Raw genomic sequence first — 55,000 nt, forward strand, 5'->3', positions numbered from 1 at the left:
AGGAGGTCTCGGGTTTCAACATCAGCACCCACAGAGAGTTTCACACTAATTCATTCATGTGACCTAAACATCTCTCAGGTGAACTAGGACAAGGAAGACCTATGACCTCTCAGGAGGGAGGGGGAAGGATCTGCACAGCCCACAGTAGATGCATACATATACGCGTGTATGGTATTTATATACAACATGGTCAGCATAAATGAGTACACCCCCCTGCATTAGTCAGAAAACTTTTAGTTTCCTTTCAGAATCAACATTCTCTATGACACCACACGATAAAATACTCCCAGTCATGTGGACCATTGATCACACACAAAAATAGATTTCCCATCAAATCCATTAAAGCCCATGTAGCATAAATGAGTACACCCCAATTCTAGTCTCAGGAGAAAAGCCAGACTTAAGACTACAACATCCTAGGTGGTATTTTAAATGTGTATATATATACATATATATATATATATATATATATATATATATATATATATGTATATATATATATATATGTATACATCATACATATAAGACCTTAAAGGAGACTAGAGCGTCAGGGCTTGTGTGTAGCACCTCTAGTGTGTGTTTAGTAAAACTCATCTCCTCCGTGTGAAACATCTCCCCAGCCTCATGGACGGATTCATCACTAAACCAATCAGAGGTGTTCATGATGTAAAACATGCAGCAACCTGCTGGAAGCAGACTGCAGCAGCAGGTATGTCAGCTAAACAGCTGCTGCCACTCTGAAGTTGCAAGTGTGATATTGTGGCTCCAGAGGGGGCGGGGTCTGAGTGACTTCATTAACCCTGTAAAGGCTCATTGTGAGATAATCACACAGGAACACATGTGGAGCCTGGTGAGAAGATGTTAAAGCTTTCCATCCTCTGGGATGTCCGTGTTGGTGTCCAAGTCTGGCTGCCATAACTCATGTCCTCCCCTTTCTCCTCCTCCTCGTGCTGCTCGGAGTTTACACCTGTACCTGTCTGTATGCCCCGCTCCTCCCTTCCTCCTCGTGCTGCTCGGAGTTTACACCTGTACCTGTCTGTATGCCCCGCTCCTCCCTTCCTCCTCGTGCTGCTCGGAGTTTACACCTGTACCTGTCTGTATGCCCCGCTCCTCCCTTCCTCCTCCTGCTCGCTGCAGACTAGGAGCAGAGGGCTCATCGAGAAGTTGACCAATCATGGGCAGCTTCAACATGGAGAGAGAGAGAAAGGGAGCAAGAAAAAAAACCAACAGACTGGGCTCTTGTGAGAAGGAGCCAGCCCTGATCGCTCGTTTGAAAGAGCCCTTTGGTTCACGAACGATCTCTATGTGTCTACTTGTACAGTACAGGCCACAGGTCTGGACATGCCATCTCATGGTTAGGGTTAGGGTTAGGATGTGGCTGTGGTACCAAACATGTGGACTCCTGGGTGAATAGACTTGGTACCACAACACAGTTAAGACAGCTAACACTTAGCTCCAGCAGTAATCCTTGGCTGTGAAGTGTCTGCTGAAGACATGAGTACTTCCTCTTTAAGCCCCTCCTACAGTCTTGCACTGATGGATGTTGGACACTAATGGAAATGGAGGGAGGAGTGCTTCAGAGCATGTGAAAAACAACCTTTTACGCTGCAGTAACTCTGCAATAACATTTGTTTTCCCCGCCACTGACGTACTTCCGGTTCAAAACCCAGGAAGTGTGGAAAAGGGATGATGGTAATGGCTCATCTTACAACGTCCCCTTTTCACATATAACATTATTCAGTTTGGTTGTATAGAAAAAAATAAACAGATTCAGTTCGCTGTTAACAATTTGACAATTTTTGGGAAATTCTTTATTCACAAATGCCGTTTTATGAAAGTGAAGCCAAGCCTGCCTTTTTTTTAAAATGATTTCATTCTTTTTTGCAAATCCCTTAAAAAGGTAAATAATATACAGGCTGTTGAACTTGTCAGTTTTACTGAAGATCTTTTGAACTAAAGTCCTCCGTCTGTTACTTTACTTTACCTTATACTTTACTATTTATAAATCTGGTTATTTCTGCTGCTTAGACTTTTTTTCCAATTGTATTTGATGAAAGTTGTTGGGTGCCTACTGAGTTTTATTGTTTGTTATTAAAGTGTAAGGTGACTGATGTTCAATAAAAAATAAATAAAACTCAGAGTCTGCGGTAAGTTGACTCAAGTTGAACATGCAATAGTGACAGCTCACTTCCGCCTGTGATCATGGTGACATATGCGGATGTGGCGATGCACCTGAGCCATGAATGAATGCCCCAGCATGTAGTAGCTGTGTTTGCGCAGGTGGTAAAGGAAGCTGCTGAGGAGACACATCTGAAAACAACAACGCCACAATCTACCTAGACCGCAGATCAGTGGCGAGTGTAGCTGAAGACATTCATGTGATAGAAAGTTTAGCTTCATTGTTTTGTTCCTGTCCTCTTACCCTTTTCTCGAAGGGGTTCTCCTCGTTGGGCTTTGGCGATAGAGATGACCAAAGCACAACCAGACCCAGAAACGTCCCGATGACAAGTAAACTCCGCAAAAGAAACCCCACTTTCACCCTCATCCTGGAAGCTGCTGCCAGCTAAGCTAGCTGCCACTGCTAGCGCGGGAAAGCGAGTGTCCCTCGGTCTCTTCCTTAAGTCTGTTATGAGATAAATAAAGTTGTTAGCTCAAGTGCTGCGAGTCCAGCTGAAACGTCCTGTTCCGTAGTTCATGTATTTCAGAACGTCACTTCCTGGTGTTCCTCCTGGGATCCGGTTCGGGAGTGACACCGCTCCGGGTGAACCGCTCGCCCCTCCTCTAAGGTTCCTGTCGCTACCAACGCGCTTCTGCGTTCATCCTATTTAGCAGATGAATATGGTAGAATCAAAACTAGCTGGTCCGATGGATGGAAACCCACAGCGTTTAACCGCTCCTATCCCGTCTTCCCCAGGCTCTGCAGTTGTTTACAATATGTCAAAGAGCAGGTGCAGCGTGCAGCTTTAGGGATGAGCTAGCAGCAAATGTGTGGTGGAGGCACGTCGCTCAAAGCTCTCGGTGTAAAACATAGAGCCAAAGATCCCGTTGGCCACGCAGACCCAAAAACACTATGAAACCTGAGAAAAGTGAGAGATTGATTAAACTGAAAGATAAAGTATAGAGTATGTAAATGTTTAGTGTATTTGTAAAGTAAAGGTTTTTAATTTTTATTATTAAAATGAAACAAATATTTCAAGAATATATTTTTAGATTTTGTGTATCTTTTCGTTCAGTGGGACTTAGATAAAGTTATTAAATATTACAGTTATTCTCTAATAGCCTACAAACATTTCTATGGTTTATTAAAGAGATTTCAGTCATTTTGATACTTGACTTGTGAAAGCTGACTTGAAGTTTGTTATTTTCTCTAGCATTATTTAGAAGGAAAGTTTCAAATATATTAAAATCAATATGGAACTATTTGGATTTTAGTAGCTTTCATGTTATGTGATTTAATAAAATTTTAATTTGACATTTTATGTTCTCTCTCTTTGTTGTGAAAAAGTTAGATATGTTTTAGTACTTAATGCTTTGCATCGGTCCACACGTGCAGCTGTTGGTCAGCTAATAGCCGTGTCATTTCAGGACACGTTGCTTCAACTATTAACGATCTACTTTTAAATCTTTATTCTGAATTGCTTATTCCGTTTTAGGCCACAGTCTTGTTATTGAAATGAAAACAAAAAGAAAGGATGCTTATGGAGATGTACAAAATTGGCAAGATATCATTGTTGATCAATATCCTCCAGCTCCGCTCTAAGGACAACATCCCATCTGTGTGTGTGTTGCTGTCCAACTGTCAGCAGACCAGGTCAGTCGAAATGGCAGAGAAACGAAAAACGGCAGACATCAGGTCGTTTTTTAATGCTCCAGAACGTCAAGTAAGTAGAAACTTGCATTTTGATAAAGACATCTATAAGAAAGAAATGAAATTGTTTCTAAATGGTTTCATTAGACAAAGTCCAGTCACTGGAGCACAGGCAGCCAGAGCCTGTCAGACACCGGCACAGTCTCAGGTCAGTCTCTTATAAGGACATACAGTGTTGTATGTAGAGAGCATTTTTTTCATGCCCCCCCCCCAAAAAAAAAAATTACTCTGAAGTTTTACTGTTTATTGCCCCCCCCCCCCCACACACACACACACACACACACAATTGAAATGGGATTTCCACCCTTGATTCAAAGATTTGTACTTTTGTATTTTACTGGAATTCTGTTGTTTCCTGCTTCTCAATAAAATAAACCGAATAGAGGTTTCCCTTGCGTCAGCTGAATCAGGCACCTACCATTCCACTGCATCTGCCTCATCTTTTACCCAGATAAGCAGCTTTCTTTAAAAACATTCTCCAATATTGTCAAATATTTTTATACGATGTATTTTACATGAAAAGGTCAATAAAGTGCGTTTACGGTTTATTAAACGTAGTTGCGTCCAAGCCCCACCCCGCAAGCAGTGGTAGGTTCCAAAAATGGCAACGGTTTCTTTCAGAGGGAAGTGAAACTTTCCTATTTTCGTCAGATTTTTTGGCTCATCTGCGCATTTCTAACGCGCGCGTTCACGTCTTTATTAAGGTAAAGACTGAAGAATTAGATAGAATGAGGGAAGCCGTCGCCTGAGGCCAATAACTTGATTCAGTGCTCCGTGTTTGCTCGCCAGATCGCCGGGCTTCCTTACGTTGGATGACTGTGACCACCGCTGCTGTTGACAACAGCTGCTCCGCGCGGAAGCTCCAGGTGAGGTGGGTGTAGCTAGCTAGCTTTCTGCTCGCTTCTGTCCGGCTGTGACCCCAGCCAGGGCAGGGCACACGCCCCGGAGACTGGTCGCGTCAGCAGCGGCGTTAGCATGTTGCTATTTTCGTAGCATTTGATTTTCAACCGTCTTCTGGTTGAACTTTCATCCACTTTTCTTAGAGGCTCACAGTCACGAGCCTTCATACCGCTCTGAATGTCACTGCTCCAGCTTAGACGGGCCGGAATGAAACTGTATTTGAAAGGATTCGGTTCTATTTACTACATAAAACCTCCTTATTTTGGATGATTTGAATGACTGATTCGCTCTATGTTACACTGAGTCTTGTCCTAGTCAACACTCACATATAATCATCTACATGAGTTACGACACGGAAATGTAACACGAGGCCTTCCAAGCGTCCGCTCTCGGGTTCTACTTCTCTGCTTTAACGCTTGTTTGTCGCTGCATGACGGACAGCTATCCTGGCCAATCAGATGGAGAAGCTCCAGGACCTGAGCCAATCGGAGCTGCAGGAGCTCCTGGATGAACCTGACCGGGTGGAGTCTATGGCTCTGGAGTCTGACGAGGTAAAGCTTCACTTTTCTCTTTAAAAACGTTCTGAAACCGCGCTTAAGAACTTTGAAACGAGCACCAGGTGTAGGACAGGTGTAGTCCAACCCAGGAGCAGGAACGTTCGTGTCGTTAAACTGCAGGAATGGGTTGGATGTTCTCACAAGAGTAACGTTATTACACAACTAAAGACAGCACTTCTTCTAGGTGGGCAACTCCAGTCCTCCAGGGCCAGAATCCTCCATGTTTTTGTTATTTCCCAGTTCCAACACAGTTGATTCAGCAGCTCATCAAGCTGCAGAAGCCAGCTCATCTCCTGCAGAATGAAATCAGGTGTGTTGAAACAGGGAAAACAGTAAAACATGTGGGATTGCCTCCAACCACCACCAGCAGGCAATGTGGGTTAAGTGTCTTGCCAAAGGACACAACGACAGCGACAGACTGAACGGGGCTCGAACCTGCAACCTTGCGATTACGGGGCGAGCTCTTAACTCCTGTGCCACCGCTCTATAGCTGGTAGCATAACCCCAGTAAATGTTCCTGCTGGTGGGTTCTGACTAGCCCCATGGTTACACTCGCCACAGTCAAGAGTCTGACCAGACCTTAGTTCCATGGAATTATTATTCATTTCATTTGTTTGCTTTTATTTGGGATGGAAACTGGTGACTTGTTCACACTCTCCTTGTAAATGAAAACTCACAGTTGAAGATGTTTGGTTGTGTTAGTTTGCCTTTGTTTTTGTTTTTGTTAGCAGCTCTACGTGACCCCAAACCATACCCCAGGGCCCTCGTTTATCCAGCGTTCGTAGAAACTGTCCCGTACTCCTTCCTCCGAATGACGTTTAGAATGTTCGTACGAGCGGTCAGAGGACTGATTTAGGAAACGTGGTGGCCTCTCCTCCGCAGCCTTCTGATGATAAATCCCACCTGTGCGTGCCCAGGTACTCGTGTCCGTTCTCAGTCATTTACACCCTTAATTAACCATCTTTGGTCACGCTACGTCCTTAGCACATGAGGGGATTCCCTGTTGGTTTCCAGGGCAAAAAAACTTTGATAGTGAGATGGAAACACTGGCTGCTGAAGCATTTAAGAACCAAAGTTACAGAGGTCCGAGACGCTGTACTGTCGGGTCACTAACGTTCCCAAATCCCAGCACAGCAGAAGGACTTCCTTTAAGATCAGAGCGCTCCCGGAGAACATGTTCCCTCCAGAGAGCACGTTCTGGTAAATCCTCCACTAACACAGATCAGCCATGATATGACGTCAGATTCCCGTTGGTCACGCGTGTCTTTTATTGGTTTTTGCACCAATTATGCAAAAAAGCAGTTTTTCCACCAAAAAAATGATTTTATGGGTAGAATAATTTATAGATGTGGAACACGTGTGGATGGCAGACTTTCAGTACTGCGGTTCCCTCGTTCTACCACTAGATGCTGTTCCAACGCATGGCCAGAGCCGTTCAGATATGTAGGCACAAGTACAAGCTGGTAAATGCCACAGATCTGTTTGTAAGTACGGTGGATGAATGAGGGCCCAGGTCTTTACACGCAGTGATCTGATCATCACATTCTCATTTTCAGATTCAGAATATTCAGCTGGAGAGAGAGATGGCACTAGCATCTAATCGCAGTCTGGCAGAACAAAACCTTGACATGAAACCTCATTTGGAGTTGAAGAAGGAAGTGCTGGTGGCAAGATATTGTCATCTAGAGACAGTCGGAGAAGCTTACAGACAGCACTGCTCCCTGAGAGGTATGAGAAACGTACACACAGGAAACGACTAAAGCTAACGACATGACTGCTCGTAGTGAAGGAATAAGGATGGCGTCACGAGAGTAGTAGAGGCCAGGGTCTATAATACCAGACAGGGAAGGAGGAGCTGACCCTACGAAGATGCCCCTGAGGCAGGACGGAGCTAAGTGTGATCAGAACCTCATAACCTTCCCTCACAGAGAACTCGTCGGACTTACCGTCTGCAACACGGATCAAACTTGCTCTCTTTGCACCTTGAGCCCCTTTGACATCCTGGGTGGCTCGGTCGCCGCTGGCTGATTTTACCTGCCAATCAGAGGCTCCCTCTGTAGGTAGGTGTGAACTTCAGCCAGCCAATCAGTTCGTAGTGGGTGTGTCGGGTCGACACTGCACCACGCTGACCACCAGAGAAGTTACCCCACCAGGGCTAGACCGGGCACAAAGGGCTATCCACCCCATCCTACCTGAGCGCCCCCCACAGAGTGGCCCCTGGGACACAATCTTAAGCATTTTCCAGATCCATAAAACATTTGTGGACTTGTTGGGAAACACCATCCATAGCCTGAAGATACCCATGATGCTCCTACTCAACCCCCGGAGCTCCACCTCCACGTACATGTCTACCTATGTCAGTAGTCCCATCTCTAGGTCCTCCAGCTCTGTTTCCTCTCAGGAATACATGTTGGTGGGATTAAGGAGCTCCTCAGAGTATTTGTTCCACCTCGACTATATCCCTAGGTGAAGCCAGCAGCTCTCTATCCCCGCTAAACTCTGTGAGAGGAGCAGGGCCCATTTGGAGTTGGATTTCAATTCAATTCAGTTTATTTGGCGCCAAATCACGACAGGAGTTGTCTCAAGTCACTTCACAAGGCAAACATTCCAGTTGGATTCAGTCCCTTAAGCCAATCAGTAAAAGGTTTCCTATGTAAGGAACCCTAGCAGAATGCATGGAGTTACCAACATCCCCCGCCATCCTCGGACGTGGTGGAAACTCGGCCGAAGGTGTGAGTTGAAGGTCATTTTGACAGCTTCTTCCACCAGGCGTTCCCCAGCAGACCCTTACTATATTTTTGGGCCAGCCAGGTCTACGTGGTGTCCTGTCCAGCCATCTGATCCAACGGTGCACCGCTGCTGATACAGCGCCACTATGGTGACGCAACGCTGCAACTGCAGTTAAAGTAACATCCATATAGCTGGGGGCAGAGTGACATCAGGCTGGGGCCGCACAAAAATAGCTGGAGGCGGCCGCCACGCTAATTTGAATGCAGGAAAACCCTGCCATTGACGTGACCTAGGCTGGCCTGGTACCTGGTATAAAAGATGTTGGCTAAAGACAAACACTCGGGCAGAGTCTGGGGGTTAACATGAACTCTCTCACCCAGAGCAACTCCACCACAGCAGTGAGGTTCATGACTGGGGAGGCACTGACTGCTCTGGAGTCAGACCTACTAACATATTTTATTTTTCACCTTGAATGAAATGTTTTGTTTAGGGGATGTCCCGTTCCGATAGTGATATTGACCCAAAAACACTGTCGGATTATATCGGACTGCATCAAAAATCTCCGATATCAGCGGTACGTTCTGCTTTAAATTCCATTCCAGCAGTTCTACCCATCAGCGCCCAGATCCAGCATGCAACGTCCACGTGATCAGAACAGTGTGTGCTAGCAAAGTAGCGAGGAACAATGTCGGCCATGTGGCTGTATCCGAAAGACAGTTTAGCTCAGTGCAACACTTGTCATGCACCAGTTTCCCGTGGTGGAACAGAACCAGAAGAACACGTCCAACCTCATCGTGCATTAGAGGCACTAAACACAGCAGGAGGATTTTCTCAGTGTGTGAAAATTAAACTTTAGACACTCAACTAGTAGCAGTTGGTCAGTGAGCAATGTTGTTTTTTTCCTCTTGTCCCCAACTTAAGCTGTTCACATTCATGCAGCAAAGGTAATAAAACATTGGTCAGTTTTTTATACTTCCTATTGCTGGCTTTTGCAGACCTGCCAACCTGCACGCATTTGCGTAGCCAGTACGCAAACTGGCATCTATCTACTCTGGTCCGACTCGCCCCTCTAAACTACGCATAAAGCTACGTCTACACGAGTTGAGTCCTGTGACAAAAATGCACATGTGGGGGGATTATGACACGTCTCTAAATAAAGTAAAATTTTCCAGTGCAGAGTGGAGACAACCCATAGAAGAACTGATTTGATCTCATTTCATAGAAAAATAGAACAGGTCAGATGCACCTAATAAATAAATTACTAACAAACTCAGGAATCTGTTTCTTTGTTTCACTGTTCTGGTGCTGAGAATATCACTAATGTGGATCAAAGGAGACACACAGATGAATGCACCTCTTTATTATTTGGAGACTACATTTACTGCAGCTGGCAGAGGCAGAGGTTGTTTCTATTGATACACGGATTTACAGAATCATTTTAAATGGTAATAGGGGAAGACTGCAGGAGGGAGCGGTAAAATACAGGGGGTCCCCAGCAAAAACAAGAAACTACGAGTCTGATGAAACCCGCTGGTTTTCCATCAGGCAGTCACGGGGCAGCTCCAGCGACCCAGTGGCTGTGCTGGGTCAATGTTATCGAGCTCAGTCCGGTACCGGCTCGGCCGTGAACGAGCCGAGGCGACGTCGTGCTCTGCTTAAGAATAGGCGTTATTTTCCCGCTTCAGAAGAAGCGTCCAACGTGTTTTTACGCTTTCTCCGAGACATGTCACGTCGCTAAGTTGTTGGAAATATTCAGCGATTTTGACCATAAGTGTGATAAAACCAACCAGAAAACTAATGTATAAACCAGTCATTGCATAAACTGACTTTATAACAAATCATTGTTGGTATTTTACCCGTCACAATGATGAGAGGCGGTACCTTCTCTGACCGCACGTCACTGCACTGCAGTAAGGTTTTAGTAGGAGTGAGCCAAGTGTTTTCTATGTCTGACTCCAGATAATTTACAATAAATAAAGTACACTAGATTTTTAGACCATTTAAAACTAAGGCTGCAGGGATTAACTGGTTTTACTATTAACCCCGGTTAACCCCCGTAAAGACGTCTCCCCCACGGTCAAAGACAAAAGCGAAACTGAACGCGAGCAGAAGCAGAGACAGCAACCGACGGGACGGCTCCATTTCCACCTAGGAAGCGGTGGAAGTCTCCTGTGTGGTAATATATCAGGAACACCACACTAATACGGTGTTTGACCCCCTTTTGCCTTCAGAACTGCTTTAATTCTACGTGGCGTTGATTCAACAAGGTGCTGAAAGCATCTTTAGAAATGTCGGCCATATTGATAGGATAGCATCTTGCAGCTGATGGAGATGTGTGGGATGCACATCCAGGGCACGAAGCTCCCGTTCCACCACATCCCAAAGATGCTCTATCAGGTTGAGATCTGGTGACGGTGGGGGCCGTTGTAGTACAGTCAACTCATCGTCATGTTGAAGAAACCAGTTTGAAGTGGTTGGAGCTTTATGACATGGTGCATTATCCTGCTGGAAGTGGCCATCAGAGGATGGGTACATGGTGGTCATGAAGGGGTGGACATGGTCAGAAACAATGCTCACGTAGCCCGTGGCATTTCAACCATGCCCAACTGGCACTAAGGGGCCTAAAGTGTGCCAAGAAAACATCCCCCACACCATGACACCTCCACCACCAGCAGCCTGCACAGTGGTAACAAGGCATGATGGATCCATGTCCTCATTCTGTTTACGCCAAATTCTGACTCCACCGTCTGAATGTCTCAACAGAAATGGAGACTCATCAGACCAGGCAGCATTTTTCCAGGCTTCAACTGTCCAGTGTTGGTGAGCTGGTGCAAGCTGTAGCCTCTGTTTCCTGTTTGTAGTGGAGATGAGTGGTACCCGGTGGGGTCTTCTGCTGTTGTAGCCCATCCGCCTCAAGCTTGTACGTGTTGTGGCTTCACAGATGCTTTTCTGCATTCCTCGGTTGTAACGAGGGTTAGGGTCTTCTATCAGCTCGAATCAGTGGGCCCATTCTCCTCTGACCTCTAGCATCAACAAGGCATTTGGCCCACAGGACTGCTGCATACTGGATGTTTTTCCCTTTTCACACCATTCTTTGTAAACCCTAGAAATGGTTGTGGGTGAAAATCCCAGTAACTGAGCAGATTGTGAAATACTCAGACCGGCCCGTCTGGCACCAACAACCATGCTACGCTCAAAATAGCTTAAATCACCTTTTTCTCCCATTCTGACCTTCAGTTTGGAGGTCAGGAGATGGTCTTGACCAGGACCACACCCCTAAATGCATTGAAGCAACTGCCATGTGATTGGTTGATTAGATAATTGCATTAAGGAGAAGTTGAACAGCTGTTCCTAATAATCCTTTAGGTGAGTGTATTGCCACACAGGAGACTCAGACCGACTGCTAGGTGGAAATGGAGCCGTCCCGTCGGTTGTTGTCCTGGTTTCTGCTCATGTTCAGTTTCACTTTTCCTTGAGCATGCGGGTCGCGCTATTGTCTTTTAGTTTTTTATTGGTGGGGACGTCTTTACGGTTTAAAACATGCCATGGTGTTGATGATGTCATACATATCCTGTGACGTATTTTTCTTGTACTTGGCTGCTTTTTGAATATTTTAATCTTGCTGTCCGTTTCTCCCGTTTCCTTGATTTGGATCCATCTTGTTCTCCTCATCAGATGGGATGGTGGGTCAGATCTCTCCAGAAGCACTATTCCCAAGATTGCAAACGGAGACTGGTGAAACGGAGGCCGAATCCGAGGTCAGTACTCAACTGAACTCAAACAGTAGCTGCAGTTCCACCAGATGAGGGGGGGGGGGGGGGGGGGGGGGGTAGGTTAAAGTTTAACACGAAAATTTTTTATGCTTTAAAAAATGAGTTTCTTAAATGTTCAGTCAGCAACCTTTTTATTTGATCATAGAATGCATTTTATTCTAATGGTTATATTATTTGTGTCTAGAAACACACACACACACACACACAGCGCGAGAGAGGCAGGGCATTTAAGCCTATTCTTAAATGTAGACAAGGTGTCTGCCTCACGGACTAAAGCTGGGAGCTGGTTCCACAGGAGAGAAGCCTGATAACTAAAAGATCTGCCTCCCATCCTAATTTTAGATCTTCTGGAAACCACCGGTAGACCTGCAGTCTGAGAGCGAAGTGCTCGGTTAGGAACATACGGAACAATCAGATTACTGATGTATGATGGAGCTTGATTATTAAGAGCTTTATATGTGAGAAGAAGGATCTTAAAATCTATTCTGAATTTAACAGGTAGCCAATGTAGGGAAGCTAAGACAGGAGAGATATGATCTCTCTTTTTAATTCTCATCAGAACTCTAGCTGCAGCATTTTGGACAAGCTGAAGACTTTTAACTACATTCTGTGGACTTCCTGAGAGTAATGGATTACAGTAATCCAGTCTCGATGTAATAAATGCATGAACTAGTTTTTCAGCATCACTCCTGGAAAGGATGCTTCTAATCTTAGCAATATTCCGAAGGTGGAAAAAGGAAATCCTACAAACCTGATTAACCTGGGATTTGAATGACATGTCCTGGTCAAAGATAACACCAAGGTTCCTTACTTTGTTCTCGGAGATTAATGTAATGCCATTAAGGTCAGGTGATTGGCTAAGCAATTTCCTTTTCTGGATTTCTGGTCCAAAGATGAGAACTTCCGTCTTGTCTTGATTTAACAGCAAAAAGTTTAGAGTCATCCAATTTTTTATGTCCTCAAGACAAGCCTGTAATCTACCCAACCGATTAGGTTCATCAGGGTTAATGGATAAATATAGCTGAGTATCGTCAGCATAACAGTGGAAGTTTATCCCATGCTGTCTAATGATTTTACCAATTGGGAGCATATATATAGTAAAAAGAATTGGTCCAAGCACTGAACCCTGTGGTACTCCACAAGTAACCCTGGAGTATGAAGAAGATTTGTCATGTACATTTACAAAATGAAATCTGTCAGACAGGTAGGATTTAAACCAGCCTAATGCTGTTCCTTTGATCCCTACAACATGTTCAAGTCTTTCTACAAGAACATTGTGATCAACTGTGTCAAAGGCAGCACTGAGATCTAACAAGACTAGAACAGACACAAGATTCTTATCTGAGGCCATGAGACTATCATTTGTAACTCTCACTGATGCAGTTTCAGTGCTTTGATACTCTCTAAAACCAGACTGTACTGCTGTTCAGTCGCTGTGACTGGTACAAACTGGTAATATATTGTACTCCCATCAGGGGCTTCCCAGTTTGAGGTGAGCTGGAGTAATGTAGACGCAGAGGGGCTGGGAGGGATGCACATGTCACGTTGAACCCCACCTGTCTCTGTCCTGTCGCCAGGCTGGTCGTTTATGGCAGCTTTGCGTCTAATCCTGGGCTGTGTTCTCGTTTGTCTGCAGGCTCTGGCAGATGAGTTTCTGGATGGCTCTCTGCCGTTGGACTCCTTCCTTGAACGCTTTCTTCTCCTGCGCTCACTTGCTCACAAAAGACGTGTGCAGCTAGAGAAACTCCAAGAACTTCTGCGACAGAAGAGTGAGGGCAGCTCCATCAACATGACATCGTCTGCATGTGTCAACCAGAGCCCTGCGGTCACACAGTCACCATGGAGCCAACAGACAAGCACAGCAACAACCACAGATCAGCAGCAGCAGCAGAACTCTCAACCAGCACCCTCCTCTGCAGGGGCATCGTCTGCGCTCCCTTTCAGCCAGTACCCTGTTACCACTCCGAACCCCCCTTCCACAGGGGCAGCAGTGGGCTCTGTCCCCAACAATCCACCACAGTTCCCTCCTTACCCAAGTTCTGGATTACCTTTTACCCCAGCAGGGAGCTACTCTGGGCCCAGGCCAGCATTCATGCCAGCTGCTCCCATCAGCTGCCCTTACCCAAACCAGCCTTCCTTCCCTGCTCCGCACCCTGGCTCAGCATTTGGGCAGTACATTCCCAGCCATCCGAGCAGTGGTACCACAGCATACCCAGCCTCTTACAGTTATGGGGGCTACAGCTACCCAGCTGGGCCACCGTATTCCAATTCTCAGTCACCATCGGGGAGGCCCATCTACAGACCAGGATATGGAGTTCCTCAGCCGTTCTCCTGAGAACCCTGCAGCTTCAGAGTTCCTCAGAATTCTTCCTTTCTTTTGTCTCACATTTTAACTACCCCCGATCACCCCCCCCCCCCCATCCTATTGTCTTAAAAGCCCCCTAACATGCTCCTTCCTTAAGAACACGGCCTCCCTCTCCAGAGATCTGTTGCTTGACTTAACTTTGTTGCACTAATGATTATATCAGTTTCATCCAACTCTCCCACGCTAGTCTCAGGTTGTTGCATTGTGTTGAAATGTTAAAACACCGTGTTATCGGGTTATTCATCCATCCATTCACGTCACAGGCTCTGCTCTTCTTCCTCTGTGTTTGAGTGTTGCCATGTCCCATCACCCTTTGTGTGACTAAACATGGCAGAACTGACTTGTAACACTACAGAAAAATGTAAAGTGTCTGTGTCATCTCTACCTGCTTTACATTATTATTTATGACAGAACGTCCAGCGATGAATCGTCAAATACAATTAAATACAAGGATGATGCAACCCAAGTGAGTAATCATCAGTCTGAAACTATCCATGTTTTCATGTAATTCTGCATCATGAATGCCATTAGTTAGCATCTACCAACCTTATAATGGTTTCCCAGCCGTGGTCCTCAGGGCCCGCCGACATGCATGTTGTCCATGTCTCTGCTTCAGCACGCCTTATTTACATGGCCTCCTCAGCAGGACATCAAGTGCTGCAGATGCCTGTTAATCACTCATTCATGTAAGTCAGCTGTGTGGTAGCAGGGACATGCTGGTGTTTACAAGGGCAGCATGGTAAACATGTGGGGCAGTGTGCCCCGATTACCAGGGTTTGGAAACACCAAGAGTTTTACAGACTCAGCACAACCATTAGAAATCACTCTGAATTGTAAAGGGGCAGGTACAATAGTCCTGGTTCAGTTCTGTTTACTTAGAAAGAACCAAGTCAGGACCAGAGTCAGCTCAAGGACCTGCACACAGTAAATAACACAGGTCAGGCCATTAAGCCAATCAGTAACAAGTTTCCTATATAAGGAACCCAGCAGGTCGCATCGAGTCACTGACTAGTGTCAAGAGTCTTTACAGCAATCCTCATACTAAGCAAGCATGCAGCGACAGTGGAGAGGAAAACTCCCTTTTAACAGGAAGAAACCTCCAGAGAATCCTGGCTCAGTATAAGCAGCCATCCTCCACGACTCACTGGGGATGGAGAAGAGAGAACACACACACACACACGGGCTGAACGATTTCAGGAAAAGTTTGAATTGTGATTTCAGTTCAAGTCATGATTTTCTTCAATAAGCTACAACATTAGCCTGCCAAGCCATCCTGTATATTAGTGAATAATGATCTAGACCAGGGGTGTCAAACTCATTTTAGCTCAGGAGCCACATTGAGGGAAATCTAGTCCCAAGTGGGCCGGACCGGTAAATTAAAAAAAAACTTCAGATTGTTTTCTTTGTTTTAATACAATCAATATAAAACAAGGCTGGAGCCTGAGGACAGTGTAGTAAAAGTACAACACCTGAAGTGTACTTGAAAATTTGAAAACAAATAAAAAATACATTCCTTAGTGATTCAAAGAGCTTACAGATCACATGGCTAGATCAGTTTCATGCAGCACTTAAAATATATTTGACTCACTTTACTTTACATCTTTTAGCTTTCACCAGCACATCAACATCAGGAGTCACATCCTGAGTGGCGGCCAACTTCAGGATGTGATTCAAGTTCTTGTGTGAGCCTTGAGCGCAGCTTTGTTTTATTTATACTCGTTACAGAGGAAACTTGCTCACAAAGATACGTTTATTTTCACTCTACATTGTAAAGTATGAAAATAAAGTTTACACAACCATCTCGCGGGCCGGATTTAACCCGCTTGCGGGCCGGATCTGGCTTGCGGGCTGCATATTTGACACCCCTGATCTAGACTAATCTAGTACAACAAATCATTCACATTAATATTTACTATCCAATCATACAATAAAACAGTTAAAGCTATTCATATTTTCTACCATTTTTATATTTATTTCTTGTTTTAATGTGCGTGTTAAGAAACTTGGGGGTTTTTATCTAGAGAGGTGCTGTTGCCACCACCATAACACGGGGAAACCCTGGATGTAAAGAACAGATCCTGGATCTGTCAGAACCGCTAAAAAAACACAGCTTTGGGGTCACATGATTGTGCTGTTTGAAATCGCAATTTCAGTCCAAAGACCGTTCAACCCTACTTTACACTCCACCTCCCTCTACTCCCCCACTTGTCCAGATCTGGGCTAACATCAGGTTTTAACCATAGGCCCTATCAAATAAAAATGTTTTAAGCCTAGTCTTAAAAGTAGACAAAGTGTCTGCCTCACGGACTAAAGCTGGGAACTGGTTCCACAGGAGAGGAGCCTGATGAATAAAAGATCTGCCTCCCATCCTAATTTTAGATATTCTGGTAACCACCAGTAAACCTGCAGTCTGAGAGTGAAGTGCTCTGTTAGGAACACATGGAAGTATCAGGTCACTGATATATGATGCAGCTTGATTATTAAGAGCTTTCATTTCATTAATTTCACTTATAAAGCTCTCTACCACCACTGATCACAATGCATCAAAGTGCTGGACACAGGCAAAAAAGCAACCCAAAACATAGGTAAAAATTCTCAATAAATACAATAGATAACCTCAGACAGAACTTCCAAAACGTTCTGGGGGAGGCGGGGGTTATTGAGTCCGAATGGGCTCTGTTCTGTGCCTCCGTCGTTGTGGTGGCCAACCAAAGCTGTGGCCGCAGGGTCGTCGGTGCTTGTTGTGGTGGCAACTCCCGAACCCGCTGGTGGACACTGGCAGTTAGGGATGCTGTCAAGCTGAAGAACGAGTCCTATCAGGTCCTTTTGGCCTGTAGGACTCCAGAGGCAGCTGATGATAGTTGAGTTTATCCATTAAACCTGATGATTGCATAATCGTTTATAAAAAGGACACAATTGTGCCACATTACTGCCATGGTCTGACCACTAATGAACAAACTAAGGCTCCCAGATGCTGCCACAGCGTTGCGGCAAATTGTTGGCATTGTTTTGTAAAAACGGCTCTATGCTAAACCTGATAGCATAAACTAGCATTTCTTAAACAAGCAAAAACGCTTACATTAAAAAATAAAACCTCAACGTTACACTGACCAAAGCCACCCTCCGAAATCAATATCTTACCTCTATCCTTAGTTGTTCTCTGTTCCTCTGCTTTTTTCTTCTTCCTTGTCTCCCATCCACTCGGATAACTGCGTTTCGGGGCCATGCTACCTCAATGTCGTGTATAAACCTGGAATGAACCTAAAGCCAGACTGTAGGAGGATAGCCTGCAGGTCCACTGCATGACAGCAGACAGTGGAGAGAGCAACAGTTCTGGCCTCATGTGTCACAAAATATCTTATCTCACTGTGGCTTATTGCTATAACAGCCTTAATTATTTATTTCTAATCATTTTAAGTAATACCTAAGTTATAGCCCACTGGCCTACAGCAGCTTTGGGAACCACCTAGTGTGGGCAATATGCAACTGCATAGGTTACATAGGAAGAAACGGCCCTGATGAACCTAATCGGTTAGTTATATTACAGGTTTGTCTTGAAGACATAAAAAATTGTATGACTCAAAATGTTCTGCTTTTATTTCAAGACAACTGAAGTTCTCATCTTTGGACTTGAAATTCAGAAAAGGAAACTGCTCAGTCAGTCACCTGACCCAAACGGCATTAAATTAGTCTCTGAGAACAAAGTAAGGAACCTTGGTGTTATCTTTGACCAGGACATGTCATTCAAATCCCAGGTTAAACAGGTTTGCACTTTTAAGAATAGGCTTAAAACATTTTTATTTGATAGGGCTTATGGTTAAAATCTGATGTTAGCCTAGATCTGGACAAGTGGGGGAGTAGAGGGAGGTGGAGTGTACAGTCGGTAAAGACGGCTCTCCCTTGCCCTGCCTCCAACATGCCTCCATCTAAATAGGATAGATTATCCAGAGTTATCTCTGTAGTTATGCTGCTATAGGCTTAGACTGCTGGAGGATACACTGACCACTTTTCACACTCTACTGCTTTCTTCTACAGTCTGCTCTTTAACTGTATTATTTCCTGCTATTTCAGCTGTTAACTTTATTTTCTCTAAGTGTTTTTCTCCCCAGAAGAAGCTACAACGATGTTCTGCTGAGCTGCGGTGGCCTCTTGGAGGGGGCCATCGACTAGCACACTGCTGCTAACCACTTAAACATTCTCCCTCTCCTGATAATAACTTTTTGCTTTCCTTGATGTTGGATGTGCTACTACTAGTTTATCCTATTAATTATAGATCCACTAGGATACATACAATAAAGTTTATCTCTCACCAAATAGAATATTTACTAAGACATCACAATATAACTATAGACACATTACTTTGCCTTTGTTTGTGTGTGTGTGTGTGTGTGTGCGCGCTCTTCACAGCAGTGAGAGACAGAGAAAAACTGTTTTAGTCAGAGGCTTGTTAACTCTACAGCATCCAGAATCGCACATGCAGGAAGGCCTCACGGGCTGATTCTACCTGCCAATCGGAGGCTCCCGTTAATGGTAGTCAAAATTTTGAGCCAGCCTATCAGTCTGAAGTTTGTGGACCAGTTTGCCTCCAGGCAGACCTCCGTGGGAAGAGGGCTGAAAAGACGTCCGGTTGCACGTGGGAAAATCCATGGCTACATAAATGAGACGCTCCCAACCTGGTCCAGGCGCAGTAGACAATGTAGTGTGTAAATACCATAAGTTTCTTGGGGTCTTGTTGACGAGTGAGGGAAAAATGAAGCATGAGATCGATAGGCAGATTGGTGCTGCCTCTACAGTACTGCCATCTGTCGTTGAGAAGAGAGAGCTGAGCCGGAAGGCAAAGCTCTTTATTTACCAGTCAATCAATGTTACTACCTTCACCTGTGGTCTCTAGCTGTCGGTAGTGACCGAAAGAATGAGATTGTGGATATAAGCAGCCAGAATGAGTTTTCTTCGCAGAGTGGCTGGGCTCTCCCTCAGAAACAGGGTGAGAAGCTTGGTCATCCAGGAGGGGCTCAGAGTAGACCCGCTGAACCTCCACATCAAGAGGAGCCAGTTGAGGCGGCTCCGGCGTCTGGTCATGAAGCTTCCTGGATGCCTCCCTGGTGAGGTTTTCCAGGCACGTCCAACCGGGAGGAGACCTAAAGGAAGACCAGGACGTGCTGGAGGGAAATGTTCATTATATTCTGGTGGATATCTGGAACGTTAAATTCTGCTAGTAACAATAGAATTAGATATCTGGAATACATATCCTGTCTGCCTAATAACTGTTTAAAAGGACACTTTATCATTATTATTATTTTTATTATCGCTACTATTATTTATTATTATTATTACTGCAAATGACAATAATGACATAATGATATCCTTATTATTTACTCTATATTATTTACTATTATTTTATCTCATACACATGAAGGCATCGTATTCTAGCTACTCACACGCAGTCCACTTATAATTGGAGGCAATTTTAATTTTTGGATGAACTCTTTAACAGACAGGCTCAGTGCAGCTGGGACTCAGCGCAATTGGCAATCCACTAACATAGTTAAACAGTACATGAGTGATTATGGGCTTTGTGATGCATGGCGATCTCTTCATCCTAACCGTAGAGAGTATACTTTTTTCTCACACGTCCATCATTCTCATTCACGTCTGGATTATTTTCTAGTCATCAGCTCATTGTTGGCTGACATTTCAGACACTGAGATACACCCCATAGTTGTCAGCGACCATGCTCCGGTCTCATTGACTCTGGTAAACAAGAAGACAATCCCACCAAGCAAAAACTGGAGGTTTAATACATCACTGCTCAAAGACAAAGGTTTTACAGAATTGTTTAAAAAGGAGTGGGCTTTATATTTAGAACATAATGACCTGCCTGGAACATCAGCATCTATTCTTTGGGAGGCAGGAAAGGCAGTGATGAGAGATAAAATAATCTCTCTCTCATCACATAAGAAAAAAACAGAAAACAAATGTATTCAGGAGTTAGAAGAAATCATTAAGTCTTTAGAGGCATCCACAGAAGAAGAGTTAATGAGCAAATTACGTAAAGCTAAATTAGAACTTCATGGAATTATTGACAAAAAGACACAATTTTTAGCACAAAGACTACGAATAGAAAACTTTGAACATAGTAATAAATCAGGTAAATTTTTAGCTAACCAGGATAATCTTATCCTGTTTAAAAATCCCGTTAGTCTCATGCTTCAGCAGTTTGCTGCAGTCAGTAGCTGCGTTTACATGGACACATTTAATCGGAATAAAAGCCTGATCGGAATTAAAATGCGTCATGTAAACAAGCCATTCAGAATACTCTGACCCGATTAAACTCAATCGGATCAACTTTTCATTCCGATTGAGACAGCTGGGTTATGCCGATTGTTAATCCGATCATGGTGCATGAAAACACTCGAGTGACTACTGCGCATCACTGCGCATGTCAGTAACGTCACACGTTTACGTACGTTACGTTGTCGTTTACGGAAGTCGGAAAACATGGCGGGTGCGAAACAAAACTGGTCTGTTTCGGACACAAATGCATTGCTGGATGTACTCAAAGAACTAAAAATTGTAGAAAGACTTGATGGTAGGAAGTCTAGAAACTCTGAGTTATTCATTCAAGTACATGAGCGCTTGAAGGAAGCGGGGATCGATCGAACGGTTGAACAGATAAAAAACCGATGGAAAAGTTTGAAGACCGCGTACTACAAAGCCAAGAATCACAACAGCAGAAGCGGGTTCGACCCTTCCAGTTTTCCCTTCTACCGCGCAATAGACGAATTCATGGCGGCGAGGCCGTTGTCAAATGTGCCTTTATTTGGCGTGGACGTTGGGTTCGAGGACGAGGTGGTGGACAGATGTAACACACCCGTGAGCCAGAGCCTTGATGCTACTGAAGATAGCATTAGTGGTAAGTTTGTAAACCTCACATTTAAAAAACATACAACGTTTTTGAGAATATCAAATTTCAGACTTGGGTTTTTGTCATTCAGATGAATCCAGCAGCGAAGCAGCAGAAGCCACTGAACAGATGCCCACAAACGGAGGAGACAGTTCTCATCCATCTAGTGAATCCATTAAAAAGAGTAAGTTATCGCTCGAGAGACTAAATTAGGTCAAAGTATAATAGCTTTTTGTTGTTGGAGATGACACATGTTTAACTGCTTGAGTAAGGGACTATGGCAGGCTATAAAGCCAAATGTCCAGTCCAGATTAACACTAGTAAATTTCGTTTATTTGGTTATTTGGACTGTTATAGGAAATATGAATGGGAGTTTATTCTTCTATGTAATATTTTTACTATGTTATTCATTAATTGATAAATGTCACAGTTTATACCTAAGTATGAAAAAATGATCATTTAGCTTATTAACTAAATATTTAGTTTGGGGGTCACTAAAGCCACGTTTGATTTTCACAATAATTCTATGTTTTCTTTTTGTATAGGTGGCAGTGTATTTTTTTTCTACATTCAGTCTTCTATATCACACACTTATAATTCTTTTTAACTTTTAGGAAAAAGATCAAGCTCATCTGGATATGCCAAAGCTATGTGCACTTGGTCGACTGAACAGCAAGCATTTATGAAAAAAATGCAAGAGTCCCAAAATAGGTGGGTTGAAGAACATCAGGAAAGAAGACTGCAGAGAGAGGAGCGTCTTGTCACACGGTTCATTGAAGAGAGTTCCCGGTCAAATGAGCGACTCGTCGGCCACCTTTTGGATGGCCTAAGAACCATCATTCGTCCACCTCCTCCACCACCAGTAGCTCCATACTCCTCTCAGCAGCACCATTACCGCAACTACGTTGGGTCGGCTGAGTTTGGCCAAAATGCACAACACTACAGTAATAATTACAATTCTGACTACACCCTACAAGATTTGAGCTAAAATGATATTCACAATTTGAAATTCTGTTCTGTAGTATGTTATTTTAAACAATTCAGTTGTGACATGTTGGTTTCTGCAACTTCCCATGGTAGTTGCAGTGCATTAGCAAACTTGAGTAATATAGAGTAGATGTTCTGGAGACGTATTTTTGCACTTTATTTATGTTCACAATAGTAGCTAAGTACAAACTTTTCTTTAAAGTACTCTTCATATGTTCCAGTATTTTTGAAGTATAACTCAGGTGAAGAAGAAAAAAAACGTTTCTGAGGTCAGAACATGTTATATTTATGTTTTGTTTGATTTGGTGACCTAGATGACAAAAAAATTCCACAGAGTTCACCACATGAAAAAGCGCTGTATATGCTTTTTTTTTTTTTTTACTTTAAATGCTTTGGAAAATGTTTAATTTCGAGTCTCAGGAGTATTCACACAACACTAGCTGTCAAGTTCAAAAAGTACAGCAGAATGTTCATTTAATTGAATGGATTAATAAATAGTGCTTTAAGCACAAAGTAATGCTTCATTGTTCTTGTGCTATAATATGTACAAACCGGGGAAATAATGCCTTTCAGTACTTGGGGAAACATTTTTCTGAACTTAAAATGTGTAACTTAGAACTTTTTTTGTAAATCTGGAACCAAGAAACACTTAGTGTAGGTGTCCCGTTCGGAGTGGGAATGTTGTGGCCAAATAGGTAGTCAACACCTCTCTAGTGCTGCTTCCACAACTGCTGCACTGGAGATTAACTGGCTGGTTGGGTTGAGGAAAATTAATTGCCCGATCACAGGCCTCCTCCAACCAGCTGTTGCTGGCCTGATCTTCTTCATTCTGACAGAAGTTGTGCAGTGCACAGCATGTGGCAATCATGGTCGGTGCAAAGGTGAAGTGAAAGTCACTTCTTTTTAGCAGAACCCTCCACCTTGACTTTAACAATCCAAAAGTCATTTCCACTCCAACCCTGACTGAGCTGATGTAGGTGTTGAAGGACTCCTGCTCCGGAGTCAGCCGAGGTGAGTTTGAATATCCTTTGATCAGCCAGTCAAGAAGTGGGTAGGCAGGGTCTCCAACTATTAAAAGATTGGTGTCTTTCCCCCCAATGGTCTTGATGCCCTGTTACAGAAAAGGGAATGAAGTAATTTTTTACTAATATGTGATTTACAAGCACATATTGATGTATTTTTAACTCCAGTCAAGCAGTCATTTCAAGCGGCTCTCTCCATTCAAAAACATGTTTTCTTACTTTGGGTAGGAGATGAGCCCTTTTGAAGAGGTCTGACTGGCGTAGGGCATTTGCATCATGTGCACTGCCTGGCATTTTACAGCTGATGTTCCAAAACCTTCATGAGAGGAATAAATGAAACAAATTAAACTGCTTTATTGTGCACATGATTTGCTGTAAACGAAGGGGTAATTCTAATAATTTGGTGCAGTTTGAGGTCTCAGGTTACTGAAAAATCTACCCCCACTAATTTATTTCTGAACATGGCAGGTAATTGAGTAGTAATTTTTACCTGAATTTGTCATCTACAACAGCCTGGAGTACGTAGGATGGCCATCCTTTACGATTTACAAAATCCTTGTAGCCGTCTGAAGGAGGAAGGATGGGAATGTGTGTTCCATCGATAAGCCCCATTATTTGTGGAATGTGATGGGATGCTTCAAACCGTCTGGCTATCTCTTTTGCCTCTTCCTCAGTTGGTGCACGGATCAACTGTTTGATTGGACCCTGCACCATGCCTTTGCAGAACATGTAAACAAACTTCGTTATGCTGCTTTTACTTATTCCAAATTGGTTCGCCACGACTCTGTATTCTGCACAGCTACCCAGTTTATACAGAACTACTGCAATCCGCATGACGACAGGAACAGCAGCCCTCACAGTAACGTCCTCGGGAGCCATATAACTCTCCATTAACGAGCAAAGTTTCATGAATGACGCACGTGACATGCGGAAATTCTGCTTCCACTCTTGATCGGTGAACTCCAAAAGAACAATCCTCTCCCACCAGTCTTTACTCCTCACTTTCATCCAGTGGCTCCTTGTCTTTGCAGGAGGAGGGGGGACTAAAGTTACGGTTCTTGGTATTAAGAAATTTTCATCCTGCTGTCTCCCCCTATTTAACATCTGGAAAATTACAAAAAGTTTAGTTTGTATTTGTAAAATTGTGACGACAAAAAATAAAATTACGCTCCGAAAAACATCGTCGTGCTCCATTTTTACATACACGCAGCCATGTTTGTTTACAGCGGAAGTCTGCTACTTCTTCTTCTACGGTCTTTTTCAGCGTAATAGATCGATCTGCGCATGACAAAATGGTTTATTCCGATCAAATTTATGACGAATGTAAACACTTGACATAATCGGATTTAAATTTCCAGGGCCCATGTGCACAGTCATATTCTAATCCGAATAATGATCGGATTAAAGACATTTTGCACATGTAAACGCACTGAGTGTTATTAACTGAAAAATATTAAATAATTACATGTCTTCACAATCACATTTTCTTTATTATTGGTCTCTCCATTTGTGCTTCCGTTTCTGATGCATGTTCGTGTTGATACAGCAACCAGCAACGTATTGCACAAAAAATCCCAAATAAAACTGTAAAAAGTTTATAACCTATTTCAACCTATTTTTAAAACATAGAATCAAACAAACTGAAATAAACCCGTCTACAGCTCGTCAATCTTGTCTAAACCCTCCTGCTCACAACCAACAAGCTGCACACAACTAGCTCATTAAAGGTTAGCTAGCTAAAACTGGCAACACAAAATATCATCGTTGGCTTATTTTGGTACGAAGCGGTTAGCTAACGCTTCACAATGCAAACAAATGATGACGTTTCATCAACTTACCGGAGAAAATCCTTCCGAAACACCGAAAATGAACTGCAGTCAATGCAGCAGCGGGGCTGTTTGGAACTATTGGAAGCTACATGAACCACGTGACTTCCGCATTCCATTCTCTCCATAGAAGTCTATGGGAGTGTTGTAACTCTCTCTTTCCACAGCTCTGGCTACAAACTAGTTGAGCTAACCGAAGCTAACAGCGTTCGCCAGGTGCTTTTAGCCAGAAAACCACATCTGAGCATCGGCCTTCTAGGCTGCAACACTTTTAATGTGAGACCAAGGCTGAGGCTGGAGAAAGAAGGAAGGCTAGCTGCTAGCACTGACAGCTCATCTGACACCTGTCAATCAAAAGAAACTCCCCTAATTATTCATAACTTCAAGCTCAAATTATGTTTAAATGGGGTAGTTAATGCTGTTTCTAAACCAGAGGAACCGCTGTGTTTGCCCTCGGTTGGCAGCTGCCAATGACGCTTTTGGTGTGACTGAGCGAGACATCGGCCTTTATACAAGAACTTTGTGAGCGCTACTGCTGCTGCGCACCTGCTCTCCACCATCCGTCTGCAGAGCTGTGGGTCCCCCACTTGTGCGGTGAACTATTCTTTCTTTACTATTTGGACTCCTCGGTTGATTCTTCACGTGGATTCAGATCTCCATGCAAGCCGATAATTTTTTGAAAAGAATGAATTTTCAGCAGAACTTTCTCCAACGAGCTGAATGGAACATATTACTACTGTTAAACACGTGATGTTACATCTCTTTTTGTTTTTCTACCAATTACACAATTTGTTCTAATTGGGCTCCACCCACGTCCTTCAACTGTGAACCCGGCTACCACCAACCCCCTCCAGAAAGTTCTGCTTTGGCTCCTCAGTCCACAAAATATTCACCCAGAAGTCCTTCAGATGGTTTTGAGTACATGTGTGTGTGTTGTTGGTCAACAGAAGTTCTGCTCCAGTAACTCTCCCATGGAGGCCATTATTGGTTGTTAAATCATGACCTCTGACCTTAACCTGCACTAAGTCAGGCCTGCAGGGCGTTAGACGTTGTTCTGAAATGGCATGGTGTGTTGTTAGCTAGCTTCTGGCAGGTTCTGCTGAGATGATTTATGGATTCTGGCTGCTAAAATAATGTTGAGGTGTTACTTCTGAACACAAGGCCATCTCCCCTTAACCCTCAGGTGAGGGGCGTGTCCTGATGCCTTGAGGGTCACCAACTAAAATCATCCTTTGAAGACAAGCTTTTGTATTGACCTGATTTACTTAGCAAACATTGAACTTTGACTACAAAGTTCATCCTTGAGCAAGTACTCTAGTACATGAGAGCGGTGATGCTTGTAGACTTAAGTCTGAGCTGGAAACCGTGGACACCAGATTGTGTGGCAGACACAAGTAGGACTGGACCACGTTAGAAGAACATTTAGGGTAAAGTTGTGTGACTTTTCCCTTCACTTCCTCCTGCTTCCTCCCTGTTCATCACCGTTTCTTGCTATCTCCACCCTCTTTACCCAGTTTGCTTTGAAGGGAGGAAATCTGCACTTTTGCACAAGCTGCAAAAGCCATCTGAGAAGACAGATTTTCACTGCATGGAGAAGGTGGTGGGGGTGAGGAGTTTTTATGCCTCTGCATCATTTCCTTTCAGTTACTGATCTGAATAGTGCTGTTTCTGCACATATCCGTCCTTTTCTCTTCCACACATCATCACTGGAATGGATCTTAGTACTCTGAAGCTCATCACAGCTTTTGCTCTCATCACTGCTGGTAAGTACGTCCACGTCTGCACGAGGAGAACTGCAATAACAGCAAACCCTTGTGACAGCCAGTAGATGTGTGTTCTGTGTGACAGTACTTGTGACTTCACATTCACGCTTATTTAAAGTTTCAGTGGTTGTGAGTGACTCTAAACCTTGTGAACAACTTTCACCTGCCAGCGGGGAAGTGTGTTCTGCCTCAGATGTCTGGAAGATGCACAATTAAAACTGGTTTTAGTCCAGACTGGAACACAGCAGCTTGTGGAAGAAGCGTGTAATTAAAGCTAAATGGTTAAAATCGGCATCACCTGCGCCAGCGTGTGGACATCCGGCTAAATGCTAACTGGCTTTTGAGATGACTTGGCTTGGTTTATAAATCATTAATTAACACCGGTTAAAAGCGTTAAAGTGGACTATAATATCAGACATATGTCCATTTCTGGTTATTTTGTCATATTTGGGTTGGACAAGAATCGTAAAGGATGCCATCCCATGACCAGCGTGAGAGTGGGTGGATCACTCGTCATGGTGGACGTTAAAAGTGCTGTAAAAAGGCAGGCCGTTGATTATTTACATGTGAAGTAAAGCATCAGTTTTGCTGTTTGTCCCTGGCATGTCTTCAGCTTCTGCTGCGTTACTCATAAAATGGTGCTGGACAAATGCACGGAGCACTATTAGTGAATCGTGTGGTGGAGGTGAAAGAGTGAAAACCACCTTCTTTCAGAAAGAAGGGTCGGAAACCCTAACCCTGGAAAATATCATGAATGTAGATTCTTTAATGGTTCTGACACAACAGTGGTTTAAACTTTTTATTCTAAGAATCCACTTAACAGCATGTTTGATGATGTCACTCTGTGTTTAACTTGCCTAAACTTGACAAAAAAGTTACAAAATGTTTTATTCTCACAAATTTTTCTACAGTTTTTACTTATTTCCTGAGTCCTGCACTCATCGAGCACCAAGCATGTTCTGTCAAATCCTCCCAAAATCCAAAGTTCACACATTTTAAGTCTCACTGACTCTAATGTAAAAGCAGCATTTCCCCTCAACCATGACTCTTCTCATCCAAGGTTCTGGCATGTCTGTCCTGATGTTTCGCAGAGCAAAAGAATAAAACAGACTTTATTGATCCCACAGTGGGGAAATCCACGTGCTACAGCAGCAGAATTACAGGTAAACACGCCAAGGCAGTAAGCTAGTGTTGCCACCTTCACCCACTAAAAACAACTAATAAAATAGGAACTTGGACTCTAGAGCTATACAGCTTAAACTGAGGAGTTCTACACTCACTGCAGAGGGGATGAATGCCCTACGGTAGCGTTCTGTTTTACATCTGGGATGTCTCAGTCTGCTTCTGAAGGAGCTGTCCGTGGTCGCCACAGTGGGAAGCAGTGGGTGGGAGGGTGTTTAAGATGGAGGTCAAATTCCCCAGCATCCTCCTTTCACACGCCTCCTCAACTGAATCCAGTGGGCAGCTCAGAACTGAGCTAGCTTTGTGAACTAGCTTGTTCAGTCTCTTCCTGTCTCGGTCAGAGCTGTCTGCCCCCAACAGACCATCAGAGTGGATAACCTCACCTGGTCAGCTGTAACTGAGAGGGGGAGCGAGGCATAGTGTGGTACTGAGTAGGGATGTAACGAATGATCAGCCACCGATCAAAATCGGCCAATTTCCATGAAAAACACGGGCTCGGCCGATTCCCGATCTACTCGTTTTAGAGCCGATCACACGTCTCTGCAGCCGACAGAGAACCTGTGTGTAGCTGCAGCATCACGTCTCCCTCACCCGCCAGCAGCAAAGGTTCAGCCATCTGTGAGCGACGTAAACACGCGGGAAGCTCACGAATTTAATAGGACTATGAAATGGAGAGGGGGCGCTTGGCACTAACCTGCAGAAACAAAAGAAGACGGAGCAGTCAAGAGTCAGACGCAGCTACACTAACCAACATTCGTCTGCATGAGCGTGACCTTCAGAAACCAGACCAACTAACCTGCTGCTGGATGTCTTCTTGTGGTGGATGACACCGCGTTACACTGTTTCTGATAGCAGCTCATTGTGATGCTTCATGCTTCAGCGTGTTGGTCATCCTGGGCGTGATCATCTTCAGAGCTTTCACTGAAAACATCTGGACTTTTCTGGTTACTACCTCTCATCAGAGACCGTTTCAACAGCAGGCTTAGAAGTTGTGGTCAGAAACACACCGATTGTGCTGCAATTTAATTTTAATATGTTTTACTGGAGCATGTTTGATGTCATGGCATTGTACAGGTGTTATATACATAAAGGTGACCTTGACCTTAAGCCTGGTTTATGCTTCTCCGTCTGCGTCAGTGCGGAGACACGCAACGTCATTATCCGTCCTTGCGTAGGGCCCCGGCAGGCACGCAAGTACGTACGGAGTCGAGCCCACTTTTTTAAACATCCGTCGAACGAGACGGATTACGCAAGCTTGTGATTGGTTAGGACGCCGCTGTTGTTTACAGTGCCGCCATTGCAAAGAGAGCCGAGGATAACTACCGGCAGACACTGAGAAGCTTGAAGAATACCTCGTGAAAAAACTCTAAAATATGAACGTTTAATTCTCCTGTGACTGGAAGAGTAAAAGATGCGCAGCAAGCGTTTTATTTGTGGACGGAAATGACAGGAAACTTGGGTTTAGAGGTGGGGAGTGTATGAAGAGGTGGGAGAATGAGAGACAAATATGTCTGTGTTAAAAAGTCTCTTATATACAAAAAACACAATATAAACACACTATCTTGGACCGATACATGACAGGATACCACAGAACAGCGCTACGCCCTCTGTTGTCCTGCCGGGGAATTGCTTTGCAACACTCTCCAGGAGACGGAGAAGTATGAGAGCAAAACGCTTCCGTCAATCCGTGCGTGTCTGTCCCTCACGGAGCTGACGGAGAAGCATAAACCAGGCTTAACTCTATGCAGTTTCAGTGCTGTGATACTCTCTAAAACCAGACTGAAATTCCTCAAACAGAGCATTAATGTTTAAATGCTGACATACTTGGATGGCCACTATTTTCTCCAGGACTTTGGATAAAAATGGAAGGTTAGATATTGGTCTGTAATTCATTGGGTCTTCTGGATCCAGAGAAGGCTTCTTAAGTGAAGGTTTGATTACAGCAACCTTAAAATCTTGTGGTACATACCCATTTACTAAGGATAGATTGATTATATCTAGAATGGGGGCAGTAACCAAAGGAAATGCATCTTTAAATAATTTGGTTGGGATTGGATCCAAAATGCAAGTTGAAGGTTTAGATGAAGCTAATATTTTTGATAACTCTGAAAGCTCAACTGGATCAAAACGGTTCAAGCACAGATGAGGTTCTACAGTTACCTCTGATGCTGCCTCACTTACTGAGGAAGAAGAAATCGCATTAGGGAGGATGCCAAAGATTTTGTTTCTAATAGAATTAATTTTACTTGTAAAAAATCCCATGAAGTCATTGCTGCTGAGGGCTAAGGGTATAGATGGCTCAGAGTTATGATTCATGAAGGTACTCCTGAAATTGTTAAAATTGGTAAAGAAATATCTACGTGTCATGAGTTTAACTTAACTTTAATGTATCTCTCTAATGAACCTTGTCACACCAAACATTACTGATTACCATATATATTAACCATTCAATGTAATAATTCATTTCATTCCAGTAATTCAAGCACAGATCAATCAACCTTAATGATTCTTGATATCTTCGTGTTAGCTCTAAGTATTATGGTTCTAAATTGGTCTTAGGTGAAGGGTGAGACAAAGAACGGTTCGAAGGATCTTTCATGGCGGTTAAAACGAAGAGTCGGAGTACCCGGCCCGGAGGGTTACCGGGGTCCCACCCTGGAGCCAGGCCTGGGGTTGGGGCCCGTGTGCGAGCGCCTGGTGGCCGGGCTTTCGCCCATGGGGCCCGGCCGGGCCCAGCCCGAACCGGATACATGGGCTCGTCCAACTGTGGACCCACCACCCGCAGGAGGAACATGAAGGGTCCGGTGCAATGTGAATCGGGTGGCAGACCAAGGCGGGAGCCTTGGCGGTCCAATCCCCGGACAAGAAAACTAGTTTTTGGGACATGGAACGTCACCTCGCTGGCGGGGAAGGAGCCGGAGCTTGTGGCAGAGGTTGAGCAGTACCGGCTAGATATAGTCGGACTCACCTCGACACATTGCATTGGCTCTGGAACCCGAGACCTGGAGAGGGGTTGGACACTCTACTTTGCTGGAGTTGCTCCGGGTGAGAGGCGGAGGGCTGGGGTTGGCTTTTTGTTAGCCCCGAGACTCTCTGCCTGTGTGTTGGGGTTTACCCCGGGGGACAAGAGGGTAGCTTCCTTGCGCCTTCGGGTCGGGGAACGGGTCTTGACTGTTGTTTGTGCTTATGGGCCAAATATCAGTTCAGAGTACCCACCCTTTTTGGAGTCCCTGGGACGAGTGCTAGATAGTGCTCCATCAGGGGACTCCATTGTCCTGCTGGGGGACTTCAATGCTCACGTGGGCAATGACAGCTTGACCTGGAGGGGTGTGATTGGGAGGAACGGCCCACCTAATCTGAACTCGAGCGGTGTTTTGTTATTGGACTTCTGTGCAAGCCGCAGTTTGGCCATAACGAACACCATGTTCGAACATAAGGATGCCCACCGGTACACTTGGTACCAGGGCAGCCTAGGTCACAGGTCGATGATAGATTTTGTAGTCGTATCATCTGACCTGCGGCCGTATGTTTTGGACACCCGAGTGAAGAGAGGGGCGGAGCTGTCAACTGATCACCACCTGGTGGTGAGTTGGATCAGATGGCAAGGGAACATGCCGCGTAGACCTGGCAGACCCAAACGCATAGTGAGGGTCTGCTGGGAACGCCTGGCAGAAGAACCTGTCAAGACGGTCTTCAACTCCCACCTCCGGCAGAGCTTTGACCACGTCCCGAGAGCAGTGGGGGACATTGAGTCCGAGTGGGCCTTGTTCCACTCTGCGATTGTTGAGGCGGCTGTTGCTAGCTGTGGTCGCAAGGTGGCCGGTGCCAGTCGTGGTGGCAACCCCCGTACCCGCTGGTGGACACCAGAGGTTCGGGGAGCCGTCAAGCTGAAGAAGGAGGCCTACAGGGCGTGGCTGGTCAGTGGGTCTCCGGAGGCAGCAGACAGGTACCGGATAGCCAAGCGGGGTGCAGCAGTGGCAGTTGCCGAGGCAAAATCTCGGGCGTGGGAGGAGTTTGGTGAGGCCATGGAGAAAGACTATCGATCGGCTCCAAAGAGGTTCTGGCAAACTGTCCGGCGCCTCAGGAGAGGAAGGCAGCAACTCGCTCACACTGTTTACAGTGGGGATGGGGAGCTGCTGACGTCAAATGAGGCTATAGTCGGACGGTGGAAGGAATACTTTGAGGAGCTCCTCAATCCCACCAATGCGCATTCCGAGGAGGAACCAGAGCTGGGAGGCCTGGGGATGGACTGTCCGATCTCGGGGGCAGAAGTTGCTGAGGTAGTCAAACAACTACACAGCGGCGGAGCCCCGGGGGCGGATGAGGTTCGTCCTGAGTATCTCAAGGCTATGGATGTTGTAGGGCTGTCATGGTTGTCACGTCTCTACAACATTGCGTGGTCATCGGGGGCAGTTCCTAGGGAGTGGCAGACTGGGGTGGTGGTCCCCATCTTTAAGAAGGGTGACCTGAGGGTGTGTTCCAACTATAGGGGGATCACACTCCTCAGCCTCCCTGGAAAGGTCTACTCCAAGGTACTGGAGAGGAGGGTCCGATCGATAGTTGAATCTCAGATAGAGGAGGAGCAATGTGGTTTTCGTCCTGGCCGTGGAACTGTGGACCAGCTCTATACCCTTGCAAGGGTGATGGAGGGGGCATGGGAGTTTGCCCAACCAATCCACATGTGCTTTGTGGATTTGGAGAAGGCTTATGACCGTGTCCCCAGGGGCACCCTGTGGGGGACGCTCCAGGAGTATGGGGTGGGTGGCTTTCTGTTAAGGGCCATTCAGTCCCTTTACCAGAGGAGCGTGAGTTTGGTCCGCATAGCCGGTAGTAAGTCGGACCTGTTCCCAGTGAGGGTTGGACTCCGCCAGGGCTGCCCTTTGTCACCGGTTCTGTTCATCACTTTTATGGACAGAATTTCTAGACGCAGCCGTGGTGTGGAGTGTGTCGAGTTTGGTGGCAGGAGAATCTCGTCTCTGCTTTTTGCGGATGATGTGGTCCTCCTAGCTTCATCCAGCTCTGACCTTCAGCTCTTGCTGGGTAGGTTCGCGGCCGAATGTGAAGCGGCTGGGATGAGGATCAGCACCTCCAAATCTGAGACCATGGTTCTCGACCGGAAAAGGGTGGCTTGCCACCTCCGGGTCGGGGGAGAGGTCCTACCTCAAGTGGAGGAGTTAAAGTATCTCGGGGTCTTGTTCACGAGTGAGGGTAGGAGGGATCGGGAGATCGACAGGCGGATTGGTTCGGCGTCTGCAGTGATGCGGACGCTGAGCCGATCTGTCGTGGGGAAGAGGGAGCTGAGCCAGAAAGCCAGGCTCTCGATTTACCGGTCGATCTACGTCCCAATCCTCACCTATGGTCATGAGCTTTGGGTAATGACCGAAAGAACGAGATCGCGGATACAAGCGGCCGAAATGAGTTTCCTCCGTAGGGTGGCCGGGCTCAGCCTTGGAGATAGGGTGAGGAGCTCGGAGATTCGGGAGGGACTCGGAGTAGAACCGCTGCTCCTCCGGATCGAAGGGAGCCAGTTGAGGTGGTTTGGGCATCTGGTCGGGATGCCTCCTGGACGCCTCCCCGGGGAGGTGTTTCGGGCATGTCCTGCCGGCAGAAGGCCCCCGGGTCGACCCAGGACACGTTGGAGAGGTTACATCTCCAATCTGGTCCAGGAACGCCTTGGGGTCCTGCCGGAGGAGCTGGTGGACAAGGCCGGGGAGAGGACGGCCTGGAGCTCCCCAGTTGGGATGCTGCCCCCGCGACCCGGACCCGGATAAGCGGAGGAAGACGAGACGAGAGACGAGATTATGGTTCTTGTGTGACAGGTACCAGATTGCAGCAAACCCCTGAAATGTGTCCATTGACACTCATTATAAACTAGCTTAGTGTTTGTCCCTCTAACTCTTAAACGCCCATGGTTCTAAATTGGAATAAAATTGCTTCACAATGAAAATTAAAGTCTCCTAAATAGACACTTTAGCTTATAGTGGCACTTTCCCCCCCATTCAAACAGTTCAGCCGCCCAGCAGTGGTTTGTGCTTTCTACTGTGTTTTTGTTTTCTTTTTACCGATTTCCATGGACTTTAAGCTCTGTCTCTTTGTGATGGTGGCATTTTCTGCTTAAATTTAACATTTTCCTTATACATTCTGCTAAATCTGAAAATTTAACAGAATTTCAGCACCAGGTCAGGTTTTCGGCATCTTCAGCGATCACTTTCAGAATTCAGCATTCAAACAGCATTTCTGCAAGAACTGCTAATCTAGTTTATAATTACTTTGTGATATTTCATCTTTCTATTCTGTCTTCACGAGTGCACTAACAACCTCTAATCCCAGCTATGTGTACATCATGTTTTACACCTTTAAGCAAGTACGCCACCATTACTTCAGATTAAAATGCTTCAGATATGGAATCTAGATGCAAACTACTGTTTGTTTGTTTTTATATTAGATTACATTTGATTTATGTATTTGAAAGGACAGAGCATATTAATGACTGTACAATGATGTCATAAACACACTGGATTTAGTGTTAGAGTTCATTTGCATCCATTGTCTCATTAACAAACAACAGAACACAAACAAGGCAACAACAGTAATATAAACACTAGAAATAAAAACACAGGAATTCAATAACTAAAAGTGGAAAAATTATACAAAAAAGTCGGGATTTGAACAGTGCATTTTGTTGTCTCATAATGCCATTTGTCTGCTGATCAGTAATATTCTATTGGTTTTCACTGCTGTGGTGGGTTTTTGGTGGATTGGATTATTGAACTGTATACTTTATTTACTTCATATGGTCAGGCTCCTCCACTAGCTGGTCTGTAGGTTTTTAATACCAAGCAATCCTTTTCTTTCAGGCATGGCAGAAAAAGATGAATTCTCCCAACCGACCAGTACTCTCAGCCCTAACTGCTCCTGCTCTGATACTACTCCTGCAGTTCCCCGCTCCACCTCCAGCAGCTCTGAGCTCATTATGGGTCTCCTCAGAATGAACTGGACAAAGAGGTGTGAAGGCACCCTCTATATCTACCCAGACAGTCTATTCAATGACTCCTCTCTTCCCCTTTGTTACAGTCCTCATATCAACATCTTGAGGATTGTTGAAAATGTGTGTCAGAATGAGAGAGGCTGTAAATATGATCCACACTGGCAGGATGCTAGCCGGATCAAGGCTGAAGGTTTCGACATAACAGAGACGGGAGCGAACAGGGTGTCTCACTGCAAGACATTCAGTCTGAAGTGCAAAGGTTGGTCTTTGTCTGGACGTCACAAGCCCGGGGGAGCTATCAGAATAAAAACATGTCCACAGATGTAAATGTGTGCATGTTGGTCAGTAGTTGTCCATATGTATAACTTATGAGTGTGTTCATCTTTTCATGCATGAATTATGAAAACTACAATCAGAATTGGTTTTACATGTTTTTTATTCACCCATAAGGAAAGGCAAGGTTAGGCTTCTTTTTTTGTATAACGTATTTCATATAGGGAGCAGAAGTCACTTCTGCATCATGGGTACCCAGAAGAACGAAAAAATGAACGCAAGTCAACGGGGCTAAAAACGCTATTTTCTAACCCGCTTTGCCTTACGCCCTGGATCACACATGTTGTTCTGCAATTTAAAAGAAAAGTAATGATGGGTGTTTCAATCACGCCAGTCATGTACTTTGAGATTTATCAGCTTGTAAAAGTTCGTCATTAGCAAAACTACACACCAGAAGTCGACACGTCGCATATATGACATCACCACATAAGCTCCTCCCCCTAGTGTAGCTGAAAAATATCAAGTCAGCTGCTGCAGCCTGAAATCTTAATAGTATCTGATGCTTCAAATTCAAATTCAAATTCAAAAATACTTTATTAATCCCAGAAGGAAACTGATTGCTGTAGTAGCTCAGAATAATAATAATAATCAAGTCATCAAAGAGTTGTTGTATATTACAACGGCTGTTGGCAGGAAGGATCTCCAGTAGCGGTCAGTGTTGCAGCCAAACTGAAGAAGCCTCTGACTGAAGACACTCTTCCGTTGTCGGACAGTCTTGTGAAGAGAATGCTTGAAATTGTGATAGTGGTTAAACTGGTCGACTGTTGCCTTAAGTCATCTCAGAGCCAAAAGAAAACGCACAACTCAGTCCAGGATAGAAGGTTTATTCGGGTTCAGGTACATTTCGTCTTCGTGACTGGACTTAGCTTCGTTAGCCATTCCAGGATGCCAGCACCCTTGTGTGAGCTATGTGTATCACACAAACAACGAGCAAAAACAGAGGTTCAGACATGGGGTTTCCAATTTGTCACATACTGTAGTTTAAGATTTTTACAGGCAATGTAGGCATCAGAACTTTATAAATGCATTTATTTTATCGATGATGAGAGTACTTTAAAAATACGTTTCGGCATTTAAAAAGTTAAAATTCGACAAGTAAATGGCTGCGACGCAAGCAGGACGATGAGCAGCGCACTTTACCCCCGAGCCCAGCCACACACCGACTACTCGCTTTGTAGAAGAAGAAGAAGAAGAAAATATCATTTCTATAGCGCCTCTCAAGATAAAAATCACGAGGTGCTTCACAAAAACAAAAAATAAAAAATGTAAAAATATAAAAAAGCATTTCGAAAATGTTTAAAAATATATTTAAAATGAGCAAAAATAAGCAATTGCGATTTAAAAGAAAAAATGTTAAGAAAGAGAGAGAGTGAACAGGAAAGAGGGAAATCAGTGGATCCTGAGGAAGGTGGAATAGGTGGGGAGAGCAGAATAAACAGAGAGAGGTGAAGAAGGTCATACAAAAGCCAGTCACACCCTGTCCTGTCTCCCCACTTGGTTCAGCCTGTGTCCCTGTTGATTGCTCCCACCTGCCTCTCGTTTCCCAATCACCCAGCCCTCCTGTATTTAAACCCCTCCAGTGTTTTGTCTTTTGTTGCCTCATTGTTTGTGTCAGGGTGCGCTGGTGAGTGGAGCGGAGGTGAGGATCCAAATGCAGGGGAGAAAGCAGGCAGGCAGACAAACTGGACAACTGAAAGGGTTTTAATGATTCACGCACGCAGGACATGGAAACAATGAAGCAACAAGAGACAAAGGACTGGAGGGGTTTAAGTACAGGAGGGCTGGGTGATTGGGAAACAAGAGGCAGGTGGGAGCAATCAACAGGGACACAGGCTGAACCAAATGGAGAGACAGGACAGGGTGTGACAGTACCCTCCCCTCAAAGGGCGGCTTCCAGAAGCCCACAGGAACACAGAACAGGGCCGGAAGAGGGGGACCCGGATGGAGGGCCGAGAGGGACAGAGGGCCCGATGATCAGGAGGCAGGGACCAGCAGAGTCCGGGGGCCTGCACCCAGGGCAGAGGAGGCAATGACGACGACGGGCTCTTGGGGGCCTGCGCCTGGGGCAGAGGAGGAGGCGACAACGGGCTCTTGGGGGCCGGCGTCTATGGCAGAGGAGCTCTGTAGACTGGGCCGGGAACAGAGTCTCTGCAGGCTGGGCCGGGGACATAGCTCTGCAGGCTGGGCCGGGGACAAAGCCCCTTGGACGGGCTGGACCGGAGACTCGTAGAAGAGCTGGACCGGATACGGTATGACCTCCAGAACCACCGTTGGCACTGGAGACGGTGGAGACGTCGGACTAGAGGGAGCGCCGACCTCTGGACAGGAGAGAGCGCCGACCTCTAGACAGGAGAGAGCGCCGACCTCTGGACAGGAGAGAGCGTCGACCTCTGGACAGGAGAGAGCGTCGACCTCTGGACAGGAGAGAGCGTCGACCTCTGGACTGGAGAGAGCATCCTCAGACGAGGCAACTTCAGACGAGCCGACTTCAGAGGAGGAGGTGACATTATCGGACGAGCCGACTTCAGAGGCGATGTCATCGGACGAGCCGACTTCAGAGGCGGCGACTTCAGAGGCGACGTCGTCAGACGAGCCGACTTCAGACGAGCCGACTTCAGAGGCGACGTCGTCAGACGAGCCGACTTCAGACGAGCCGACTTCAGAGGCGACGTCGTCAGACGAGCCGACTTCAGACGAGCCGACTTCAGAGGCGACGTCGTCAGACGAGCCGACTTCAGACGAGCCGACTTGGGAGGCGACGTCGTCACACGAGCCGACTTGGGAGGCGACGTCGTCAGACGAGCAGACTTGGGAGGCGACGTCGTCAGACGAGTAGAAATGGGAGGCGACGTCGTCAGACCAGCAGAATTGGGAGGCGACGTCGTCAGACCAGCAGACTTGGGAGGCGACGTCGTCAGACCAGCAGACTTGGGAGGCGACGTCGTCAGACCAGCAGACTTGGGAGGCGACGTCGTCAGACCAGCAGACTTGGGAGGCGACGTCGTCAGACCAGCAGACTTGGGAGGCGACGTCGTCAGACCAGCAGACTTGGGAGGCGACGTCGGACCAGCAGACTTGGGAGGCGACGTCGTCGGACCAGCAGACTTGGGAGGCGACGTCGTCGGACCAGCAGCCTTGGGAGGCGACGTCGTCGGACCAGCAGCCTTGGGAGGCGACGTCGTCGGACGAGCAGACTTGGGAGGCGGCGACGTCATCAGACGAGCCGACTTCAGAGGAGACGTCATCAGACGAGCCGACTTCAGAAGAGACGTCATCAGACAAGCTGACTTCAGAGGAGACGTCATCAGACGAGCCGACTTCAGAGGAGACGTCATCAGACGAGCCGACTTCAGAATTGGAGGCGACGTCATCAGATGAGCCAACTTCAGGATTGGAGGCGACGTCATCAGACGAGCCAACTTCAGGATTGAAGGCGACGTCATCAGACGAGCCAACTTCAGGATTGGAGGCGACGTCATCAGACGAGCCAACTTCAGGATTGGAGGCGACATCATCAGACGAGCCAACTTCAGGATTGGAGGCGACATCATCAGGACAGGCACGTGCGTCGACTTCAGGAAAGGCACGGGCGTCGACTTCAGGACAGGAACGGGCGTCGACTTCAGGACAGGAACGGGCGTCGACTTCAGGACAGGAACGGGCGTCCACTTCCATCGACTTCAGGTCCGGGGGCGTCGGCTTCGGGTCCGGGGGCGTCGACCTCTGGTCCGTCGACTCCCGAACCGTCCACCCCTGGACCGTTGACCCCTGGACCGTCGACCTCTGGTCCGGAACCAGAACCATCTGCTTCGGGGACAGAACCGTCTGCTTCTGGGCCGGAACCGGAACCGTCTGCTTCGGGGCCCGAACCTTCTGCTTCTGGGCCGGAACCGGAACCGTCTGCTTCGGAGCCCGAACCTTCTGCTTCTGGGCCGGGACCGCCTGCTTCCAGACCGGTATCATCAGCTTCTGGGCTGGAGGCAGAGCTGCTGCAGGAGGAGCTGCCTGGCCAGGCTGGACCAGATGCGGTGCGACCTCCGGGACCTCCGCTGGAACTGGATGCGGAGCGTCCACCGGGACCACTGCTGGAGCTGGCTGCGACAGAGCAGGTGGTGCTGAGAACTGTGAAAGCAGGGAGGACAGACCGTCCAGCTGACGCTCCTTAAGGCTGAGGGTCCAATGGAGCTGGGCCAGCTTAGCCCGGAGATCGGCGAGCTCCGCTGGGTGAACACCGGGCTCGCTCGTCTGGTCCTGAGATGAGGAGGATAGAGCGTCCAGGCGGGATTCCTGGAAGCTGATGAGCTGGCGGAACCGGCCAAGCTCCGCCTGGAGACTGACGAGCTCAGTCAGCTGGGCTGCGGCCAACGCTCCTCCCTCAGCAGATGACGGGGGCGCCGATTGGGTCGGAGCCGGAACTGCTGGTCTGGCCGGGGGCTTGTCCAAACTGCTGCGCAGAGCAGGGGCAGCGGCGGGCACACAGCTCCGTCCCGGTACACAGGACTGCGGGGCAGCCCGGCGTCTCTCCCCACGCCGTGGAAAAGCGCCGGGGGAGCACACAGCCAGACGGGTGCCCACGTAACTGGAGTGATCCGAATGCGTCTCTCGATCCGGTCTCTCATCAGGCGCTGGGAGGGTGGAGAGGAAGGCCGAGGGTGCACGCTGGCGCCGTCGTCCGCGGCGAGGCGGAGCTGGAGCTGGAGAAGCCGGGTGGTGGCTTGGAGCGAGCCACTGGAGCAGGTACTCCCACGGGAGAATCTCCCCGCTGGATCCTTCAACGGGTTGCTTCATTCTGTCAGGGTGCGCTGGTGAGTGGAGCGGAGGTGAGGATCCAAATGCAGGGGAGAAAGCAGGCAGGCAGACAAACTGGACAACTGAAAGGGTTTTAATGATTCACGCATGCAGGACATGGAAACAATGAAGCAACAAGAGACAAAGGACTGGAGGGGTTTAAATACAGGAGGGCTGGGAGCTTGGGTGATTGGGAAACAAGAGGCAGGTGGGAGCAATCAACAGGGACACAGGCTGAAACAAATGGAGAGACAGGACAGGGTGTGACAGTTTGCATGTCCCGTGTGTCTGTGAATAAAATCCCTCTTAAACGTTCCTGTCTGCCTTCTCCCCTGCATTTGGATCCTCACCTCCGCTCCACTCACCGGCACGTCCTGACAAAGCCAGCTTGAACAAGTGAGTCTTCAGCTGCTTTTTAAAGGAGACCACTGAGTCCACTGATCTCAGGCTCAGGGGGAGAGAGGTCCAGAGTCTGGGGGCCACAGCAGCAGATGATCTGTCACCTTTGACCTTTAGCCTGGTGCTGCACAACCAGTAGGCTTTGATCACTGGACCTCAGGGACCTGCTGGGGGTGTAGGGACTAAGAAGATCACCAATGTAAGATGGTGCTTGTCCATGTAAGGCCCTATAGACCAGAACCAGGATCTTGAAATGAACCCTGAAGTTGACTGGCAGCCAGTGAAGCTGGAGGAGAAGCGGGGTGATGTGGGTGTGTTTGGAGGACTTGGTCAGAAGCCGAGCACAGGCGTTCTGAACCACCTGTAGACGGTTCAGGGAGGTTCTGCTCAGACACGTGAAAAGACAGTTACAGTAGTCTAAGCGTGAGGAGATGAAGGTGTGGAGAACTGTCTCAAGTTCAGAGCGGGACAGAATGGGACTCAGCTTAGCAACGTTCCTGAGATGGAAGAAGGAAGAGCCAACAAGAGCACTGACATGAGAATCCAGGGTGAGAGCTGGGTCAAAGGTCACGCCAAGATTCCTGACAAAAGGTTTGGTGTGGGAAGCAAGCTGACCAAGAGAGTCTCTGACTTTGGGAACCAGCTTGTCTGGGGCACAGATGAGGATCTCAGTCTTACCTTCATTCAGCTGAAGAAAGCTCCCACCATCCAGGTTTTGATAGAGTCTAAGCAGGTGTGTAACAGCTGCAGCTTAGACATCTCATGGGGCTTAAAGGAGATGTACAGTTGGATGTCATCTGCATAAAGATGGTAGGAGATTCCTTTGAAGGAGCTCAGGATGTGCTGAAGAGGAAGCAGATAGAGGAGGAAGAGCAGAGGCCCCAGCACAGAACCTTGTGGGACACCATGGGTAAGAGAGGTGGTGGAGGACCTAAACTTGGAGACGGCCACAGAAAAGGAGCGCTCAGAGAGAAAAGAAGAGAACCACTCCAGAGCAGATCCTGATAGGCCTACCCAGTCTCTCAGCCTCTCCAGTAAAATGGGGCGTGTTGTAAGTATGTGTAGTAGGGAATGTTAATCGCGGTGTGTGGTGGATAAATGGAAAAGGTATGTAAAACATTTTTGCATGGGCCATTTGACTATAGATGAATTTAGAAAATTTATGATGAATTAGGAGAGCAACATTGTTCCTTTTGATCTTGAATAAATGTGAAAAGGGGGGTAGGATTTAATAAGCACTAGCTTCCTCCTACTCCTTTTCGAACAGAACATGATAATTTAATTTTTGTGTGATTATCAGTGTGATTTTATTTTTAATGTCTACAATGACTTTCTTATTACTATTGTTATAATAGTTATTTTTATTTTTATTATAATGTTTGAAATAAAGATTTCATTCATTCATTCATTCATTCAGTATAAGGTACACCTGTGCAGTACTCATGATGTCAGCTCAGCATCTTGATGTGGCACACCTGTGAGGTGGGATGGATTATCTCAGCAAAGCTGAAGTGCTCACTATCACACATTCAGACTGATTTGTTAACAATGTTCGAGAGAAATGGTGGTATTGTGTATCTGGAATGAATTTTAGATCTTTAAGTCCATCTCATGAAAAATGGGAGCAGAAACAAAGGTGTTGCGTTTATATTTTTGTTGAATGTATATTAAAGTCTAATGTTTATCAGTACGTAATAGACAATAATGAACTTTATCACAATATGCTAATTTTTTGAGGACCTGTGTGTGTGTGTGTGTGTGTGTGTCCGTGTGTGTGTGTGTGTGTGTGTGTGTGTGTGTGTGTGTGTGTGTGTGTGTGTAAGTCTGATTCGGATGTTGTAGACCTTCACTGTTGTGTTCTTGTATCCAGCAGAGGTGCTTCCAGATGTGCAGACGGAGCTGCAGGCCTATAAAGTTGTGACAGCTTTGTTTATCTGCCTGCTTCTGCTCCTCCTGTTCCTGCGGTTTATCAGACCCACCGTCAAAGCCTTGAGAAAGAGATGTGAGGACACACACACACACACACACACACACACACACACACACACGGACACACGGACACACACACACACACACACAGAGGAATCTACCAGCGGAGTCTAATGAACCACATGTAGAGGAACAGCGTTTCTTCTGAAGAGCTGTGGAACATCTGGGTCTCCAGAGGGGAAGAAATGCTACAGCTGCAGTGTTTACATGCATTTTCCTGCTTTTCAGTGTCAGACAGGAGGCAGCATCACTGGGTTGGACCTACACAGAGTCACAGCGGTGAGACACTTTTAACACTTCTTGTTTTTGAGCTTGGACAACTGTTGGATAATCCTCATTCTCTGCTCATCCGGGGTCGGATCACGGGATCAGCAGCCTAAGTAGGGAGCCCCAGACTTCCCAGCTCCTCTGGGAGAATCCTAAGGTGTTTCCTGGCCCCTGTCTGTGCTCTGAGTTGTCCTCACATATGAGTGTGACTATGGCAGAGTCACCAGAGACCTTCTGTAGATGGCAGCCTGGCCAGTTGTCTTTAGCTTAGAGGGTTTGTGCCCCAGCACTGCAGACCAGCTTGTCAGAGACACAACCTGTGGTCTAGCAAACTGTGAGTGTTCTGAGTCAGTATCCACGGTGACACGCGGTGGTCCACTTCTGCCATCGGGAGGAGGTTCGGTTTGGTTATTAAAGAGCAAGTAACGTCTAAATTAGGGTTAGGGTTAGGGTTAAACTAACTGAACTTTTTTTTGCTGATGAACTGTATAAATGAGTGTCTAATAGTGTTTTAAATATGTGTATTCATTATTTTAGCATTTTGGTGCATTTTCTTTAAAAATTAAAAATTCTGCCTAAATACCACAGTATAGCTCCACCTTCAGCTTAAAACATAGAGTTTGAGTCATTTTGAATACACTTTAGCCAATGGCTAAAGAGTAAGATACTACGTAAACCAGTAGAGTACTACGTAGCAGCTCTGTGTCAAAGTTGTAAAGCATCGAGAGTCTCGGCCACGCCTTGTGGCGAGTTGGGAGTTGGATTTGCAAGCGAGTGTAGGAGGTTAGCCGTAGTTCAGCATTAGCATATAGCATTAGCATATCCTAGTCTTTAGCATAGCTTTTAGTGTTGTACATACTTATTTAGTGTTTGCTTGGCTGTTGGATAGTGTAGTTTAGTTAGTGTTTGGCTGTTAGTGTAATTAGAAAAGTAGTTCGGGTTTAGTGCTCCATATCGTGTTAGTATGATGAGAAGGTGTAGTGTAGTATGGTTGCGGTGGCTCTGTGGGGTTGTACTCCTTTCCGCTGGACTTAGACATTAGACGCCAGTGATTGCGCGCAATCGGTGTCTGGAAAACAGTCAGCTCCCGCCTGGTGCTGTGGTTTGCAACCAGCATTTCACCCGTGATTCTTTCGCCAACATGATGGAGTTTGAACTGGGTTATTCTGCACGTCTCCGTTTGAAGAGGGAGGCCGTGCCCACCGTGGCTCTTCCGCGATTTAGATGCAGCCCACCGACTTTGCTCCCCCACCATGACGGGCTCCAGTCTGAGGTGAGTACGCTAAATAAAAGTTTTAACATCTTCTAAAGACAATTCCCTACCTAAATGCAAAGTTTGCGAGACGTGGTTCACTTCATTTAGCTAATATCAGTCTGCACTGCCTTCGGGCTGATTTGTCAAGTTCACAAAATGTGGAATGGGATGTAAGGTTAGAATCAGCGGCGAATCGGAACATTCTCGAAGCCCTGGCCGACGAAACGGTCCACATGACTATTACTGTCAGGCTCGGAGAAAATTCGGGTTGTTTTTGTGTCAGTCGGTAATTCTGCAACAGTGACTGTAACTAACGCAGCACTAGCTGACAGACAGCATTACAGCTTGTGACCCGGTTCTGTGAGGAATTCTGTTCAGGAGGTCGCATTTCAGGCTCTCCACATCATATGTGACTGACTTTTACGTTATAACAACGATCACACACTAGGAATGTTATAAAGCGCCTATATGGGACAGTTTCTTTTGTATATTATCTGACTTTATAAACTCCAACAACAATGTGCTTCTATTTTTTTTTTCAGGCTAAATCTACCCAAGACACTGGCTGTCAGACTGATTTAGTAGTCTGCAAGAATGCACTTGTCCAGGCTGACGTGAAGCCTAACCAGCGTAGCAAAGGTGAATTATTTTTAATAATCGTCTATGTAAACATTTTATTGCCTTCTAGTTTTAATTTGTTTTACAGATTATTGTTACACCTGATTTTATGCTCTTTTAAACATTTATAAATGTGCTGCTTCTTTGTTTTTTATAGAGCTCACAGCCGCAGTGTGTCTGGTGACACGGGGACCATGACGGAAATTCATCTTCCAGAAAGTCCCAGAGCAACGTCCACACCCCTGAAAAGACCAAGATGTGAGGTGTCTGCTGTTGATTCCAGCTTCCACCTCAGTGACAGTGCAAGCTCAGTGAACTGTTCAAGGTAAAAAAATTAAAACATTTCAGAATTTTTAAGATATTAACAATTAAATAAGTATGTGATTACATCATGACGTCATGAAGGAGGCTACTGATTCTGGCCCCTGTGACACTTGGTGGTGACGTGTGAGCTGATTCACCTGGTAAATAACTTTTACATTAAATATTTTGTTCTTTGCTATCAAAAGTAAATTAACTAATAACCTGCATTATTGCAGGACACTCAGCAAAATATGGACTCTACACCATGAGGCAGGCACACGTTAATACTCTATAAGAGCACATAAGGTGAGCAACACCACAGATTACTGTACACTGTCCTGGATTTGTTTTCTTTCTGCATCTCATCATTAGCCTGGCTGATCACCTGATAACTCCTGTCATCTGGTTGTGACAGCATGAGGATGTCCTCACACACCTGTAACCTATCAGCTCATCTGGCAGAATAGAGAGAGAAGAGACAACACCACATCTCCTGTTCCTGGAAAGCCTTCAGCCATCCTTCGATGACTGAGAACCTCCATCAGCTCTGTCTCCTGTCTGCCTACAATTATTATAATAAATATTGTGTTTGACAAGTTTTTGGTGCTGCCAAATGTCTCATTTTGATTCCAGTTTTGATATTTTAATGGATATTTATAAATTACATTAATTGAATTATCACATTGTTGCATGTTTAACTAGCTCTATTGTGATGAATTAAACTAGCACCTCACTGTTAAAAGCTCATTTTAATTTCAAGCATGTTTAAGTATTTATGGACATGAACAAAAATAGGAAATATATAAATTGAGATTTATTTAATTTATATAACAAATAAGGGGGAAAGAGTCATTGAAAGGCACATTCTTCTGGAAGCTCCTGATCCTGACGACACCAGCAGGAGACCAGCTGCAGACACCAGAGGATCACCTACGTCCAAGAGAGCAGCTGGTATCCGTAAATAAATAATGAAATCAGGGCAGTTTTAGTGGGCTGAACACATTACAGAATAATTTTCTCATGGGGTATTTTCATAACTTTATGCAGCAGACTGTAACTTGAGCCCAGGGCTACCGGAGAGCTGCTATCCAGCACGTTTCAGTGGTTTTCCTGCTTTAACGGGTTAGATTAGCTGTTAAGCAGCTCAGCTATTTGTTGCTGATTAAAACCAGGTGTGTTGAAGCAGATAAATCTCTAAAACATGCTGAATACTAGCTCTCTAGGGCCGTGGAGCCAAACCCTGCAGCTAATCCAATGCTATGGCTAACGGCTACTTACCATTCAGAGATGGTTCTGTTGGATCGGTTCCGGTAGTTTCAGGCAACTCACAAGCTCAAAACAATGAGGCTCAGGTCCGCTTGTCTCCTCCAAATAGACTTGGTCCCTTTCTTCTCGAGTGTCTGGGTAAGGAGGGGGAGAAACGTCCTCCACTACTGATGACTGCTCAGAGTGAAGGGAGCTAGCATCGTCTCCTTACCCATCGTCTTCGTCACTGCCGCGGCTCCCTCCTCTCGGTCCGCCAGGCAACGCCTACTAATGTTGCAGTTTTTAAAATTGATACGTGTGTGGAGAAGGACTCTGAGGCTCACTTGACCCGCTCTTTAAGGTTCTGACCTTGGCGGTCCACTTGAGTGTGTCACAAGTGGTGTTGTACCATCAGATTCAGTGACAATAGGGGAGGAGCCTAGAAAAATGGGTTGGACCTTTGAATTGTTTTAGTTTTCTTCAAATTGTATCTTGCTTTTTTGTCCAAGAACGCAAACATCCCCTACTGTCCACCTCCTTAAATGCACTAATGTTTTCCATATATGTGCAGTGCTGAGTGATCACGGTTCTCCACGTGAGCGTGGACAGTGATATAACTATGCAGTGTCCTATCTGAACCTCACAAACATTCAGGCGTGACGCCGGCATCGAGCCATGTTGCTGTTGGGTTAAAAAGCAGGAATGTGAGCCGACACGAGGAGCTGCATACGTGCTCAGATAAAACACGTGCATCTTCATTTCTTTAATATCTCTTTTTCAGGAAGTAATCACATAAGACCTGTGAATGCTGTTAATGTCTTTGAACTGCACCTCCTTCCTGGTTAGGTGTCAACACAGCACAGGCCAGCAGGTGTAGCCCAACATGGCGGGTGGCGGTGGACAGATACTTCTTGTCGTGTTTAAGTCACCATTTTTACCTTGTCAGTATCTTGTTTGGTTCTAAAGTAAAAGAGCTGTTAACAAAATCATTTAGTCATTGCTGACGACAACAACACGGTCTCAGAGCAGACTCCCTGCATCCGACGGCAGGTTGTGGTCCTCCAGCGGAGGGAGGGCTGAAGAGCTGTCAGCCTGATGACAAGGAGGTGTGGTTGGAGTCCCCAGAGTAACATGGATTTACTTCGTCCCACAGTGTCCTACCATCGAGGGAAAGCAGCAGTGAACACCACTGATGGAGAGAAGAGACTATCGTACCCAGGTAGCTAGTTTCATTCAGACCTTCTCATTGTTGGAAGCTTGATCAGAAGCTGACTGTGTCTGATGGTGTGTTCTTGTCACCAGCTCTAGAGCGTCTGATGATCAGTGACAGCAGTGATGCTTGATCCTACCTCCGCCCTCCTGATGATCAGCTCCTAAACCTAGAAATAAACGCCATAGCCACTACCCCCCCCCCCCCCCCAAAAAATTGCAAAATAAAATTATGGAAACAGCTGATGTCGTTAGGTCCATTTTAGGGGGGGCTTCAGCCCCCCCTAAAATAATCACAAGCCCCTCTGTCATTATTTTTTTATTTAATTTTTTTTCTGTTAACTTTTTTATTTGTTCACATCTACACGCTCAACACAATCATGACACATGTGAAGCTGGTGCAAATCTCTCCCTGCTCTCCTCAACAAGTAGCCTCTCCACCAGCCAATCACAGACAGCTCAGTTTTATCCAATCAAAGCATGTCCAGGAAATACTGCTTTACAGAAAAACACCCATTTAACAGCTTATTGAACTGCTTTCTGCTGCTGGTTAGCTACCAGTCACCATCCACTGCCTGCAAGATACTTTGTTGTAATTCATGTGTCATGATTAGGGTGACTTCCAGAAAAGACACATTGCCCATTCCTAAAACTGTTAAATTGCACTCTTTTCAGTTAAAGAGGACTTTTAATTTCAACATATAAAGTGTTTCTTCTCTGTTTGGTCAGACATAAATGAAATAGGTGGATTGGTGCTGCATCTGCAGTGATGCGGGCGTTGTACCGGTCTGTCGTGGTGAAGAGAGAGCTGAGTCAGAAGGCGACGCTCTCGATTTACCGGTCGATCTACGTTCCTACCCTCACCTATGGTCATGAGCTGTGGGTAGTGACCGAAAGAACGAGATCGCAGATACAAGCGGCCGAAATGAGTTTTCTCCGGAGTGGCTGGGCTCTCCCTTAGAGATAGGGTGAGAAACTCGGTCATCCGGAGGGGCTCTGAGTAGACCCGCTGCTCCTCCACATCGAGAGGAGCCAGTTGAGGTGGCTCGGGCATCTGGTCAGGATGCCTCCTGGCTGCCTCCCTGAGGAGGTTTTCCGGGCACGTCCAACCAGGAGGAGACCTAATGGGAGATCCAGGACACGTTGGAGGGACTATGTCTCTCACCTGGCCAGGGAACACCTTGGGATTCCCCCGGAGGAGCTGGCCCAAGTGGCTGGGGAGAGGGAAGTCTGGGCCTCTCACCTTAGGCTACTGCCCCCGCGACCTGACTCCGGATAAGCGGATGAAAATGGATGGATGGATGGAAAACGTATCTTCTGCCTTTTAGCCCTAACATCACTGTTACATATACATAAAAATATTATTCTTGTTATAATATATTTCTTGTATATATTTTATTTGAATTCAACACGAAGAAGCAAACAGCAAAAGCTTTACTATTTCACGGTTCCTCTCAAGTCATCGCAACATAACTCAGTAGTGGCTCTGATCGCATTAATAACACAGACAGGCCCACAATAATAAAAACATGCTGGTTTAAGCAGTTTTTCAGAGTTTTCATTGAATGTTTTCCACAACAGAATGACAGTAAAAGTACCAGTAATATTTTTTAGATCTATTTATGTTTGTTTTTAATTCATTTTCCACTAAAATCAGCATCTCATTGAAAAAAATCCACACTTTTTTGCTATTTTTTATAATTCAGAAACAAAACGTTTTTTTAACAAGACAACAAATCTCTTCTAATTTTAGGTGAAAGAATAAACATCAGATTCTAATCTCTAAATATTTCAGATCTAATCTAATAATAGAGTTTCTTAGAGTTCGTTTTTGCCTCAAATATCTGAGAATAAATGATCAAAGCTTCCATTTATTCTCATTACGTCTTCACTGCTTTAAGGGGCTCAGCATGTGGCAGGTATCTGACACCGCAGCACCTGTCTGTGTTAGAGCCTCCATGGTGTTTATCGTTGTAATGCTAATAAAGGCCATTTTTATTATTACCACTACTGGTGACCAATAAGTGGTGATACTCTATTTAACTAGAATATCACCTGCTTGGTCTTCTTGTTTTAGTCTGAAGATTCTAGGATTCTTTCATTCATTAAGGGATCGTACGCACGTCGTTGGATTCAAGAAACAGTCAGGTTTATAAAATTCAAGAGTTTATTTTACAAACAATTAAGACTTGACAAACTGGTTAAACTATTGTACTGTGAGAGGATGGAACTAAGGACGGTGTCTGGAACTTATGTGTGAATATAATGAATTCAGAGTCTCCGTATCTCAGAAATCGGAGTTCTGGATGGAAAGAATTTGGTTTGCAAATAAGCTAGAAAGATATCATCAAAACCACATACAGACGCTATCTCGCTGTGTTCTGCCTCACCCGTTCTGAAGACCCCCGATTGGATCCGAGATGTCAAGGAGCCGGCGACCCCACTGCACGTGGTTCATAGAACAAACCTCGATGCGACCAAATCCGTCCTGGGATGTCCCCGGGTCACAACGATAGATGAAAACGAGCGTCTTAAACAACTCTGAAGGAGTTTGCGTCAGCTTGTACTGCAGATACTATCGTGTTGTTCTCAGCTTCGCAGGTGCGAAAAAGGTTTAAGGTTTGGACAACGTGTCAAAATCCTTCTGGTGAAAGAGGCTTTCGCTCAGATGGCTGGTCTGAAGCGTTTCTCTGGAACCCTCGAACTGTTGAACTGTTCAAACTGAGGGGAAAACCAGAGCTGGCTAGTTTTATGGTGGACTAGCCAACCACAGGTTGACACGTTTGAAGATATCACCAGGCATCTCAGAACACACCCTCTTTGACCTGGACACTCTGAATCTGGGCAAAAGGTTAACTATGTGTCATGGGTTATCCTGACTTTACTTTGTTTTTGTATGAGTGTGCAAATGGTGATGACCTCATCCAGTAAACACGCTAAGCATATATCATTAAACAGATCAACGGACATTTCATTGTATAAAATTATAAAATCTTATTTCTTCTGGGAATAAAGGAGTTCGTTTAAAAGAGTTTCTCTGTGAAAGACCTTGGAGGAGAGAGAATGCTATTGTTTATCCGTTATTATCTCTCAGGCTCTGATTCCAGCTGGTGTGAGGAAGCAGCTCTGATTAAAGGGACTACGTGTAGACTTCCAGTCTCCTGTGAGGGGAAAATATTGTAGGTTGTGTCATAGCCAGGTTAAGTTGACCTGGCTGTAGATCTTGACCCGTGGGATCTCAAAATCAGGCCATTTCGTGATGTGACATCATGGACCTGTCTAATTACTGGAAAACCTGCTTTTGACCTCTTCATGTCAGACTCGGCACCGAGACATGAAACACGACTCAGAAACAACAAAGACTCTGTCGAGTACCTTTGAACACGTTTAACTCACGAGTGTACAGCTTTTTCTCCTCCGTGCTCACTCAGGCGTGTTTTGGTGGCCCGGGCGTGCTCCACACACACTCTGGATCTGCGTTAAAGTCCCACCTCCGTTTGATTGACAGCAACAGGCAGATTCTGCACAGTTTCTTCTTTAAGATTAAAACTCCAAACGGGAAACTGTCAGTAATGCGGGACATGAGTCTCAATTTGCGGGACACGTGAAAAGTAATGAAAATGCGGGACTGTCCTGCACAAAGCACCTACATAGGTCGGCGGCCGCCCCTAGCCCTGACCACCGGCACCCCTCTGTTAATGCCACAATGGACTATTCCTTTAAGACGCCGATGCACAAACAGGAAGAGATTGGTAGTCATTCCAGTCCAATCCAGTTGGTGGCAGTAATGCAAATTGTTGTTTGCTAAGTGCCACAAGAACTCAAATAATAATAAGAAGAGAGGCGGGAGCGTTCGTAACAAACTCGAAGCGGTAGTGAAATCATGAAGCATGAAATGGAGTTATCCTCGTGGCTCCAACAAGAGAAAGGAGCAGCTCGTTTTAAGAAAGCTTTTATCTTCACTTCCAAAAGGGACGTCATTTTTCTTTGTAAACATCAAAGGAAGCAGAAAAGGAAAGACAATCGAAAATGTTTAAAGGGAGGAAAACATAGACCAAAATGGAAAATAGAAGAAAACAAAGAAAGGCTAAAGCACAGGAGCGCTGACAGGAAGAAGAAAGCAGAGCAAATATTGAAGGCACTCAACGGGAGAGAAAGACAGGAAAAAAGAGGAGGACTAATAAAAAGGGAAGATAACTCGTGTCAGAAGAGGGCAGAGTTTTGCAAATACAGTTAAAGATGTCGAAAATTTAGTGTAAGGGGGCTGCATGTCTGTGTTCGCCTCGGGCCCCCAAATAGCTAAATCCGCCACTGGGGTAAACAGCGAGTGCATAAGAGGGGCCGGACTGATGTTTTTGGGCAAAACTGCAGGAAAAGTGGCTGTTTAAGATTTTATCTTCATTCTTTTTATTTAACGTCTTCATTGTAAAACGTGTACCCCCCCCCCCACACACACACACCCACAGGTGAGACATGGGCCCATGCAGGTGTCTCTGTCTGTTCCGATGCTGCTAAGCGCAATATTTTTAATTTATTATTCAGCCTGTTTAAAAACTCAGTAATGGATATGATAGAAAATGTAGCAAAGTATAAAAAAACATACCCAAGTTAAAGTAAGTATAGACTTTAAAAATAACTTCAAAGTGTAAATAAACAAAAAAGCTACTTAATTACATTAAAGCGAGTAAATGTAATCCATTACTTTCCACCTTTGAGCCTGCCACATCAGTTTATGCATCAAACAGGCCGTGTTACTGGCGTGTTACTTCACAGAAGTAACTGATTATCTCCCACACAGCCAGACTTGGACCAGCAACCTCAAATAAAGCATCCAGCCACCCGGAGTGGGGGCAGCTTTACTTCATTTCTGTGTGGAAGCTAGATGTTAGCAGCAGGGGAGTGCATAGAGGGCAGTGACCTCTGAGGGAGAGACAGCAGATGATGAGCGAGAGACAGGGCGAGGGAGGAAGACAACAAAAGCCCTAGATGCCATGAGGAGACAGATGCTGCCTTCACGTGCTCCTCATAAACTCCCGATCCTTGCTGAAAAGTTCCCACGCGCTCAGAGGGAGGTTTTCTAAGGCTCGAAAAAATCAAGCAAAGGAAATTTGTCAGAAGATGCGTAAATCACAAGTAGCAAGATTTACAAACATAAAAATCTGCTAAATGGTACTTTTGCACGAATTTTTAATAGCCTCTTTTTCAAAAAGAACCACGAATAATTTACACTTTATCTAGCACATTTCAACAAATAGTATCCATCCATCCATCGTCTATACCCGCTGGTTGAACTGTTATTTAACAGACTTTAGCATAACCTATATTTCTTTGTGAAATGATAAATATAAATGATACAAGATGAGCTTCGTCATCCCTGAGTCACGCATCTGCTAGCAACCTGACGCAGCCCGCGGGGCTAGTCGCTGAGATTTCCGACCGTCGGTGAAGGCAGCGGGAGTCCTTCCAGTCGGATGAACGTGACGAGCAGACTCGGGGCCGAAGAGCAAGGTTTCCTGGCGGAGCTGCGGAGGGAACCGGACCGGACCGGACCGGGTCGAGCCCAGCCGTGCTGTTCGTGTCTGTCTGCGACACAAATCCTCCTCGCTCTGAATGCAGCATCGGCCACCATGGCTCCATCGCTGTCCTCTTGTTTTCACCGCTGAAGTCACGTCGTTGGATGCTCCGGTAACCGGAGGAGGAAGGAGGAGGCGGAGGGGGCATCCCTAGCGGTCTTCGGCTACCAGGTGAAATAATCGGGACCTGTGTGCCATGTTGGGGCTGACGGTGAGGGACTCTTGTTGGGCCAGGGACGGCAGCTAGTGGGGGTGGGGGTGTCTTGTGGGGAGGATGCTGCTGGTGCTGGGGGAGGAGGGGACGGTTAGCGGTACCGTCTGGCCTCGGCCCATCTCTCTCCCCACACACACCAAAGACGGCGTCTCGCCTCCGTGCCAGGTGGATGAACACATCCATCACGACAGGCGGCTCCTCCGCCCTGAAACACCGACCGTGAGCCTCTTAGCTTCTCCAGCCTTGTCCCCTGGCGTCCAGCTAGCTAGCCGGCTAACACCCCCAGCTAGCATCCTTGGCTAACCCGCATCCTCCACCCGAGCCTCCACAGGCTCACCACCTCCGGCCACGGGTGTCAGGGAGGCCTTCAGTGGTCCTCCTCCCGCCTGACCCTTGGGAATGTACCGGAGCGGATGTTATGTAACCGATAACGACATCACACGCACTTGAAACAAAAGCTGTTGTTTGTGTGTGTGTGTGTGTGTGTGTGTGTGTGTGTGTGTGTGTGTGTGTGTGTGTGTGTGGTCAGCCATGGCTCACCCACTGATGCTGGATGGGTAAGCGACAAGGCCACTGGCTTCTTCCTCTTCTACCTTAATGTTTATTACCTCAGGGGAGGTAAACACACACACACACACACACACACCCCACTGCTTCTGCTCGTTTGTAAGTCATCCTTTAGTTTTGGTGAAATTTCACCCGTCTAGCTTTTATGTTCTCGTGTCTCATCTCCAGACTCGTGCGACGGTCACACAGCAGGGACGGCCTTCGCAGAAGAAGAAGAAGAAAATATCATTTCTATAGCGCCTCTCAAGATAAAAATCACGAGGCGCTTCACAAAGACAAAAAAATGTAAATATATAAAAAAGCATTTAGAAAAATGTTTAACAATATATTTAAAATGAGCAAAAATAGGCTATTGGGTTTTAAAAGAAATAAAATGTAGAGAGAGAGAGAGAGTGAACAGGAAAGAGGGAGATCAGTGGATCCTGAGGAAGGTGGAATAGGTGGGGAGAGCAGAATAAAGAGAGAGAGGTGAAGAAGGTCATACAAAAGCCAGCTTGAACAAGTGAGTCTTCAGCTGCTTTTTAAAGGAGACCACTGAGTCCACTGATCTCAGGCTCAGGGGGAGAGAGGTCCAGAGTCTGGGGGCCACAGCAGCAGATGATCTGTCACCTTTGACCTTTAGCCTGGTGCTGCACAACCAGTAGGCTTTGGTCACTGGACCTCAGGGACCTGCTGGGGGTGTAGGGACTGAGAAGATCACCAATGTAAGATGGTGCTTGTCCATGTAAGGCCCTATAGACCAGAACCAGGATCTTGAAATGAACCCTGAAGTTGACTGGCAGCCAGTGAAGCTGGAGGAGAAGCGGGGTGATGTGGGTGTGTTTGGAGGACTTGGTCAGAAGCCGAGCACAGGCGTTCTGAACCACCTGTAGACGGTTCAGGGAGGTTCTGCTCAGACACGTGAAAAGAGAGTTACAGTAGTCTAAGCGTGAGGAGATGAAGGTGTGGAGAACTGTCTCAAGTTCAGAGCGGGACAGAATGGGACTCAGCTTAGCAACGTTCCTGAGATGGAAGAAGGAAGAGCCAACAAGAGAACTGACATGAGAATCCAGGGTGAGAGCTGGGTCAAAGGTCACGCCAAGATTCCTGACAAAAGGTTTGGTGTGGGAAGCAAGCTGACCAAGAGAGTCTCTGACTTTGGGAACCAGCTTGTCTGGGGCACAGATGAGGATCTCAGTCTTATCTTCATTCAGCTGAAGAAAGCTCCCACCATCCAGGTTTTGATAGAGTCTAAGCAGGTGTGTAACAGCTGCAGCTTAGACATCTCATGGGGCTTAAAGGAGATGTACAGTTGGATGTCATCTGCATAAAGATGGTAGGAGATTCCTTTGAAGGAGCTCAGGATGTGCTGAAGAGGAAGCAGATAGAGGAGGAA

The 55,000-nt window shown here is 45.9% G+C and overlaps 5 protein-coding genes and 1 long non-coding RNA gene across 12 annotated transcripts in view; 4 read left to right on the forward strand and 2 right to left on the reverse strand.

Moving 5' to 3' along the window:
• The window catches only part of galnt7 (UDP-N-acetyl-alpha-D-galactosamine: polypeptide N-acetylgalactosaminyltransferase 7), a 66,870-nt gene extending 64,111 nt beyond the window's left edge, over positions 1-2,759 (reverse strand). For 2 of the 4 annotated variants that reach the window (XM_070553582.1, XM_070553579.1), the window contains exon 1: positions 2,423-2,758. In XM_070553582.1, coding sequence (XP_070409683.1) covers positions 2,423-2,545 — 123 coding nt within the window. In that variant the 5' untranslated portion in view covers positions 2,546-2,758. Of the gene's footprint in view, positions 1-2,422 lie in introns of all 4 variants that reach the window. The other 2 variants (XM_070553580.1, XM_070553581.1) reach the window with 2 other exon arrangements.
• Positions 2,760-4,442: 1,683 nt separating this feature from the next.
• Positions 4,443-14,295, forward strand: vps37c (VPS37C subunit of ESCRT-I). Of its 4 annotated transcripts, none has more exons than XM_015975292.3 (6): positions 4,443-4,572; positions 4,658-4,739; positions 5,210-5,319; positions 6,882-7,053; positions 11,731-11,813; positions 13,465-14,294. In XM_015975292.3, exons 3-6 carry the CDS (start codon positions 5,227-5,229, stop codon positions 14,161-14,163), a joined length of 1,047 nt encoding a protein of 348 aa, XP_015830778.3. In that variant the 5' UTR covers positions 4,443-4,572; positions 4,658-4,739; positions 5,210-5,226; the 3' UTR covers positions 14,164-14,294. The 4 variants fall into 4 exon arrangements, with proteins under 4 accessions (XP_015830778.3, XP_015830777.3, XP_070409499.1 ...); XM_015975291.3 differs by having other exon boundaries at positions 4,658-4,734; XM_070553398.1 differs by having other exon boundaries at positions 4,537-4,734.
• Positions 14,296-20,557: 6,262 nt separating this feature from the next.
• On the forward strand, positions 20,558-22,300 carry LOC139061617 (zinc finger protein with KRAB and SCAN domains 2-like). The gene is made up of 3 exons (XM_070553399.1): positions 20,558-21,106; positions 21,189-21,281; positions 21,712-22,300. The coding sequence occupies exons 1-3, from the start codon at positions 20,692-20,694 to the stop codon at positions 22,083-22,085; spliced, it is 882 nt and encodes a 293-aa protein (XP_070409500.1). The 5' UTR covers positions 20,558-20,691; the 3' UTR covers positions 22,086-22,300.
• Positions 22,216-24,476, reverse strand: LOC129160212 (uncharacterized). Its single transcript, XM_054737382.2, has 3 exons — positions 23,597-24,476; positions 23,326-23,422; positions 22,216-23,195 (listed from the first exon to the last, which is right to left on the reverse strand). The coding sequence occupies exons 1-3, from the start codon at positions 24,298-24,300 to the stop codon at positions 22,734-22,736; spliced, it is 1,263 nt and encodes a 420-aa protein (XP_054593357.2). The 5' UTR covers positions 24,301-24,476; the 3' UTR covers positions 22,216-22,733.
• A 2,038-nt stretch (positions 24,477-26,514) lies between these two features.
• On the forward strand, positions 26,515-47,468 carry LOC107397189 (uncharacterized). The gene is made up of 6 exons (XM_054734419.2): positions 26,515-26,695; positions 34,735-35,124; positions 42,259-42,387; positions 42,603-42,653; positions 47,216-47,281; positions 47,365-47,468. Exons 1-6 carry the CDS (start codon positions 26,644-26,646, stop codon positions 47,403-47,405), a joined length of 729 nt encoding a protein of 242 aa, XP_054590394.1. The 5' UTR covers positions 26,515-26,643; the 3' UTR covers positions 47,406-47,468.
• On the forward strand, positions 42,664-47,200 carry LOC139070758 (uncharacterized). Its single transcript, XR_011521224.1, has 4 exons — positions 42,664-44,535; positions 44,672-44,839; positions 44,920-45,087; positions 45,190-47,200. It is a non-coding gene; the product is annotated as an uncharacterized lncRNA (long non-coding RNA).
• Positions 47,469-55,000: the final 7,532 nt, after the last annotated feature.

This window comes from Nothobranchius furzeri, chromosome 7 (genome assembly GCF_043380555.1).
Source record: "Nothobranchius furzeri strain GRZ-AD chromosome 7, NfurGRZ-RIMD1, whole genome shotgun sequence".
Lineage (NCBI taxonomy): Eukaryota > Metazoa > Chordata > Actinopteri > Cyprinodontiformes > Nothobranchiidae > Nothobranchius > Nothobranchius furzeri.

Coding starts and splice junctions, on each gene's coding strand:
- vps37c (XM_015975292.3), top strand. CDS start 5,227: ATGGAGAAGCTCCAGGACCTGAGCCAATCGGAGCTGCAGGAGCTCCTG. Junction 5,320..6,881: donor TGGCTCTGGAGTCTGACGAG/GTAAAGCTTCAC, acceptor TCTCATTTTCAG/ATTCAGAATATTCAGCTGGA. Junction 7,054..11,730: donor ACAGCACTGCTCCCTGAGAG/GTATGAGAAACG, acceptor TCTCCTCATCAG/ATGGGATGGTGGGTCAGATC.
- LOC139061617 (XM_070553399.1), top strand. CDS start 20,692: ATGGCGGGTGCGAAACAAAACTGGTCTGTTTCGGACACAAATGCATTG. Junction 21,107..21,188: donor TACTGAAGATAGCATTAGTG/GTAAGTTTGTAA, acceptor TTTGTCATTCAG/ATGAATCCAGCAGCGAAGCA. Junction 21,282..21,711: donor TAGTGAATCCATTAAAAAGA/GTAAGTTATCGC, acceptor TTTAACTTTTAG/GAAAAAGATCAAGCTCATCT.
- LOC129160212 (XM_054737382.2), bottom strand. CDS start 24,300: ATGGAGCACGACGATGTTTTTCGGAGCGTAATTTTATTTTTTGTCGTC. Junction 23,423..23,596: donor GTTGTAGATGACAAATTCAG/GTAAAAATTACT, acceptor CCTCTCATGAAG/GTTTTGGAACATCAGCTGTA. Junction 23,196..23,325: donor GGGCTCATCTCCTACCCAAA/GTAAGAAAACAT, acceptor TTTCTGTAACAG/GGCATCAAGACCATTGGGGG.
- LOC107397189 (XM_054734419.2), top strand. CDS start 26,644: ATGGATCTTAGTACTCTGAAGCTCATCACAGCTTTTGCTCTCATCACT. Junction 42,388..42,602: donor CAAAGCCTTGAGAAAGAGAT/GTGAGGACACAC, acceptor CCTGCTTTTCAG/TGTCAGACAGGAGGCAGCAT. Junction 47,282..47,364: donor GAAGAGACTATCGTACCCAG/GTAGCTAGTTTC, acceptor TCTTGTCACCAG/CTCTAGAGCGTCTGATGATC.